Raw genomic sequence first — 63,582 nt, 5'->3', positions numbered from 1 at the left:
GCGCCCCCAGTCCGCACAGTACACTTGTCACTGTAGTAAAAAATGAAATTAAATCACGGCCCCGCCGCTTTCTACACGTGTCCGCGTGGCCGCCTGGCCTGCGGCCAGGCCGCCCCGCACGTGGACGCCACTTGTCGCCGCAGCGCCCCCGTGCGCCAATGAGAACCCGTGCGGGAGCGCACGAACACACATACACAAACACACAGACAGACAGACACGGATTTTAGTATACGCGGGGATAAACATCGATACAGTGACCCCCAAAGGTGGCGACCCGAAATAGGCATAAGGGTCACTGTACCGGAGGGGGTCACTGTACTGGAGCAGGGTGCAGACGGCGCACAGACCCCACAACAAAGGGGTGAAGTCCATCTTACAGGCCTGACAACATAAATGGCGAATAAAAATGGGGCTCGCAAACATAAAATGCCACGTTAAGCTGGCGCGAAAAGAAATCATTGCAAAAATAAGTGAAAAATAAGCAAACAGGGACACAAAGCACCCTTGAAATCAACCTTCACCCCTAGCTTCAAGCCCATCCAGGAGCAAAACCGCATTCTCGGTACTGTGAAGGCCACTGACGAAACCTCTGAATCAGGGCTGACAAAAGCAGCGAGTACGATTTTTTCTCACCACGTGTAAACACACAACTCTACAGTACAAGATACACGTGCATGAACGTTACAATAGGATCATCGCAATAAAGTTAAAGCAAACCTCAGAGTCTGCAGCGAAAACACGAAGGCATCTTACGCATTCACGTTCCGAGATGTCGTCTTCGACCAAACGTTCCCAACCTACCCTTGAAACAAAGCAGCAAGTTTTGCGGCTACTTGGAGCCAAACCAGATGGATCTTTCGGCTCTTCTATCATTAATGAGTCTACAAGTTGCGCATGGACTGCAACTGCTTTGGCAAAAGAGTATCGCGTCTCGAAAGCTGCAATATTTAGCTGGAAAAAGCAATCGGCAAAGATAATGGGACAGGAGCTGCATACTCGTAAGTCCCGTAAGCTTTCGAGGATGAGAGAGGGGACATTTCCGGTTGTGGAAGCAGCTGTTTCAACCTATATGCGACAAAGAATGGTATACATGAAGGGAGAGTCTCTCTTTCGCGCCGATTTTGTAGCTAGAACGGCGAGAGACATTGCACAAAAACTGCTTGAACGCCACGAACTAGTATTGGAAGGCGAGCAGTTACCGGATGAAGAAATTGCTGTTTTAAAGGAGAAGGTTTCGGCTTTAAAAGGTTTTAAAGCAAGCTCAATGTGGGTTGCTAACTTTATGCGACGTAACAACATGCATAGTTGCAAAGGTACTGGACAAGCTGGACACTTTGACTCACAGACTGTTTACATGGCTCGTCGTGCAATCCAAAAATCTGTGTGCACAATACCCATTGGTTGCATTTCAAACACGGACGAAGTTGCTGTGCTGTACCGGTCGTTTCCAAGCCGTGCCATTCGAAACGTGGATGAACCAGCGACGTACACACGCATCAAAGATCGCCTCACAGCTGTGGTGACTGTTTTCGCGGATGGTCGGAAGGCGCCGCTAACAATTATTGGGAAGTCTAAAAGGCCTAAAAGCTTTCCGCGCCACTTCGATGCAGCTAAAGACTTAGGCGTATTCTACAAGTCACAAGGAATGCTTGGAATACTCAACCGCTTTGGACTTCTATTGTTGCAGGATTGAACAAGGCTACGCGTATCCAAAGCAGAAATGTTGTCAGTATTGTGGATAATTGCTCGGCACATGCTATTGACTACAGTCCGTATGAAAACTGGTCAACTGTTTTTCTTCCTCCTAACATGACCTCCGTTTTGCAGCCTGTTGATGCTGCAATTGGTCGATCGTTTAAGTGCGCTTTTAGACGTTTGCTTGTTGATCACATACTTACGTATGTGGACAAACAAATGGCTTTACCAGAAGGAGAGCGCTCAACGTTTAAACTGACACAAGCAGTTACAACGTATGATGCTTTGGTTATGATGAAGAAGGCATGAGATATGGTCCCTATCAGTGTTATTCTAAATGGGTGGTTGGTGACCGGTATTATCGCACTGTACCAACGCGAAGAGATGTTGCAGAGAAGGGCGGATGCTGGAAATCGCGCTGAGCCCGCAATGAAAGCGATTTGCTCTTCTGCTACATCCACAGAGTCTGCGATAAATGCGTCGGATGCCCTGCACGCAAGATTGAAAGGAGAGGAGTGGCTTAAAGATGAAGGTATCAATACAGAAAATGATACATCTATATTGGATGAGTCTATTCAAGATTGCGATTGGACAAGAAGCAACATAGATTTATTTACAAACGACTGGGAAGCACTGGCGCGGTTAAACGTGGTGGACAACTTCAGTGACGGGGACTTGCAGGAGTTTTCTACGATGGAAGAAGGCCTGGATACTTGCCTACAAGTTTCAGGTGGCAATGCCATTGAGGCAGCTGTTTCAACTGCTATTGAGGAAGTATGGGATGCTGCAACAGAGTCTGATGCAGACCCAGAGGCAGATTCGCAAAGAGAGGAAGAGGGCGTTGAGCAGCAGAAGCCCTCTATTACTCGTTTGCAGGCAGCAGCAGTGGCATTGAGGAAGGAGGCCACTCTATTTTTTCAAAGTGAGCATCCTTTGTCAAAGGACATTAGGGATGATTTGGTCGAAATTTTGGACATTGAGATAGAGAATATTGCCGGCTACCGCAAGCGCTCTGGTCGTCAGTCAACCCTAGATTCATTTTTTCAGAGTTCCTCTTGAGTGACCCGTTAAAATTTTAATAAAAATATACCTTTTTTTCAGTGACCCTCTAAATTTTCGGGTCACTGTACAGGTAAGGTCACTATAGTGAGGGGGTCACTGTAAAAAGCAAAAGTGGGCCTTACGGCCACTCAGCGCAATGGTGGCAAGAAATTTTTTTCTAACGGTCACTATACCGAGGGGGGTCACTGTGACAAGGGGTCACTCTATCGATGTTTATCTCTGTATACGCGGGGAAGTCGTTCTCGAACTCATGCGTTCATGGCGTTCAGATCCCATCCACCTCCCCCCCAATGTTTTATTCAGCACCCCCAACCTTTAGCCTCAAGGCGCAATGGGTCATTCCAATCCTAATGACACAACCCCAGCCCAATCCGCGCGCCCTAAGCAAAAGCGACCACGTCTATCCCTTTAACAGAAGTCGAAATTGCGAATCTCACACGTACCGGTATCTATTCTACAGAAGCTACCAATTCATGTTGCACTGAATGATCCGTTGGCGACTCATTGTGAAGAAAAAGTGCGAACTGTAGACATCTCAAGGTGAGTGGAGGTGGAGAAGAAGTCGGATGTAATTGTAGGAATACTCAACGACGTGATGGATGGTCTGCAAAATCTGTCTTTGCCCGGTCGGGCTTAGAAAACAATGATTGCAATAGTAGTGGTTCTGACACGCGACCATGCCGCCCGATACCAACTGCTGCTAGGCTCACGGAATGGTTTTGGGGCCTTCAGAAATTGGCGTATGAGTGCAATTTATTGGAAGCAAGTTCTATGTTACGACGCGTGAGGAAAGCGTTTCTCAATGCACAGGCTCAAGGAAGCAGATCACGAGAGAGGCAAGCAGTGCAGGGCGATTATCTATGCCTAAAGCGTATCTAGGAAAGCGTTAGAGGGGCGCATATTTCCTCCGTTTTACTCTCCGCTAGTAGTGCCACTACTGAATAGTGCCACCTTCTGGCATGTGGCAAGGGGTGGCACTATTGCGTGTATCCCACTGTATTGATCTAACCAGAGACAGTAGTACCGAGAGAAGAGCACTTGTTCATGCAACTGCAGAAGATGAACGCTGCTGATACGATTGCTTGTGCAGAGCCCCGTGAACAAGGGCAGGTGATTCAAATCGGTGGAGAACTCGCCGACATCCTTTTACCTGCATCTACTCAAGAGTCTCGCAGATATGTTTTCTGGGTGAACCGCATGCACGTCATGCTGTAGGGCCTGAAAATCTGACGTGTTCATCAACGCTGTACCGTACCTGAATGTTCTACGACAGCGCTTCACTGTGCTCCACACGTGTACAGTAAATGCCACACGTGTAAACTGTAAGGCCGTGTCCACTGTTGTCCGGGATCAATCAAGATGTGAAGAGATGAGCCAATTGCGACCGATGAAATCCTTACAACCAACCACGTTTCTAAGCCATATCCGCAGCCGTGCAGCATCCTCTCCAATTTGCGCTTGATCCTTGTTGAGCGATGCCGAGTTATGGGCATCAATGAGAACTGCTATCCTCTCCTCCTCCTGTCACTGGAAACCTAACGTCGCTGATTCCTTATGGTCGCGTAAATCCCTTCCTCTTGACTCTATAGCCCCGCAAAGCCCCCTAATTAGTGAACCCCATTGCGCTGAGAATTAATCTCTCCTGTTATTACCACCTCATCAATTTTGTCCGCGTTTCGATCTAACATCTATCTCCAACATGTGCAACAGCACTACTTGCTACCATGCCCTCCCCATGCTTCGCGGGCTGAGCGGCCGCCGCAGTCGCGCACGAGCTTCAAGGGAATCCCGCAATCGTTCCAATAACACCCTCTTGTACTTCATTCTCGCCGTCATCGTCTTCGAAGAAGTGACCCAAGTGGTCGCAGGTCGCGATTACTACGACATTCTTGGCGTATCCCGCGACGCCGATTCTTCCACTATCAAACGCGCATTCCGCAAGCTCGCTGTCAAGTACCATCCAGACAAAAACCCCGGTGACAAAACGGCAGAGAAGATGTACGTTGAGCTCAACAATGCTTATGAAGTCCTTGGCGACAACTCAAAACGACAACGCTATGACATGTACGGCGAAGACGGCCTAAAGGGTGGGGAGCAGGATGGCGACGCCGACGATTTCTTCTTTAACCCGTTCGGACGTCGAAACCGTCAGAGGGAAAGACGCGTTCCAGACGTCTCTGTTCCGCTCAGCGTTAGTCTTGAAATGCTGTATAATGGCGGCGTTATGGAAGTCTCTCATAAGAAGCGAGTAATTTGCTCCAGGTGGTCAGACTGCGAGAGCAAATGCACCAAGTGTGGGGGTAGCGGTATGATCATAACAACGAGACGGTTAGGACCGGGCTTCGTACAACAGATGCAGCAGACCTGTCCAACGTGTGGAGGAACGGGCAAGATCGGAAAACCGAACTGCAAGTCTTGTCCGAAGGGACAATTCGAGCAAGTCGAAAAAATGCTTCTCATTGATATAGAAAAAGGTATGAGAAATGGACAAACTATCACCTTTGATGGTCAGACCGATGAGAAGCCGGATCATTATCCAGGTAATCTTCATTTTGAAATCGACACCAAAGAACATGACCGGTTTCAGCGCGATGGAAATGATCTTCACTATTATCTGGATATCAACTTGTCTGAGGCACTTGTCGGGGTCGATCGCATTGTCCGGCAGCTGGATGGGAGAGAGGTGAGCATCCAAACTCGCGGAGTGATCAGCCCCAAAGAGAGAGTCGTCATTGAGGGAGAGGGTATGCCTGCGTTTGACGGTGTAGGGAGAGGCAACTTGGTTGTCGAGTTTTGGGTCCAGTTTCCGGAGACTCTGACAGACGAGCAGAGGAAGGGTGTCATCGAAATACTAGGAAAGCCGCCTACAAAAGATGAAACAGGGGACGGAACTAGCAGTGCTAGCGAATCCGCAGACACCGAAAAAACAGAGTTGTAGTTGACGCGTGACACAGCCATCAAAACGTCATGGCAGACGCAACGGCACATGGGCAACAGACCTGTGGCATTGGAGATTTGATGCCGTCGACACTGGCAAATACGAGCGTTATACGTTTCTCGTTTGCGTTGATTGTCGTACTTCTTGTGCATCAGAAGATGCGAATGGTTCGTGCTCGGGGGTCTGAGTGTAAATATTCGTAATAATGGCGTTGGTACGCTCTGTTTTTTTTGGAGTATACTATCCGACGTACAGAAGCACCATGGGTTACATCCCCATGTTTTCGTCATGCTACATCGACCCTAACCATTGTTAGATGCTAGTCGCCCGGGTTGGGGATCGCAGGGAATCGAAACACCTTACGCTGATTAAGCGGCTGCAGCGGCCTCACATTGGAACCATTTTGAGCAGCCAGCAAATCCTGTAAATCTTGCTTCGCGACTTTTGTTCGTTCCCCCATTACTAGCCAACGAATCCCCTCGGTACCGGGGGGCCTTGTAAACGAACCATCGTAGGAGAAAAAGCTGGTGTGTTCGAGGTCTGGAAGAATATCTCTAAAATCAAAGTCCATGGCGATGCCAGCTGGGCGAGACTCAATCTCAGACTTACTGAGAGGAAAGTTTTCGAATAGCTCTTGCAACCAGAGATCAGAGTTCTCTGCTTGATCGCATATAATAGCTACAACTAGCGCCTGAGGAGCTGGGAAACCGTCTGCTCTAGTCGGTGTAACTATGGTTTCCAATGGGGGAGGAACGGTTTCGGTGGAGGTTTGCTCAACCGCGGCAAGTGGTTTCTCCCTGGCCCATTGCCCCGAAATCTTTTCAAAGGCGAAGTGGATTTCCATATCCCCTCGCTTGCCCTCTACAACATGCTCAGAACCCCCTACGTGGAAGTGACAGCTCCGAAACGCGTATGTGCCAGCATCCGGAATTGTGACGATTGCTAAAGGCTCAGGCGGCCTATACACATCAACGGGTGGCGCATCACCCACAAGAGGCGGAGGTGGTGGGATGTATGGCTCAATTAGAAGCGATCTGTTCACCGCCGACGGATTGACTTCTCGCATGCGGACGGTGACTTTGCCCGGACTAGTTTTGAGCGTTGGTCGGGAGGCACTTTGCGAGGTTGCTTCGCGATAAGACAGTGCGACTGGCGACTGCTCTTTCCCTGTGTCGCAAATGGCCCATTCCTCCTGCATAGAACCCCATGAAGCAGGGCCATTGTCCTCATCATAACCCCAAGCGGCTTTTCGCGGTTTGCTGCGTGGTTTCGTCTGGCCCGTGGGTGTCGACACTTCCGGCTCGGTTTGTGTCTGTGCAATAGCTTGGGTAGTCGACAGTATAACTGCAGTCGTTGCACCCGCTATCTGTCGCAGGAAATGACGGCGCGATGGCTGCGGCGCGGACGAGCAGCGGGGAAGTAAGATTTGCTCAGCGTAGACTTGTTTGCGAACGACCCGCAGCGGGACATTGGAGAGGAACGCAAGGGTTCCCTCCATAGTAGATAGCAAGCCGGGGCGAGGCTTCGATGACTTGAATCGCCCGACTTGTCGTGTACCCAATTGTCCGAATGCAAGATTTGTTCAGGCTTGTCGAGGGAGGTGGAGATGGAGATGAAGATTGCTCCTGATCGAACAAATCCAAACCCTTGGTCCAAGCATACACACGTGTAGACCACGTGTATTGGAGCACAGTTCACTGCAACCCAAAAGCAGCATACTGTACCCTTCCCCGAGGGGGCAATTTGGTAATTATTTTGACGGAGCCTAACAAGTGTTTAATGGCACTATCCTGGGTCCAAACGTGCCCGCAAACCTGCTCAAAGGAAAACGCAAGACCTGGAGTGCGCATTGATCCACCACTGCGTCTGGTCCGATAACCCTCCTCCTCGTTCATGAAAAAAACTACAGTTGCTTATAATACTGTACTGCGTTGACCGCTTCCCGCCTCCCGGACTTCCATCCTTTCTCGGGTAGGATAGAGGCGCCGCGAGGCGGTTCTCAACCTCAGCGAATTGTTCTTACCACCAAAATGTCCTCCCCCATCCCGACCAATCCTGTCAAGAATGTAATGGTCATTTCTCCGTTCATCATTCAGAGGACGTTGCTGCCTTTCTATTTCAAATGAATACATTGCGCTTAAAAGTATGCACGCCCCATACGCCATTGTCATGAAGCTCGCAAAGAGGAAATACTCTGAGGCCTGTTCATGCCTTGAGGAAGCAGATGAAGGAGACAGATTCCCTAGCATTGGATCGAAAAGTTTCGCTTCCGCATTTCTGAAAGTGTTGTCTCCCCGCTGTGGCGGCGTTCACACTCTTTAAGGCTGCCACGACTGATACGAGGCTGTGATTCTTGAAAAACGTCGTTCTGCCAGCTTTACTATCTGGCCCTCTGCAATCTACAGTAGAATATACATTATTTGATAAAAGCGGGTTCGTCCTGTCAAACACTTGTGACATGAACCAAGAGTACCAACGGCATCACCTTTCCTCGAAACCGAGAGAGCTGCCATCCTGCGTTAATACTATTTGCAAAAAGCCGCGTGCCATCTTCAGAGTACCTCTCCGTCAGAACAAAATCTCTGATTATGACGACTCGCAATGCTACGTTGCCTACGATGAGCACTCTCCTGATACTACCGGCTCGCCTTGGTGCAGCTCCTTCCACTCCCATTTCCCAGACCCGTCCAGGACCACCGCTGCCTGATGAAACTCCATCACAGCCTTGCGATGCGCCACCGATAACATAGTGATTCCGGCATCCGCCATGGCATTGTACAAGACGACCTCTCCATCTGCGGACACTGCAGCTGTGCACTCGTCGAGTACTGCAAATTTCGGCCTGTGATATAAAAGCCGCGCAACAGCCAGTCGGTTTCTCTCCCCCCCACTCAATGTTTCCTCCCACGACAAGCAGCCGTCAAACCCGTGGCATCGTGCTGTCAGATGTCCAAGTTCAACCCTCTCCAGACAGCTCTGGGCGTGATCTTCGTCAAACACGATATCTTCTCCGATGACCACCCCGGGCAACTGTGGGTACATCAGCTGTTCTTGCAAAGAACCAGCATACATGTATGGCCTTTGCGACAAGTAGAAGATGTCATTACGCGCGGGCAGCGTCACAGTTCCCGCTTGAAGCGGCCAGAGACCAGCCAGCATTCGCAGAATACTACTCTTGCCGCTGCCGTTCGGACCGAGAATAATCACACTCGTTCCCTTCGGCGCCTCCATATCTAATTCGCGCACAAGCGGAGAGCCATCTGGAGACCACATACAAACATTTTCAAGCTTGATGAAGTTGCCGTTCTTTCGCTTAGGCGGAAATCGGTTTGCCAATTCTGAAATCTGCGATCGTGAAGAGATGGTCGTCGTCATCCCCGATTCCTCGTGGATATCTGACATGTGATCCTGCACCTTCCGGAAGGCTTCTAAGTGCCCTTGCGGCTTGCCGAGCTCCTTAACCTTTTCAATCAATTCGGAGACGCGCTCCGTGTGTCCCGCTAAAGTGTTGATTCGCTTGTACACGAGCACAAGCTGCCCCATTGCGGCGGATGTCTGCATCATGAGACGCATCGAGTTGATGTACTGTCCAGCAATGACATTAGTTTCTAACGCTTCCTTCTTTGACCGATAGTACAGAGGCACGGCGAATATGACGAGACCGATAATACTGGCAGTGTATTTCACGAGATAGCCGTCAATACATTGCTGAACAAATCGTTGGACAACGCTGAGGCGGGAGTGATGAATCATACGGTCAAGACGGGTGTTGAGGGACATCATCTCGGCGCGCCCGGCAGGGGGATCGTTGAAGGCGACTTCCTCGGCACTGGCAGCAATCCTGTGGTGGGCTGTGCGCAAGTCACCGCTGAGGGATGACCACTCGGCGGTCATGCGACCGAGAGGGGGGGAGATGCGCTTGAGCAAAGCACCGACAACTATGAAATAAGCGTACAGCCCAGCTTGTCCCTTGTAGCCAATGATGTGTGACAGGGATCGTGAAAAAACAATGACGTCGAGTAACGGCTTGAAAGTGTACGAGTAGAGGTCTGCGACTGTTTCGCAAAAGCGCTCGACGTCTTCAGTGATGCGCTGGTCCGGGTGACTGAGGCCACTGAAGACGCTGGCAGCATAGTAGGCGCGATTTCCGCAATAGCCCTTGTGCAAGAAACGGGTGAGCCGCTTCCGGAAGGCGAGGGAGAGCAGAATTTGCATGGACTTGAGAGCGGAGTTGACAATGGCAGCCGGGACGGCAGTGAGAGCGAACAAGCCGAGAATGCGACGGAAGCCGCGCCAGTCGAGGGCAGTGACGGTTGCAGCGCAGATTCCCTCAAGTTTTGTGATACGGTCTGTGAGAATGGTGCGGGAGAAGAGCAATACGCCCTGGATGACGACGAGGGCGGCCTCCTTTGAGAAAGGACCCGGAATGCAGACGCGAAGAATGTCTGCAAGACGGGCAGCAAAGCGGCGGTCAACTGCAGTGACGGGAGTGCGAGCGGAACGGCGCTTTGTCTTGGAGAGGGCTGCGTCGCCCAGTGCAGCAGAGACGAGGGCGCGTTGATCCTTGCGGCAGTGGTTGAGAAGAGATTGGACACGAGCGACAGTGAGGGTGGTGCCACTGCCCCCGACAAGCAGGGCGAGGGCGATGCGCGTGCGAGGCCCGAGGCCGGTGGTGAGAAGGGCGCTCATTTCGAGGGATGCGGTGAGAGGGTTAGCGTAGGCGACACGAGGGAGGAGGAAGGCAGGAAAGCCGGGAGGGACGGTCCTTTTGTAGTGAGAAAAGCAGCGGGGAGTGGGGAGGAAGGAAAACAAGGAAATGAGGATGGAGGAGGCAGCAGAGTTAGATTGTTGTGATGGTAGAGAGAGAGAGGGGTTAGCGCTGTTGTCGGCGGAGGGAAGAGTAGATTGCGCGCGGCTGAGGAGAACGTGCGGTGAGGGGGAAGAAGGCAGAGGAAGCAAGGTTGTTTGGATCACGGAGTCTTGGGGTATGGGATGGGATTGAATCAATCGCAGTGTGGGCGCAGAGGCAGCCGAGGCAGCCAAGGTGCGCGCAGTGTGGCACCCGTGCTCCTGCATTGGCACCAATGCGCGCTGCCTTCATGGCCCGTATGCTCAGCTCCCTTTACAGTACATTTGGAACTGACCTCTTTCGTCTGTAAGGACAATACCTCCTGCTCTTCCTTAGGTAGGCAGGAGCAGCCACACGAATGCATCAACACGACATCCACGTGTAAATCTTCACACACGTCCCAACCCTCTCCCCACGCATCCTTCTCTCAAGAACAGTAAATTGCCAATAATTCGTCTCACGAACCAGACCACAGTTTTGTACCCTTGCTGTTGTACACGTTCCAAAGGCATGGCGCACACAGACAGCACCTCGACCGTAGCCCAGTGCCAAAAACAGAAATGTTATAGAACAGCAACCTCAATCGTTCTCTCACTTCAATCCTCATTCCCATTCATCTCCACACAACATGGTAACATTGGCTGACAATACCTCTCTAATAAAAAAGCACTCGCTCCTTACCATCGCATTACCAACTTCCATGCCTCTTCACCAAGTCTGCCACGCTATGCCCATCCAAAACCTCCTTTTCTTCCATGACGGCTCATTGTATGCTCTGTTTCATATCCTTCCTTCTCTGTTTTCTCTTCCCTCATTCATTAGCCCGACAACAACCTGCTCTGCAATTTCCTAATCTCAACTTCGACTTGCCAGGAACCCTCCTGGACACAGTTTGTGACTCGACAGGCAATCTATATGCCCTCGGCCAAGACTCATTAGCAACCTTTCTCGTGAAACTTTCCCCATCTCTCGACCTCAGATGGCGTATCAACATTCCCTCCAGTCCTGAGATCGTTCCTGCTTTAGCTTTCGATCACGCCGCGGGCTTGTTTGCTGCTGCTGCCGTTGCCCATACAGAATCCGTACAAACATCGGAATCTTTTATACCTGCAGATATCGTCCTCTACCAGATTAATACGTCCAATGGAAGTCTTATTGCTTCGGTTTTGGTGAAATCAGCTCAAATTCTCTCTGGTGCCCACATCCAGTGCATATCCGGAACAACTTCGGTCATTTTCTCTTTTATATACGTCGCATTTATCTCCCTGGGAACTTCTGGCTCAGAAGATGCTAGTACCAGGGTCGTACAGCTGCAAAAATCTAGTTCTGGGTCATTGACGTCAATCTGGGGTCAAAATCTTTATACTGCAGACTACAGTGCGACTTCTTTTGGTATTGCCGACACCTTACAAGGTGAGCAAATAATAGTTGTCGCTCTTAGCAGGAGCAGACTCGCTGGGGTCCCTCATAAACTCTCCGCATTTATCTTGGACAGCGAAGGAACCATTTCTCAAAAAGGGAGCACGGCCGCCTCGTCTGCGCAATCGAAAATATCCAACCTCGCAGTTGATGAAAGAGGTGTATTATATGTCGGTGAAAGCCCGCGCTGGTTGCATCGGCTTGCGCTTCGCTCATTGAACGGTGCCGGATTTCTTGTGTCTCTGTGGAACGTTTCTGAGATAAATGTGGTGGATATGGCCGTGTTAAACAATGGGTCGGCTATTTACGTCTTATCAAAAAGAGAGAGTTTTCGAAATGATGGTGCCATCGTTGTGCGGACAAAAAAGGCGGTTCTTTCGGTGTTCAACGAATCTGGCAGCTTGCAATCTCAATATGAGCATAAAGACATAATTCCGGATTCTAGCCGAGAACTGTCTTCACTAAAGCTTACTGATCCGGAGAACAGCAGCTCTGCAGTCTTGGGAGGTTCTTTTCAGATGCCAGAACGAGAACGATGGATATCCATTGGCTTGTTCACGTTTCCTAAACTAGTTGAGAGTAACCACAACGACAAAGAGTCGCTGGCTCCTCCCGCACCAGACTCGAGTCTCCCGGAAACCTCCGTTTCGAAGGGAAATTCAACCTTGGTCGTTGTCGGGGTCAGTACTGGAATGGCTGCTTTTTTTGTGGCAGTGGGAGTCGCCCTCCTCGTTCTTTACAGAAGAGGTTTGGGTATTAAGGAGGACGAAGACGTGTCTGCAGGAGGCGGTGCTACCAATACTCAGGACGAAACCATTACACAGAGGCCTTCCGGAAAGGAGTACTTGCAGCACAACAACATCTTAGTTTGAAACTCTGGAGTCCATTTTCTGTTTCTCCATGTCATGAACAATTACAACCTGTAGTTGAACTTGTAGAGTTATGTTTGACAGTATCCTCGTGCCGCATTGTCCATTAGATTCTTCGCGTATCTTTTTCCCAGCCAGAAATATTTTATGAGGTTCGTGGTCTATTATATTTTTGCGGACTATTGGAGGTTGAGCTGAGGAAGGTACAGCGCAGTGCATGACGTAAGCCAACCTGACGGTCTCCGTCAGCGTTCACGCCTCTTTCCCACCATGAATCAAGTGTGTTGATCCTAAAACTTCTTCCCGAAATATACAAATGGCTGAGATGGAAGTGTCTTATTGTTTGCAAAAAGCACAAAGTTGAAGAGAGGGATACATTTGAGGCAATTTTCCTCGCCACCAAGAGTGTTGACATACATTATGGTGAGTGCGACATGCCCATACACCGAGGAAAAATCTTGTGGTTGAGAGCGGCGTTCCCGGCGTTCCCCAAATTGTCAAGCCGAGTGGAAGCGCGAGTTGCTCGAAACTGATAGAAAACGATAGACCGTTTAACACAAGACGACAGGTGTTTTAAATTGCTCTACAGGACAGGGCTTCGGTAAAGAACAAACCACCACATGGCCCTCAAAAAAGACCGGAGGCCCGAGAGAATTCATTGCTTTGTTTCTCTCCCCCGTCTGAGTAATTTGCTATAGGGACACTGGTGAGTATCTAGTCAAAAGCACGAGCCCTCGTGCTGATCCTTGTCACATGGCTTGTTTTGAAGTTCAGGGACTTTCGAAAAGAGATATGTGGCTTCCAAATAATAAGATCAAGGTTCAATGGCATGTCGGATTAACATTACCAATGAATCGGAAACTGAAAATTCGTGTCCAGGCGGCAAGCACACAAGCAAACCCCCCCTTCCAACTCATTTCTTCGTACTCGTGCTTCTGAGTAAAACTGCCGGAAACTCACTCTTTGTCCGCTTCTATTTGATGAAGGGTGTCAACGAGTTCTGTGGGATCTGGTTGGTATCTGTCCGATTGTCGAAGAAGACCAGAAGCTGCTTTGTTGAAGCAATTCAAATACACTCGCAACTTGGCAAGCTGCACATCACCGCTGCAGATGCCAAGGCCCCTAATTATAACACGCTCTTCGTCCACTTTATGCTCACAGCGATCTCTTGATTGCTTATCAGGCAAAAAAGCTACCAAGCAGTTGAACGCGGGTTCGTCAATTGGCCATTCCAGAATAACATGTTGTCTCTCAGCAAAAATCCTAGTTATTCCCAGAGGCTTTCCACTCAACTTTAATTCCATGACGCTCACATGACGCCTGGTTGAGGTCGGCAGAGGTCCGTACCGACTCTCAAGGCCCTTGACAACGCTATTGACAGCCTTCATTGACAGGGCCCGGGACAACTGCCCATACGCAGTCATCTTTTGATCAAAATCAGTTATATAATCTGCGGGAATGAGCGATGCAATTGGAAGATACACTTCTGTTGATGTCACAGGATTTGGCATTGCTACTGGAATTGGCTTTCCGGTTCGAGCGTGCTCAAGTTCTTCAGACAGCATCATCGCGTACTCCTCCCCTTCAATGGAATTGTTCCCGTGTTGCTCAACTCCTAAAATGGTACCTACGCCCCGCATCTCCATGTCCCTCTGTGCAATTGCAAACCCTGCTCCTAAATCGCTGTATCTTTCCAGAGCACGCAATCGATCAAGCGTGTGAACAGCCTGGCACGCCCCCGATGAAGCATACAGCAGAAAGGCATAAGCTTGAACATCAGAGCGTCCAACGCGACCGCGCAGTTGATGAAGCTGAGCCAGTCCGAACTTGCCCGCGTCCTGTACAATAATGGTGTTGACATCTGGCATATTGATACCATTCTCAATAATTGTTGTGCATACGAGTACATCGTATTCCTTCTGTGCAAAGGCCCATATCCGATGTTCCAAATCATTGATAGAACCATGCGCAACTAGTACCTTAAGTCCAGGAAACAAGTCCCGGACCCAGTCAGCCAAAGCTTCAATGCCTTCAATCCTTGGTACCACAAAGAACACTTGACCACCCCTCTCAACCTCCCGGGTGATAGCTGCCCTTACTATTCCTGCACCAGATGGAGATACTTTGGTGATAACCGGTTTTCTGCCAGGTGGGGGTGTCCTTAGGACAGAAGCGTCGCGAAGACCGCTCAAGGTAAGGTGCAATGTGCGTGGAATTGGCGTAGCTGACATAAAGAGCGCATCAATACCGCGGTATCGAGCTCGAATCTTCTCCTTTTGATTAACTCCAAATCTATGTTCCTCGTCAACGATCAGCAAGCCCAGGTCTGGAAAAATACATTTGTCGTTGAGCAACATGTGAGTGCCTATGGCGACGCGAACCTCTCCAGAGCATACTCTATCTCTGTTCTCAATGTTTATCTTCCGTGAAGTAAATCTGGTCATGCAGGCCATTGCGATTTTGACGGAGGCCCCTTCAAATCTGCTTCGAAAAGTATCGTAGTGTTGCTGCGCCAAAATTGTAGTGGGGGCAAGGATGGCGACTTGCTTCCCAGCTGCCAAGACCCGGAACGCCGCTCGAACTGCAACTTCGGTTTTTCCAAACCCCACATCACCGCAAAGCAATCGGTCCATGGGGCGCCGATTCTTGCTCATGTCTCTCATGATCTGTTTTGTTGCGGCCTCCTGGTCCTCGGTGAGGACAAACCCGCACTCCAAATTAAACCTTTGTTCTGCCTCTTCATCAACAGGAAATGGGGGTCGTTCGATTGTTGTTCTCTCCGCATACAGGCCATGGAGATTAATAAGTTGCTTCCTTATCTTGGCGCGTGTCCGTTCTCTAGCCACGTGTTTTGAGCGTTTGCTACGTGAAGCTTTAGAAGAATTGTAATACGTTGCCGAACCGGAAATCGTATCAAGTCGATCGAAGGTTTGCATTTCGAGATCAGATAGGCGTCGAATAACCTCGAAATGTGAGAATGGAACATAGACGTCGCCATCGCGATATTCAATAACAGCATATTCCTGAAGAGGACGAGGCGCACCAGGCGTTGTCGGGGCTGTGGTGCTAACAGTCCGCTCGACACCTCGAAAACGACCAATGCCATGGCGGGAATGCGAAACTAAATCACCTGGACGAACGGTAGCATCATCACTTGGCAACGGGGAGGGAGTCTTCCTCTTTGGCTGCCTTGTCGCAGAAATATCAATGACCCCGGATGCATTCCTTCTCGCCGGATATAGCGTAGTTTGTGGTTCGGTTCGCTTTTGAGGCTTCCGAGTTGTAGTCTTTGCCCGGACGCCTGAAGACGACACACGGGCATTTTGCGATGGGGACTGCGGAATGAGTAGGGATTCGTTTGTTTTCTGCTGCTGCGGTTTAAAGCGGCCTAAGTGTGGCGGTGAAGTAGGTGCAGCCGGGGATGTGGCGGCGTCAACAGTTCCAAAGAGATCGGCGGCGGAGAGTTTTTCATCGACAATCTGGGAACGAAGGGTTTCGTCTTCATCGTCACGGTCTTTCGAGGTATTCCGAGAGATTTGAAGACGCTTGGCGTTTACTCTTTTGGTCGCGAGGGACGTTTGGTTGGCAGAGGAGGACGTCGTGCCGTGAATCGTGCTGTTCTTCAGCAAATTGAGGTCATCCAATGGCAGAAAGAAGTCGTCATCGGGAATGGAGGCTTCTGTGCAGAAGACGACCGGACAGCTAGTTGGACGGGGCCGACGCGTGGTGGTGCGATTGGAGAGCGAGGATGTGCGCGAGTGGGTGCGGAAACGAGGAATAAATGCAGTGGAGGGGACAAATGCGACATGAACGGGACAGGGAACTGAAGGCGTTTCAGATTGTGAGGACATCTTTTGTCTCTGTACCCGCATAGGAGGACGGATGTCGGTGAGAAGGAAGGATGAGAAAAGAAGACGGAACCGAACTGTTGTTCGAACTGTTGTTCGGTGGGATTCGCTTCAAACTTTATGTGATGTTGCGTCGGGAGAGCATCGCACGCAGATACCCGCCGACGTCCACAAAAACATGGCCCTGAATCGGTCAGACGTTAAAATAATAATAAAATAGGGACGGACGATTGCATGGAGGCGTTTCAGCGAGATGGGGGTGGCCTCAGGCTGCAAGAAACACATTCGGGGCACACCAATAAGGCAAAATTTGCAATTTAAGGCTTGATCAGGGAGATCTCTACAGCGCCCAAGGGTAGCGCATGTGTTCTGCGCGGAGCACAAGTGGCACCGGTAGACAGATTTCAGCTACAGCAAGCTGCGCACGTGTACACAGACTCGTCAGATGTCTTGTACTCGCACAACACATTTAACACGCAATTGGGGAGAAAAGGGGCACAAAATATGACTGATTTTGGTCCATCCGTCACTATCATAAAATTGCGGAAATATGATACCCCTGCATGTCTCATACGTATGCAAAGCTCTGGGCACGCTGAATGAGAATATGTACAAGTGGGCTCCGTGACGCGCGTTGGGCGCCGCAAGTGGGGAGGAATGCGAAAGAGTTTGAATGTACCTTCCCCATCGGTACAATTTGGGCATGTTTGGGAACCTCCCAAAATCTTTAATTTCATTATCAAAAACGGATCTTTTTTTGACGAAATTTTTTTTCTTGACGCCTCGAAGCTCGTCCGGCTCAATTTGGGCACCCCTTTCTTGTCCAACTCAACGAAGTTGCAACAAACCGAGCAGACTTTTCGCCGCTGAGTGCGCGCTCCTCGCAGGGCAACTCGGTGGAGAACCTATACGCGTCTTCGAGCCATGTTCTCGCCACCTTCCAATGGGAATATCGTCCAACGAATGAGGAAAGTCACTTTCAAAATTTCGCGCTACAATGACCTCTCTGGTGTCGGATTCGTTCTCTTTGTCCCCACTCTGGTTCGCCCTGCTCCTGATGTCCGCCCTCACTTCCCCTTCGTGCGCAGGCCAAATTGAAGAGCACAGTACGGTTGTTTCTGGCATGGGAATGACTGAGGATGTTCTCGACCTGAGACTTCGACAGTCCTGTGCAACCAGCCAACTCCTCTAAACCCAACCCATCTAAAATTTCTTTGGAAAGGGATTACATGGCTTGTTTCTCAGCGTGAAAACCCCGGATATGGAACAAGCCACTCGTGAAGAGGGAGTGCTTCGTTCTTATCACACTCAGCATATGTAGTCGTCATCCTGTCCCGGTCCTTCTTCGATTTCCTCCAAAACTCCAACCAAAGCTCGCTAAATATCTTATAGGACGGTTGATCACCAGAGCGACATAGCGAGGGCGTCCAGGCATTCCAGGCTTCAGTTGTTCAACAATAAGATTGAGAAATCTCCGCACCGATAATATGTCCCCAGCGGAGTCTCTGCCAATCTCTACACAAATCACATGCTGATCAAACGTGGGTTCAGCAGCCCCTCCATGTGGTTTGAAGCACGACAATAGCAGAGTCCTGAAGTTGATAGGTGGACTGCTGCATTTATGTCCAAACTGTTCTCTGGTACTTGTGTTGTACTCGGAATTTTTCTGTTCTTGTCCGCCCACAAGGGCTTTTCTATAGAGGGCAGTAATTCCAAATAAAACATCGTTGAACCGGTCTAGAATTATTTGTGTTTCGGGCGTGGAGAAAGAATCCCCAAAAGCCTCCCTGTCACCCAACAACAATTGTGGTCGCCAAGAGGTTTGTCCCTCTGTTTTGCGCCTTTTCGCATCTGGAAGAAAGAGTTCCTCATCTTCCGTCTTCCGCTTTTGTGTTACTGCTCGCAGTAAGGAACCATTAACTTTAGGCATAGCCTTTTGGTCTGCCTTTACGGCATGGAGAGGTTCTATATCCCAATTGTCAAACTGCAGCGTTGGAAGGGCATAAGGGTCCAATCTGCTATATTCCCAAGGACCTTTTCTCTCCCTGTCTGCTATGAGTTTCTGTCGGTATCCCTTGGTGACATTATATGATAGGACATCCCCATGGCATTCAGAACACTGAGGTTAGAAGGACTGACCTCACATATCCCTGAAATTGACGTACTGACCGTCAACGGCCCAGAAACGGTATTCGTTCTGGACAGTACCATTTGTTCTATTACTTTCAGCACCCTAACACATAAATCTAGGTCATATCTTGAGTATTCAGAGTTCTCATTTAAAGCCTCCTCAATAGAAGGATGCGTCAGTGCTTCCAAGTCATTAGACACAGGGAATGTATCGACCAAACGACCCCCGGTAGTGTTCGCCAAAATTTTCCATGAGTTTATTTTCTTCTGCGATGACATCATTAGCACAGTGTCAGTCCATAGAGCTCTGGGGATTGAGGCCACCTCTGTAATTAATGACCATTTACCATTCCAATATATTTCTTTGCACTTTCGAAAACGTTTGGATACAAATTCCAAACAAGCTCTTGTCTCAGTATATAGCTGGGGCGTATCCAATCTGCAGACGTAGTCCCCCTTTCTCGCTGAAATCATACCGGCAAGAAGCCTCTGAACTTCATCAGCACGAACGTATACCCGGAAGCGTGCACTGAGCTTTGTGGTATAACTACCTTCGTCCCGACCACTCGGAACGAGGGGGGTTAGAGGTGAGGGAGCGCGCGACGCTGGGTTACCCACGCGCGGATAGAAACCGTACGGATGGACTCGAAAAGAGGGAAGGCTCACGTGGCCGGTGACGCGCAGCCGGTCGGTGGTGTTATACCCGGACGGCCGGTCACGGGTTAGAAGCCCGAGCTAAAGGAAAACCGGAACGGTGTTAGCACTTAGCCGTAAAGGGAAGGGAGGCGAGTCTGCCTCCTCTTTACTGGGACGGGGCAGGTGCCCCCGGTCTTAACCCCTAAGTGGGACGCCAGGACACCTGTCCCGCTACAGTAGCTGTTACTTACTGTATACCAGCTACTGTACACAATTAATAAATTCGTGCCATTAACTACTAATTACTACTTATAACCGTACGGATTACACACGTGTGCCCGTGGCCACGCCAGCGGTTGTAGCACGTGTGACCCGCGGGGTACTACTGTACTCCGCAACGGGCGGGTGCAAGCCCGGTCGCTACAGTAGCACCCGCTCTTCCGTCCGGTTCACATCTCCCCGGGGTGGTCGTGGTACGCAATTGTACTACAAGCTTCTTCAAAATTATTCCTTCGGCAGCGAGTGCTGTTTCTATAATTTTGGCGACAGTACGACGGTCCAATGATGAAAGAGGACGGGCCCATTTGGAACCATGAATATTTGACAAGCGTGCTCTAGCCCTTATAACGTCTGCAAATGGAAGCAGGCGTACATTCTCCGCTGATTCTACTTGGATAGATTTGCAGCTCACGCGAAGCCGTATGGCCACAGCAGAAAGCTCTTCAGAGCAGGACGGTTTAGTTAACGGCGACTTCGTCGCTTCTGCGCTTGATGACACACTGAATTTTATAAACGGAACGAGCCAGCGATCAATCGGTGAAGACAGTTCGGGTACTGAGACGTTTGGAAGCTTACCAAAGCTTCCTTCCGTGATAATGTAGAGACAGCTACGACAGCTGTACTGTCCTCTCACATCTGAAGCAGATAAATAGCCATTGGAGTCACTCCGGATATTATCGTCAAACTGTGACAGTTCTTCCATATCCTCTAAACTATTCCCCTTGATCGAATTGATTCTCCATAGACGAGATGTTTCACGATAATCATTGTCAAAAACACACCCGCAATTCTTGAAAACACATCCCTCAGAGTTGTTGGTTCTTTGTAGTCTCATTGCTCTTTCTTGCGAGATTCTGCTGTGGTTTAAATGTACATAGCAGAGATGATGCACGGAAGGGTCCCTCAAGAGCTCCTGAGCAGTTATGTTGTCACATTCAGAAAGTCGAATTAGCTCATCTGTAAATGCCGGACGAACAGCTTCGCCGTCAGAAGTGACATTGAACAGCGTCCAATCCCGCGTGGGGTTTCTTCTCCTATTTTCCCTACTACCCACCTCTGAACGCTTCCACTGTACGCCCTAGATATTTCTAGAACAAATGAAACAGCTGACGGTAGAATTTCTGAGAGCATCGGGAAAACATCTTCTCTTCCAGAGCCGCAGGGCCTTTGACGCTGATTTGGCACCATACCTCCCCGGATTACACAATACCTGCCATCCAGCTTTATTGTCCCGGCAAGCAGTGCAGAGGTACACAGCCGATTTCTCCGCTACATGAAGGGTAGCAAAAGGGTTCAGGGACGTCCCTGTGTCAGCTGTAGCCCTAGCTCTTACCTGGTGTTCATCAAGAAGTATTAGCAGGCTTGGTTTTCGTCTGTCTTGTGTTTGGCAGGCAAGGGGGACATTGCAACCCGTCATGCGCCCCTCCAGATGGCAACGGATCGGACGAAACGGGCTCCGCATGTACCATACTTGGCCGTTTTGCGCATTAACCAGCAGAAACCGGAAGAGATCTCAACTGAGCAGCGCTTGAGATATGTGGAGAGAGTGTCGCTTCTCGGGAAGAGATGGAAAATGCGAGCCAAAAGTCAAGGGTTGGTAGTACATCCGAAACTGTGGTCTTATGACCTCGCGGAGGTCCAATTCTAACATTGCTAGTGTCAGCTCGGCATGGCCCAAATTTTATCATAACAGCCAAAATGTCAGATAAACCCGGGTGGTCACTGACTGAGATCTCTGGTTTGAAACGTAGACGTCCTGCAAGGGCATTTTCCGCTCTGTACAGTTGTAGAAATATGATTGGACATTTCTGTGTAAACTGCGTGTTGGTGGGTGGCTCCCTTCGTGCTACTCTAAGTGGATCGCGTGTGAAGTCGTTGCAAGTTATTCAGCACTAGGCTGGCCTGTTTCGGTCTGCTCCTCCACTGCCCGGACATTCTTTTTCAGCTATCCTACTCTATGCCTGCCTTAAGTACTTGTCGGCCTCGACGTCCTCAGTGCCTATGCTCATCCCCCTCCGTCTCTCCGTTCGATATCGTCCGTAATGCAGCGTCCTTAATGCAGTCCTCCTTGTGCATTCGTCTGCGCAGCTCGGCGGCTATTCGATTCTCATGCTCGACCACAGCGGGTGCGCATTCTCACATGTATACAACTTGTGCGTCCTTTCGCCGTCCGCTCGAACGGTTGTGATGGGATGCGATGCTATTATCTGTTTGCTTACAGATAATATCAATTTCATATGTGTACGTGTGCACGTGTGCCATCTGTACTCAATACTCCTAAACATGTGCTCTGATTTACAACAGTACTACCATTTACAGCCCTTTTCTTGAAAAATTCAATTTAAAGGCCTGGGAGATACGCACTGCTGGAAGTCAACAGAAGAAAAATTTGTGATGGACTGCGAGTTAGGAACGGCCCTCAGGGCCGAATCAGCCGCCATTCAGTTAATGCGCTTGTCCAACCTTTGATGAAAGTGATGAAGTCCTTTTCAGAATTGACTCCATTTTGAGATTTCGGTCTCTTGTGGAGGTCGGGAATGACAAAAAATGTTGTTCTGATTGGTAAAATCATTGATTTTCACAATACCCACATTTCGACCAAAGTTTCGCATGAAATTGATTGCGCACAACGGCGCGCAATTGCGGCCTGGATCAGGACCTCGGTGAGACACAACGGTGCGGCAAACACACACAAGCGCCCCGATCCACGTCATTGGTACGGTAATTCCGCCGGCGGTGATCGGGGTGATCGTCGCACTGCTTTTCCAATAGATATAATGCCGCTAGTCATTTTTGTCGAAATGGAGAATGCATCGAATAGCCCAAAATGTCGAGACGTGAGTACGTGTGCAGTGTGGATATGTAAATGAGAGACAGGTCATCTGTTGGAGGGTGCAGGGCGTGGGAAGGTGCGAGGCGTGGGAGGTTGCAAGGCGTGGGATTGCGAGGCCTAGGATTGCAAGGCGTGGGAGAGTGCAAGGCGTGGGGCTGCAGGGCGTGGGGTTGCAGGGCGTGGAGTTGCAGAGCGTGGGGTTGCAGGGCGAGGGATTGCAAGGCGAGGGAGAGTGCAGGGCGTGGGATTGCAAGGCGTGGGGTTGCAGGGCGTGGGAGAATGAAGGAGGTGGGAGGGTGCAGGGCGTGGAAACTTTCAAGGTGGGAGGGTGCAGGGCGTGGAAACTTGCAGGACGTGGGAGGGTGCAAGAGGGATTCTTGGGCCACACTGGCACCTCTGCTGCTTTCTTCATTCCACCTCGCAACATCTTGCTGTTCGGGTAGCTGTTCCGGCACGAGTGCAAATGACTTGGCAGAACAAACTTCGGACAGCTCTGCCTCTGTTACTCCGTTACGCAGTCTGTGCTGAAGTAACGCTGCAATGCCAAATGTACATCAATCTACTTTATACATACGCCGCCCCACTCCTCCCACTTCTTCCACCACTCCTCCCCATACCCCTCCTTTACTTGCTACTTCTCCTCACATTGTTACCCTATCATACCTCTTTCCTCCCCCTCAATTGATACTCTGTAACTTTCCTAGTTTTTTACGGATTGTGCATAGTGTTTGCGTTTGACCAAGTGCGGGGTTGCCTGCGCATGCTTTTGTCATGTTCAATATCTCTTTTGTACTTCTTTAAATTCCTCAGCACAGTGCCGTTGATATACATGATTTGCTTACTGCCCGTTGTAGTTTCAGACAGACTTGAGATATGTTCTGTCATCCACACACAGACCTCTTTTGCCTCGCGTGCTGTAGCATAAACACCCCCAACGGAGAGGGGTGTATGCACAGCTCGACGTAGACCCCGTCCGAACGGGAAGACGGGGGTGAAGCCGGACACCAGCCAACGGCACCGGGCAGCGGGCCCGGGTAGCGTGGTAGAGCGGGAACGGGGAGGACGTCGGTACGCGCGAGCGGTTCGACGCCTCGACGCCCCGGCGCGGTACTGGGTGACGATCCAGTACCGACGGGCGGAGGCGGAGCCGGCTCGTGGGCGTACCGCGCGCGTCCTCAACTCGCGCTCGGTGCCGCTCTAAGGTAGTTAGCGAGCGCTACCTTAGAATAAGCGGGAAGTCGGACCTTGACGGTCGGTGGGTGACAAGTCCCTGCTTGTCCTCCTCCACCGCCGCCGGTCCGCTCCATATTTAATGTACATAATAACCTATCATAATAGTACAGTACCGATGTACTGTAGCGGTCGGTCGACACTGTAATACTGTCAGCCATCGGGGCTGACAGTACACGTGTGTGCGCGTTTTGCGGTCCCGCGCGTACACGTGTACACGTGCGCCCCCCTGTACTCGGGGGTACACGTGGTGGTACTGTAGAGCATCGAGCTCTACAGTAACCGATCCGATTCTGAGTTGATCTAATCTAAGATAAAGCCCCAGGGGGGGGTTATACTACACGGCCCCCCCCCTTAAGCGGGGACGTCCGCGTCCACGGGTGCTTGTAGAGCGTGAGCCATGTCTAACCGCGTACTCGATACGGCCCCTTTCGCTCCTTCTCACGGCTCCGCTCTCTGGTCGGTATCCCCGGGGTCCTGTCTCGTGCTCCTCTGCGCGCGTGCTGACCTCTCGACCCCCTTCCTGTCAACCGGGGACCTCGCCTCCCCCTCTTCGGCATCGGCTCCTTGCCGCCGTGCGGTTGTGCGCGTGCCTTTGGGGCTCGCCGTCGGCATTACCACGCTACTCCCTCCGGGGGAGTCCGTTCTTCTCCCTCCTACCCGGCAGGCGGCGTTCTTTCTCCTTCTCCACGGGCCCCCCTACTCTCTCGTCTGCCTAATCGGCTCGCGCCCTTTCATCCTCACTATGTCGCCCCGGGCTACCCCTCGGGATAGCCCCTCGCTTCCGCGGTCGTTGTCTGGCAGTGGATCGGACGCACCGGTCGTCTGCGCCCCGACCCTTGATGACCCCGCCTCCGTCGAGGCGGCGGGGGCATCACGACTCCCTCCTACCGTCGTCAACGGTGCCGCTCCGACGCCGTGGTGGCCTCCCCGTCCGTCCCGGATGGCCCGAGGGCCCCGGGTCCCTACAGTGCCCGAAGAGCCAAGTCTTCCGTCGCTCGCCGCCTTGCCGCCCACCGCGCCATCGTCCTTGGTGGCAGGGGGTCCGATGCCCTCTCGGCCTGCGCGTGTCGGTGTCGGCCGTGGTTCCCCCGGCGGGGAGCTCGTGGCATGGTCGTGCGAGGGCACGTATCAGCCCGCAGAGGGCTCATATGGAGCTTCCGGTAGTTGCCGGCGCCCTGGTGCTCCGACGACAGCGTCCCGGCTTGGCAGGGCCACGGAGGAAGAGGTGGCCGACACCTCGACGCAGTGGCTGGGGGTGCCCCTGGAGCGGTCGGTTCCGTTACCGCTCAGCCGCCTAAACTACGCGTGGCGCCGTCACGCTCGGTCGGGCGTGACCGTCGGCGAACTTCTGGCGAGGGCTTACCTGCGCCCCGACCTGCTCCGGATTCGCACCATTTACGAAGGTGGCCTGGCAGCGGAGGCGTCCCTTGCCTTGGGTCGTCTGTTGTCCGAGGGGGACGGTGCTCCCTACCAAATTCCGGACGAGATACCCAGTGATAGGACGTTTGCCTATAGTGTGGAAGAGGTCGAATACGTCGATCGAATGTCGACGTACCTCTTCCACCGGGACCCCCGAGCTCCCCGTCGTTTTATCCTTTCAGAGGTAGCGGGGCTGTACGTCAGCCCCCGTCCTCGTGCCTACTCAAGGGTTCGTGCGGCTCTGCAGAAGTCCGCTTGCGCTCTGATGCGCATCCACCATATCGCCCTGGCTCCTAATGATTGGTCATCGTACCGCCACGCCGATGAGGACGACGGTCGTGTCTTCCCATCCGCTGCCTTCTCTCCGGGCCTATCGCGAAGCGATTTTCCGGAGCTCCCGCCGGGCGTAGGGGAGGCACTCCCTTCGTTGGGAGTGCATCCGTTACTCCCCTACGCATTGAAGCATTTCGGCTTCGCGTGTGCTGACTCGAGGCACCCGGCGTATGAGGAACTTGTCTACAATTACGAGTGCGAATGGGCGTGGTCCACCTGCAACGCTTTCATGAGCGAGGTCTCGGTACATGGACGCGCCTTCGTACAGCCCGTCGGTGTGCTGTCCTTCCTGGGTCGGGTCGCGCCGCCTCTGCCCGACGTGACCCTGCACCCCTTGGAGCGCGGTTCCCCGAATGTCCCATGGTCCTACACCTCGGTCCTCGACTTGATGCACCGCGCCGTCACGGTGCCTGAACGTATCAGGCGACCGTGGACCGACTACACGACAGGGACCCGGAGTTCCTTCCTGGCTTATGATTGTCAAGGAGATGCCTTCGTGGCACGTCCGAATCCCCTCCTGGCGGTCCCCTCTCGGAGCAAAGGGGGTGTCGGTTCTACTGCGCGAGAGGCACGACGGAAGAGGTATCGCGACCTCGACGGGGAGTCCCCAGCCGTCGCGTCGGCTGGGACAAACGTGGTACGGGGCCTTCCCGATATCGGTCCCCGCACGGTGGCGGAGTCTACGTAACCTCCGCTCCCCTCCCTTGGTTCCGTGGGGTACCCTGGTGCCCCGCGGGTCCAAGCGCTCCGTCTCGATTTAACTCGCCGAGAGATCACCGCAATCCCCAGGTTGTCCCGCGCTCTGGGGAACCTAATTGATCGGACTTGGAGCACAGAGGGCCTACTGCGGACCCTGACGAACTGGTATCTTGAGCGTAGCAGCGAGGCGCGTCGCCTCGGGGCGGAGCGCCAATCCTTCGCTGCGGAGCGCGACTCCCTCGCGGCCCAGCTCCGCGGCGCTCAGGGCGAACTTGAGGCTTTACGTAGGGCCTCCTCTCGTCGCGCGAGCGATCTCCAGCGCGCCGTTGCCGACTGCGATCGATATCGCGGGGAGCGTGACGCTCTCAGAGCCGCTCTTGTCGGGCCCCTGGGGCACGCTACGTTCGCGCCGCAGCAGGGTCTCCGAGGTCCTTATGAGGATCGCGGGTACGGCCTCTCGACGACCGACGGACCCGCGATCTCTACTGATCCGCCCCGGGGTTGGGATCCCGTCGGGGAGGCCACGCTTCCTCCACTTCATGAAACGGAGGCCGAATTGCCGTGTCATCCAAGCTATTGCCCTCCGAGGGCGCGTGCTACAGGGTCGTCGGAACCTTCCAACGATCCGAATCGTTGAGCTCTCGGGTACACCGACGATCCCTCGGTACGCCTCCGTTAATCCGCCTCTCGTTAGTCCCCTAAGCGTCCGTTTGCTTCCTCCCCGCGAGTCGCCAGCGATCGCGACAGTAGTCACGACCCCCGTAAATAATTCCGAGTCTTTCCTTAACGTTTCGAAGTCTCCTCGTGATAACCCTCAAACACGTCGGTAGTCTCACTCCCCGCTCACAGACAGGCCCTCGTCGAGTTGGGACTTATCCCCGTCCTGTCCTTGTCCGTCAATGTGCGGTTTGTATTGCCCTTCAGCCTCCGGCGACACGTTTCGTGCGCCCCCAACAATCCTCTGCTTCTTCTATAGCTCCGCCCTCGCCCCAGTGATACGCGCAAGCTCTCTGTACGTCGCACCTTCTTCATGTAACGTCCCTCCGACTGACGTACCAAAAGAGACTGCGTCGGAACCACACACCGAAGTGTACAACAAAAGTCCTCGAAATGTCTTTCCGCTGAAGCGCCGTGACATAGCTCTCCATCTTCAGGTCACGGCCGTGACGTTCCCTCTGGAGTGGATGCAGCGTCCGATGCTGTAAGGGCTTCACCACTCGCAATTACTTTCACGAGCAAGCTCGTCCATCTCTCTGGAACAGCTCCGTCGTCCGAGCTCATGGTATCCGCGATCTCCGCACACTTTCGCGATCCGTTCCTTGTCAATCTCTCCCCTTGAGCCCCATTCGAGCCGCGCTCTTGACGACAAGATTCTTGGGGGAGTATGGAGGGCGACCTCCCCATCACATGCCCTTGTTCCACGCAGTGTCTTATGTTGACGTCAGGCCTCCTCTTCCCTCGCGTCCTTCTCAAAACGCGTATTCGCCCGAGCATTCTTCCTCACGACCACGTACCCTCAGAGGGTGTATGGTGCAAAGTCACCGTAGCTGGCGAACTCGGCGAACCCTTCATAGACCATCCCATCGGGTCGAAACATGGGCACATACTTTTCGAACAACGGTCTGTTGTCCCGAATTTCTGTCCTTCCTCGAGGTCGGCTCTCATCGTGTCCCCCTCAGGGAGGTCGTTCGTCGGTTTCTAGCCCTGAACTGTCGCTTGCGTTAACGTGTACGGACCCCGGGGGTCCTTGACAGTAGGCGTTCGGTGGTCATTTCGTTCTGCAAAGGTCAAAACTTTCGCGGAGGAGATTGGGGCTGGACCTACGGAGGTCCGTCTCTCTCTTTTTTTTCTGATTCCTCGGCTACGAAGCACTTGTGGGGTCGCGTGTTTGCCCCTTCTTCCCCTGCCGAATTGCCTTGCCCCGGTCTGCGCCACCCCCTCTATTAACCGGAGAAGGGGTGGTTATCGTTATGCGGACGCACTCACGGCCGCTCGTCGCGGCATCCGTGGCGGGTGCCGCCTCTCATAGCGTATCAGACTTGTCGCTCCTCGTCGTCGACGGCGGGACGCAACAGAGCTGCGTGCTTTCTTAATTGGCGCGCCTCGGTATGCTCGAAGCGGCATGGTTGCGCTTCCGCGATACGGGCGACAGTGTTCTGGCGGACGGCGCTGGAACGATTTCGGGTTCCAATTCACTTGCGTAGACGGAGCCATATTCCCTTTCCTGTCTTCGTCCGCTACCCCTCGTGAGGCGTCTCAATCTTTCTCTGAGGCCGTCTCTCTCTCGGTACACTATCTCGGGGAGGCCCTATCCCACTCTCTTATTTCGACAGTCACTCACTCCAGTGCGGGGTACGCCCTCGCGACGGTTGGGGGCCTTTCCGCAAGAGGCGTAGGTGACGGGATCCTCTTGCCAGTCGTGCCGCGAGGGGACGTCGTGTGCCCTTTCAGCAAGGCCCCCGTCGGGGCCTCTGGTAGCGATGCCACGTCCGTCGAGTACGTGATCTCCGCGGTCTTCGAGGTACCGACACCCCCTTGACGCGGGTACTGTGCTCGACGTGGTCGACCACGGAGGCGGACCTATCCGTTGTCGCACCCCTGCGCCGCGAGTACGACGCGTCATGCGGAGTGTGGTCGGTGGCGTGGTCCTGCAAGTCAGGGGGACAGTCGCTTCGGTGGGGCAAGCTTGGTCGTCTTCGGGTCTCCGTTCTCGGCTCCTTATGCCGACCTCGGTATGCTTCCTGTATTCGGTGTAAATCGAGGGGGGGATCCGTACGGCGCAGTGGAGATGTCAGCGATGTAGGTGGGAGCGTCTTCTCGCCCCTCCCGCGCCCCTCGGTTCCGGTAACGAGGGCTCGAAAGCGCGGGGGCGGCTGCGTTCTTCCCCTCCTCAGCTGTGGCCAACCCGCGCGTCGTCGCTTGCTGGAGGGCGGCTCGGGCCACGCGCACCACCGGTGCGCCGCGGTCCGCGTGAGGAGGGGCCTAGGAGGGAAAGCCAATCGGGCGGCTTGGGGGTGCCGGGGCCGGGATTGCGAAGCGTCCGTTGTCGACTTCGCGCCTTCCTCCCCTTCGGTGTGGGGGTGGACGTGTGTACTTTCTGCCCGGTACCGTTGTACCCTAGCTCAGCGCCGTCGGCCTTCTCCTTGCTTTTCGTATGGGGTACAGTACCCCCGTGCGCCATGCACGTGTTGGTGTAATTGCCACCGTTGATTTTCCGTTATTTTCGGGGGATCGTGGCGGGGTGATTTGGTGATGACGCAAGCGGTGTTGGCGCATGGCGCGCACCTCCGGCGCCGCTCACGTGTAACTTTTTCGTCCCCCGTAATTTTCCTTATTACGGGGCATGTCTCGGCGGCGGTTTTGAAGTGTCTGGCGTCCGTGCGCATATATTGGTGCCCCTCCGACTGAGTTGCTCTCGCTTCCCCGCTCTTATTGAACGGCCCTAGCGCGCGTTCTCCTGACGCCGCTCCCCTCGCCTGCGCGTCTGCCTGCGCGTTTCGCGCGTCTTCTCGCACCCAACCCAAACCGAAAGGACCATGATCCGGTCTTCTGCCGGGCTGTCTAACCCGGATGCTGATTGATGGCTCGCCGTGAGCCTCCACCTTCTCGGATATTCCGAGACACAAGCGACGGGCATTCTTGTCGTTAGCTCCGCCCACCGAGGGCTCTCGTGATCCCACCGCTGATCGTCTCGTTCGTCGGGCGCCCCTCCTCGCCGTGGTTGCTGGACTTAACGGATCGTCCGGCAATCCTGTTCGGGGGGGGGGTCGTCCGATTTTTCCGATCCGAACGGGGTTTTGCGGTCCTCGTAATGTCGGTCATTACGAGGGCTCAACATTTTTTTTCAGGCAGTTCGTACTGTTCTGTTCTTCTGTCTCGCGTCCTTGACGTCCGATAAGTCAAGACGACTTGACTTGAACGCGTCGCAGGCTGTGACCCTCCGATAGGGTCCGCCGACCTCCTTCGCTCCCCCTTTTAGTCTATTCGTGCAGGCTGGGGTTAATCCGCGAAGGAGCGGTTGAGGGCCCCCCCCTTAAGCGTGAACGTCCGCGTTCACGGTTTGGGTGAGGTCTCTGCCGGTACGTCCCCGGAGGCGTTGGGCGTAACGAGACACCAACTCCTCCGGAACGTGAGTCCGCGCAGTCCAAGTGGGCGCGTCGTAATCCGCCCACTTGATGAGGAACTCCGTAGTTCCGTCTTCCATGACTCGATGTCTCAGTAGCCGTTCGACGGCATACTGCGTTCCCGCGGTGACCTTATCGGCGAGGTCCCGCGGGGTCGTCGTACTTGCTCGTGGCGCGTCTATCGGAGACGGCGCGTACACGCAGCGGTCGGCGGAGACTCGCTCGGTGACCCCATCACGATCGATCGTGATGGTTCGGCGGTCATTGGCAAGCACGCGGTAGGGTCCGACAGCGGGCGAGGCGAGCTTGTTCGATGTCTTAGCCCCATCGGTGGGGTTGAGATATACGTATTCTCCGGGACGGAGCCGGGAATTAATACGTCGTATGCGCTTATCGAAGTCGCGCTTGTAGCGAGCCTGCGTGCGACGCAGGCTCCCGTAGGCCTTCTGGATAGTCGAATCCAAGGTCTTGAGGAATTCGGCACGTTGGTTCCCCCTATCGGAAGGGGGCTCGTCGCCGTCCGCCCGTCGGAGAGAGAACTCCGGCGGTGGCCTGCTGAGCACGAGCTCAAACGGCGTGGTGCGCGTGGTGCGATGTACGTGGGAGTTGTACGCATACGTAAGCGGCCCCACGTACACATCCCAGTCGTCCTGGTGTTCACCCACGTAGTTCTGCAGCATCGAGGCGATTGTTCGGTTATATCGCTCGACTTGCCCGTTCGTCTGGGGATGGTACGCCGAAGTGTACAAATTCGCTATCCCCAGAACGCGGCACGTGCTGTGGAAGAACTTGGCATTAAACTGAGGGCCGTTGTCCGAAAGCAACGTGCGAGGGACGCCATACTTGAACACCCACGAGTCGCAGAACGCAACTGCGACCGTGTGCGCTGTTATCGTGCGGAGCGCAACGACTTGCGTTAGCTTACTGAAGCGGTCCGTAATCACGAGCAGGAACCGTTTTCCTGTCTTCGTCTTGGGGAGCGGCCCCAAGATGTCGATCGCGAGGCTCTCGAGGGGCCTCGTAGCTGGAAACAATCTCAATCGGTTGAGATGTTTTCTCAGCTTCACCCGGTTCATCGCGCAGGTTCGACACCCTGGCACCGTGGCTGCTACGTCTGCAGCCAGGTGGGGCCAGTAGTACTCGCGTCGAAGTGCGTAGTACATACGGTTCTGGCCCGGGTGCCCCGCAATGGCCGGGTTGTGGCACAGGCGAAGGAGCCTGGCGCGGAGCGTCCGAGGTACCACCACCTGTACGATATCAGGGTCGAAGGGGTGTCTCCGCTTGAGCACCCCTTGGTGGTCCTCGAAGAACGCGGAGTCCCGGGACTCTGACTGTCGTGCCAAAACGGTTTGGCAGAAGTCATCCACGCGTTGCTCCTCGGCTATCTCCTCTATCGTAAGAGGGGCCGGAAGGTCGTCCTGCGGTGGGGCGACCGGGGAGTCGAGCGCGCCAGCCTCGGGGTCTTCGGCGCGCTGGATGTCGGCGGCGTCGAACTCGTCGTTCTCCTCCCAAAACGAATTGGGTCCTTGGAGAGCGGGGGCTTCGTCGTCACCTCGCGGTTCGTCGCGCGTCCGTGCGCGCGACCTTGTTCGGGCTTCGGCTTGATTCCGTGTTGTTACGAAGACATGGACGGCCTGATGATCACAGCTCGCGGTACAAGCGTGGTCCGCGAGCTCGTTCGATACGTCTCGAACTGTCGTGCCCCCGTCGAAAGTGGGGATGTCGTCATCCACCTCCACGGTGGAGCGAAGGTCATCGGCGACCTTCGGCGACACGAGTCGTGACAGGGCATCGGGCACCTGATGCACGCGTCCGGGGCGGTACTGAATGGTGAAATCGTATTCAGCCAGACGTAGCCGCCACCGGGTGAGTCTTCCGGAACTCTCGGTGAGGGACATGAGCCATCGGAGGGCGTCATGGTCCGTCCGTACGGTGAACTTCGTGCCTTCTACGTACGGCCGTAGTGTGCGGACGGCCCACACTACGGCGAAGCACTCGCGTTCGGTAGCGCTGTAGTTGCGCTCACTATCGGACAGTGAGTACGACCAATACCCCACGGGCGCCAGTCGTTCGGCTCTTCGTGCTCCTGAAGTAAGGTGCAGCCGAGTTGGTAGGCACTCGCGTCGGTGTCTATCATGTACGGACGACCGTGCCGGGGCAACGCGAGGATCGGTGGAGCGATCATGCAGTTCTTAAGGTTCTCGAACGCCTGAAGTTGCAGCTCCGTGGGGTTATAGAAATCGGGATCCGAATCCTTGCGCGTCATGTCGGTCAGAGGACGCGCAATCTTAGCGAACCCCTTAACGAATCGGCGGTAGACGTTACACGCCCCGAGGAACGAGCGCACTTGCGTCAACGTCCTCGGGAACGTGAACGTCTTGAAAGCGTCGGCCGCCGTATCGGCCACGCTCAACTTGCCTGGGGGGATGACGTGCCCCAGGTAGTGCACCTTCGGTCGGAAGAAGCTGCACTTCTTGAGCTTAAGGGAGATACCGGAACTCCGCAGTAAGCTCAAGACGGTATCGAGATGCCTCGCGTGTTCTCCGTGCGTACGGGAGAACACGATTACGTCGTCGAGATAGACGAGGCACATTTGCCAGCGGACTCCGGAGAGTATTATGTCGAGCGCACGTTGGAAGGTGGCCGGTGCCCCTTTGAGTCCAAACGGCATGCGCAAGTGGCGAAACGTGCCCATGTGCGTCGTAAACGTGGTCTTATCCCGGTCTTCCGGAGCGACCGGGATCTGCCAATAACCGGAATTGCAGTCCAACGTGGTGAAGACGGCTGCATCTCTTAACGAGTCGATGCAGTCGTCCATTCGTGGCAGCGGATACGAATCCGCTGCGGTCTTCGCGTTGAGACGCCGGTAGTCTACGCAGAACCGAAGAGAGCCGTCTTTCTTCGGTACGAGCACCACGGGGGACGCCCACTCGGTGCTTGCGGGTTCGATAACCCCTGCGTTCAACATCTTGTTGACCTCCTTCGCGACCATTTCGCGCATGGCCGGGCCCTTCCGATAGGGCATAGAACGAATCGGTTTCATTCCCGGTTCGAGGGGGATGCGGTGCTCCGTGGCTTGGATCGTTCCAAGCGCACCGCTCCACAAACTCGAGTGCTTACGGAGCATCTCGAGCACGTGGCCACGGAGCTTGTCATCATCGATGTATGACAGGTCGATCTCTTTTTCCCAATCCATCGGTGGATTTTCGGGATCCTTTTGCTGGGGGAGTACAGTACCCCTCGCCGTCGGTTGGCCTAAAGGTGACCGTTCGACCGGGTCGACCCCCTGCCCCCGGCGGTGGTCTTATCGTCGGAGTTGGATCGGCCAACTCCTACCCCACCGACTTGATCGGTCAAGTCGGTCAGGTGTAGCGCGTGCGCGATCCCCTCGGCGACCTTACGTTCGGGAGTGAGGATCGCGAGGGGGTTGCGCTTCGCGTATCCCACGACGGTGTGCTTCGGAAGCCTCCTTTCTCGTCGTGAGAAATTCGCGACGATGACATCGAAGGTCTGATTCGGTAGGACCTCCGCGACGCCATTCGTCAGCCTCACTCCATGTCGGTGTTGGAGTGAGGGCTTGGGTTCCAGGAACACGAGGCCCCTCCCCGCGGTTGTCACACGCACGCGGGCTTGTGACATCGCGGGGATGGTAACCCAGCGGGCGATTCGGATCGCTTGCGGGGCCTCCTCGCGTACGTCTGGCCGACCCGTGTGTCGCCCGTGTCGCCTGGTAGGGGGAGTCGACTCCCCCTTTCCGTCAACGATGGCGACGGAACCGCCTTGGCGTAGCTCCATTCGTTGAGCTTCGATGTCGATACACCGCACGTGCGTATCGATGAAGGCCGTGCCGAGAAGGACCGGCACGGCGAGCTGGTCCGCGACTACGAACGGAATTCGGAACACCGTGTTCCTCAACCGCACCGCCAGGCGGACGACGGCCGAAAGCTTGAGGGGGTTGCTATTCGCGCCTGCCAATCGTGGCAGAGGTGCGTCGTGCACGACGTAACGCGTCCAATCGGGGGGAAGGTCGGCCTTCCTCACCAGATTATACCCCGAGCACGTATCAACAGCGATCGTGCGGGGTTTGAATGCATTTCCCTCTGTGGCTATCGAGCCGAGGACGTTGTAGATCTTCGACGTCATAAGGCAAATGACGCCGTCGACAACCTTCGGGGCGACCTTATCGGTGAGGTCGTTCCGTCGGGGCCTTCGGTTTCGGTGCTGGCCCCGCTTGCGTTTCCTTCTCCCCCTTCCTTGGGGCGTCCGCGGATCAGTGACGCCCCTCGGATTACTCGAGTCCGTACGACACGGACCTCTCTCCGGCGACCTTGTGCTCGCGGGAGTCAGGGGGTCGACCAAATCTTTTCGGTCGTCGTTGCCCCCGTCGCCATCGTTACGCCTCACCGGGACGTCGGCTGTCCCCGTGTCTTGTGCTCCTAACGTCGGGCCTTCGGAGGCCTCGACGTGCGCTCCCTCCTGTATCGGCATTACAGGAGCTCCCGTGCCCGCCTCCGGAAGCGAGGGATGTATTATCGGACAATACCCCCCGTGTCCTTGGCGAGCACGCGGGGTCGGGTCTAGTTCGTTGGGAAAAGACGGCTCACGCGACCGCGTGTACGTAACCGTCTTTACCCTTTTTTCGAACTACCCGTGCTATCGGAGCTAACCTCCTGGCTATCGACGGCCAGGTCCTCTTCCGGTAGCCGGTCGCGTGGGTCGGGACGATTCCCCCACTGCGGCTCGGCGGCCTTGGCGAAGTACTCCGGTACTTCCGGGCCTTGACCTGCGGCGTCCGGTCGTCGCAGGATATGGGGGACGAAGCGAGTCGGCTGTCCTTCGTGACCCTCCGTGGGTAGAGGGTACGGATCCTCTACCCAGTCTTGCAGGTACATTATCGCATTCTGTACCTGTTGGGGTAACCGAGAACGGTCTCGGTCCCCTCTTTCTCCTTGTCGGGGGTACCTTGTGTCCGCCTGGCGATAGGCGGGTCGATCCCGACGATCGACTTCGTGACGACGGTACCCGCCTCCACGGGGGGCGAAGCGTGCGCCCCCACCCGTTCGGTTCGGGAAACCTTGACGCGGAGGACGGCCCTCGCCCACCGCTTGCCGGAGGAGATTGCGCGCACCGGGGCGCGTCTCCATCTGGTAGCGGTAGGTCCTGTATGCCGTGAACATTCGTTGTTCCGGTGACAGGAACGGGCACGCGTACATGGCATGCCCGTACGTACGGCATAGCCAGCACACGTACGCGCTGCCGTCCGTTGAGGCGAAGGTCGCCGCGTGCCGCACCTCCTCATCGGTGAGGAGGGGCACGCGAGGCGCTTCGCCTCCTGCATCTCGGCTCGATATGTCGAGCTCTGCGACCCGGGGGTCCGTACCCCTTGCCACTCTTGGAGTGGCTGCGAAGGCGGTCGCGTAACTAGATGTCGTTCCGGTCGACATCGGTGAGGCGGTTCGTGCCCCCACGGGCCCTGCTCCTTGCGTAATGAGGACAGGGTCGGCCTGCCACTCATCCTCCCCGATATGGAGGGTCGAGGCGGGCGAACTTGTCGCGGCGGACTTCGTAGTCCTGCCAGCCTTCCCTGCCGGTTTCGAATCCGGCAGAGGTAAACCGCGCCGAGCGCGGTACGTTGTACCTTCCGCCGTGGCGATACGGCGGATGGTCGGAAGATCGGTCTTCTGACTGCCTGGCAGCCTTTGCACAGTTTCGGATACTGCGGCACGGGTTGCCGGTGCAAGTCCCCGCACGAAGTAGTGCGCGAGGGACTGTTCGGAGAAGACTGCCGTGCATCGGAACGCGGCAGTCTCGAGTCGGTCAGCAAACGTGCTTTCCGTCTCATGCGATTGCTGTCGCGCCGTAGCGACAGCGTCGTACGCTTCACCTAACACGTCGTCCGTGAGGTAGCGTTTTAAGAATTGATTCACGAGCCCCGGCCAGCTCACGTCGTCGTGGAGCTGGCCCGCGCGGAGGCCACGCATCGTATAACTCGTATACAGGCGCTCCGCGTCGTGCTCGAGGAAGTGCGCGAGGACTCGTACCGCAACACCTTCGGTCAGGTGTTGCGAGTTGAAGGTGATTCGGATATCCTTCAAGAACGGCAGCAGCTGGATCGGGTCGGTACCGTCGAAGCTGCGCATCGTGGGACGGATCCCACGACAGCGTTGGACGTACTTCGCAATCCGTCCCGCGTCACCCGAGGTAACGAGCCTCGAGGTGTTATCCAAGCGGTACATACGATAGTCAGCAACGGCGCTGAACTCTTGGATCATCGTATGTACCGGCTCGAGCCCGGGTTCAGCGGGACCCAGCGTGCCGAAGGAGGTAACCGGTAGCGTACGGACGTCTACCGGACCTGGATGCTCGGCGTAACTCGCCGGCGGGTAGCCGCCCCAGCGGGGATCGACGGAGAACATCGGTTCTCCGGATCCGCAGGCGGCTCCTCCACGGTCCTTTTCGTCCGCGTACGATACGCGGTCCACTTGCCGCCTACTTCCGGCGATAGGCGGCAAGGCTTGGGTCTCAGACCCGAAGTTGGCGTCTATCGGAGGACGGCTTCCTTCTGCAGTCCGACTGGTAGCGGCACCAGTCGGACGCCAACCCTCGGGGGCGGCGGCGCTCGGAGGTACGGTACCACCGGGCCCTCTCGGGGGGGCACCGGGTAGCCTTTCGGCCATGGTACGTTCCATGTCACGAGCACGCCGACGAGTGGCGTCGAGCTCAGCGGAGAGGTGCGCGAACGCACCCAATTGCTCTGCGGACGGAGAGGTTCGGTCCTCGGGTCGTCTCACCGAGGTCGGCCTCTCAGGGCGACCTTGCCCGGACGGTCCGGGCGAGGCGAAACGGGAGTCTTCGACGAGCACGATCCGCGAATGTAACTCGTCGATCAGTGCTCGGATATTCTCTAAGGACTGCGTCACTCTATCGAACCTCCCTTCACGCAGGGAGCGGAGTTCGGCCATACATCGAGTGTATACATGGTCCGATACATCGATCCGAAGGGAAGTACGGACTTCCTCGATGTATTCGGCTATGCGTTCGAACATCGCCGCCGCTCTTTCCTCGGAGGATCCGAGCGACGGTTCGCGGTCACGAGGACCTGCGTCGCCGTCGCCCGACGGGGCGGATGGGGACTGCACAGCGGCCGGACTCAGATCGGCTGCTTCGGAGCGGATCGAGGGCTCAAACTCTTGGCTCATCTCGACGCGATCGGTTCGCGGAGGGAAGCGGAAGTCTTCTCGGAGATCGGACTCCAGGGTCTTCTAGGTCGGGAGACCACTGTAGCATAAACACCCCCAACGGAGAGGGGTGTATGCACAGCTCGACGCAGACCCCGTCCGAACGGGAAGACGGGGGTGAAGCCGGACACCAGCCAACGGCACCGGGCAGCGGGCCCGGGTAGCGTGGTAGAGCGGGAACGGGGAGGACGTCGGTACGCGCGAGCGGTTCGACGCCTCGACGCCCCGGCGCGGTACTGGGTGACGATCCAGTACCGACGGGCGGAGGCGGAGCCGGCTCGTGGGCGTACCGCGCGCGTCCTCAACTCGCGCTCGGTGCCGCTCTAAGGTAGTTAGCGAGCGCTACCTTAGAATAAGCGGGAAGTCGGACCTTGACGGTCGGTGGGTGACAAGTCCCTGCTTGTCCTCCTCCACCGCCGCCGGTCCGCTCCATATTTAATGTACATAATAACCTATCATAATAGTACAGTACCGATGTACTGTAGCGGTCGGTCGACACTGTAATACGGTCAGCCATCGGGGCTGACAGTACACGTGTGCGCGCGTTCTGCGGTCCCGCGCGTACACGTGTACACGTGCGCCCCCCTGTACTCGGGGGTACACGTGGTGGTACTGTAGAGCATCGAGCTCTACAGTATCCGATCCGATTCTGAGTTGATCTAATCTAAGATAAAGCCCCAGGGGGGGGGTTATACTACACGTGCGGCTTCAGCAGTGTTCTTCGTCAAACTTTCTCTCGAGTCTGCAAAGAATTCATTGCTGAGAATGTTCGCTATGCTATTGTCGTTTATGCACAGCTGGGGAGGAGCTGCATGATTCTGATGACGTTGCAGCGCCCCCTCAAGCTTTGGAATGAACCTGTTTGGCTCTCTTTGTATCTCCAGGAAAGGAGGGTGCCGCCTTCGGATTATGTCACGATAAACAGGCACATCTGCCCCAGCAACTAAATGCTTGCACAGTAGAAAGGGGCTTCGAAGATAAGCCGGGCATGAGCATGTCCACGTGTCCTTGTCCACAATATAAATCCCTCGAATTTTCGTTGTGGCACATCTCTTCCATTCCTCGACAAATTCTCGCCACCAACTGGGCTTCTTCCTTCCATTCATCAGAAGATGGTAGTCCGATGTATACTTGCTCAATAGCTTACTGTCAAGAACATAAAGCAAAAGATCTACTCTGGGGCGGTTGTATGGCAATAAATAAAGGCGCTTCAGAAGTGACCAGTGCGACTCGCACATCATAGTTGTCTTCGAAAGGGGTATCAGGGAAGCATTTCTACGACCCCAACAAAAGAATATGTTATCATCATACCAATTCTGTAGCAGATAATCCTTGAGGGTGCTTTCTGTTCCAGACGAGAAGAAGGTGTGGAGCTCATCTTTGGCTTTCTCTTTTGCAAAAAGCATGGAGAAGTGCTTGTCAAAAAAGGATGCCGATTAAAGTGCAGGGTAATCAGGTCCATCAGCGCTTGCTCCTTTTCCTTCGAAAGGACGCTTTTCTTTTCTTTTCTCAGTCCCGATATCTTCTGCTTAATTGCCCTTTTCAAATGCCAAGGGCACAGAGACGGATTAATACCATACACACGCTTGATAGCGTCAAGCTGCCCGGAATCTTTGTGCGAAAAAAAGAACAGAGGACGGAAAGAGTTCAAGGTTCTATGCATAGCCTTGAAGACACCCAAAATTGTGTCTTTTCGTCTTACATTTTGTCCATGTTTGCCCCCTCCTTCGACGAAAAAGTAAATTAACGGAAACCCAGTACCAAGCACAGTACCTAACACGACAAAAAATTCCAGACCTGACCCGTTTGTTTTGTACGTCGAGTCAATGAACCCCTCTACAATCTGGTGCTGCCTGCATGAGGAAGCTCCTATACTGGTCGACAGTGCCACCGCAAAAGGAGACGATTGATGAAAAATGACATCGAAGTTTTTGCTTTCATTGGCAAAAATAAGTAGAGATTGCTTGGGATCCACTGACCTGCAAAAGTTTGAAGTGACCGTGTCTAACCAAGTCTGATACACCTGCGCGTACTGTATAAACAAATGGCCAGATGCGCGAAGATTCGCACAAATCATAAATGGTGAGCTCCTTTCCGTCGCTCGCTGCTGAACGATTGACTTGCACTCCTGCGTCAGACAGAATTTTCTCTGTGCCACTTCGTGGAATGAGTTGTGCCTAACTGCTGTTCTAGAAACAGCTCCACGTGAAAAAGAAAAAAGAGATGCCACCGCAGCAATTATACATTTGTGCAGTCAATTTTCTCCTCTTGGCATCGGCGTTGTGTCTTCTTTGACTGCAAATTAGTTGCACGGAGTTCAAGCCACGCATGTGCGTGTTATAACTGAACTTCTCTACTTTTCAACGACAGCTTTAACCTGTGTTTGAAATTCAAGAAGCGCAGCCTGATCCATGTTGCGATCTGTCGCGTACCAACATTCTACAGGAACTTTTAGATGCACAGCTGTATGAAAATGTTTACAGTGCTCCTCTTCGATAAATTCTGCTTCATGGGTAGCAACAAAGGGAAGCCAGGCACTGAAATAGACCTTGTTTGGGATACTAGTGGCGGGTTCTTGCTGGCGACAATGTGAGCAGTTTGTGCTCAGCTTTCCTCCCTTGCCCAAAAACCTGGCCATTTCCTTGTATCTTTTGCAGCGGTTGCACTTTGTCAAGCACAGAGCTCGTAAGTTGCTCAAACATGATTGGGTCTCTGTCCCCCATACCGTATTGTCCAGCGCAGAGAATACATTCTCATCAATGATGACAGAACTAGTGTCACTAGTATCTGACACGACTTTCACAATGGATTCTAGATCGGCGTAGGTCACCGTAGTTACTTCAGAAAGCGTTGAGACCACTTCTTCGAGTTTAGGGAACAAACCGTGAAAGCACTCGTGAAACATGAGTTTTGCAGGTGCAAAGTTCACTGTCCGTACCTCTCCTTTCCCAGATGACATCCCAAATGTACACAAAATGCCCGAGCCGCACTGCATATACTGGACAAGCGGTGTAAATTGGCGACAGGGGCAAGGAACAATTGCATAGAGCAATTAGAAGTACACTGGAGGCAGGCTGACTGACGATTGCGGGCGGCCGCGGGTGAGGATGAATCTGTGCCCACGCTGCGGACCGTCGCTTGTGGAGGAGCAGAAGCAAGATACAGACTCGCCTGAGGGGGGAACGGCGTCGTAATTGGGGCAGTGAGATATGATCGTAGCAAGAGTACGAGTAGAAGCGGAGACTTGCAGACACCGGTGGGGGAGCGCAAGCAGAATTGGGGCGAAGTACGGTAGTCTTTGAAGCGGAGCGGCAGGATACAGTTGTAGGACGGAGCGGGGCTCGTAACTTGAAGACGCAGATGCGTCTAGGTGGAGAGCGCGATTAGGATTTGGGCGAGGTACAGGTGGCTGTGAAGCGGAGCGGCAGGATCCAGGTGCAGGAAAGAGCCGAGCTGAGAACAGACAGGAATTCAGGAGCGCGAACGGTGCGAAGCCGAGGCGAAGGGTACGGTCGAAGGTGGAGGTGTGCGACGATCACCCCGATCACCGCCGGCGGAATTACCGTACCAATGACGTGGATCGGGGCGCTTGTGTGTGTTTGCCGGACCGTTGTGTCTCACCGAGGGCCTGATCCAGGCCGCAATTGCGCGCCGTTGTGCGCAATCAATTTCATGCGAAACTTTGGGCGAAATGTGGGTATTATTTTTCACCTCTGAAGATTATGCATAATTGAACCAGCCAGAAGGGTACAGAGATAAACATCGATAGAGTGACCCCTTGTCACAGTGACCCCCCTCGGTATAGTGACCGTTAGAAAAAAATTTCTTGCCACCATTGCGCTGAGTGGCCGTAAGGCCCACTTTTGCTTTTTACAGTGACCCCCTCACTATAGTGACCTTACCTGTACAGTGACCCGAAAATTTAGAGGGTCACTGAAAAAAAGGTATATTTTTATTAAAATTTTAACGGGTCACTCAAGAGGAACTCTGAAAAAATGAATCTAGGGTTGACAGAATGCGGTTTTGCTCCTGGATGGGCTTGAAGCTAGGGGTGAAGGTTGATTTCAAGGGTGCTTTGTGTCCCTGTTTGCTTATTTTTCACTTATTTTTGCAATGATTTCTTTTCGCGCCAGCTTAACGTGGCATTTTATGTTTGCGAGCCCCATTTTTATTCGCCATTTATGTTGTCAGGCCTGTAAGATGGACTTCACCCCTTTGTTTTGGGGTCTGTGCGCCGTCTGCACCCTGCTCCACTACAGTGACCCGCTCCGGTACAGTGACCCTTATGCCTATTTCGGGTCGCCACCTTTGGGGGTCAGGGCGTGTCTTAACAGGCTGGTTTTTGCTTTGCCTTGCCCGGTTTTGCCAGGAATACTTTTAAATTCTTAACAAATACCGTATGCTTCTTAAGCCGTTGCTTTTCTTAAACACATAAATTAAAACGTAGGAGCCACTCATAGCGCGCCAAGTCACTTCTTTGGGCAAGGCAAAGCAAACCGCAGCAAAACGGGGCATGTTAAGACACACCCTCACTGTATCGATGTTTATCTCTGTACTGTACCCAGGGTATTGTAGGCATCGAACCGGTACACACCAGTGATGGCCTGCAAAGCCAAATTTACAGTACGGCAACAGTTCAGTTTCTACTGCGCCAAGTGTGGTGCAACTGCAACCAATCAAACCCTTTGAAGTGCTTCCCGTCCTCAGGTACTGAAGGGCCCCCTTCGTACATCACGGTGCACTGGGCCCTTTGACACAGTCGCCCTTTCTGTGTCCGGGTACGCTCTGGCCAACCTCGCAACGGCGTTGCTTCACCAAAGCTTCATTCCTTGCATTCTGGTCCTCATATCTGTACGTCGCCGACCCAACGGCCAGGACGTTGAGGTTAGTCCTGCTCTATCATGCCCTCCGATGTCGATATTCAAGAGGTCAACTGGGATCGTCTAGTATGGACTACGGACCAGGGATCTGTGTTGGGTCAAGGTTCTTTCGGAGTTGTCTACCTTGGTGCACTCGATGGCTCACCGGTTGCTATCAAGGTTGTCAAGCCCTCAGTGCGCACCGGAAGTCTCAGTGACGAAACGAATGCAGAGGCTGAGGCATCGGCTATGAAGCAGCACCGACGTGAGATTCACAGACTCGCCGCAATGCGCAACCCTTACGTAATTCAGTATCTTGGCGTCTTCCGCAATCCGCAATCGCGCGCCCTCTATATTGTCACGGAGTATCTGGAGGGTCGCTCTCTTCACGAATCCATGTGTCGTATGCGTGCCCGTAATGCTGTTCTAGACGAGCGTTCTTTCCTGGCAATTGCTGGCCAGATGGTTTATGGACTCAATCATGTTCACATGCAACTGTACACGCACGGTGACATTAAGCCTCAGAATATTCTGCTTTCAGCACCACTTACAATGACGAAAGACAAGAGCGGTGCATTCACTGCATCATTCCCGCAGTCGGCAAAAGTTAAAATTGCTGATTTCGGCTTATCAAAGCGCCTAAAGGGTGCAAAGAATGTTTTTCTCAATGACATGACAGTTGCCACTAGTGAGTTTGGAGAGGGGCCGTGTGGCACATACCTTTACATGGCTCCAGAGGTGTTTGGAGGTGTTGCTCAGTTATCAGATGCTGATGCGAAGGCTGCTGATATCTATGCGTACGGTCTTATTTTGTTCGAGCTACTCTCTGGAGTTCAAAGTTGGAGTCTGGAGGGCGTGCGAAACATTATGCAGTTGTCTTGGTGCGTTCACGAAGGGAAAAGACCATCTTGGGGGGAGAGGCGGAGCCAAATCAACCCGAAGTACATTGATCTCGTTGAACGATGTTGGAGACACGAACCAAGCAAACGACCAAATGCAGGAGACGTTGTTGTAGAGATCAAGGCGTTGAGTAGCTCTTTTGAGGATCAATCTGTCGAAGTAGTTGCTCAGCCCACACTGACTGCGGAGGCCACTCTATCTCCTTCGCCAAATGCTACTCCCTCGTCCCCAAGAGATGAACGCGTCAACGTCAAGCCCAAAGCATCTTCTTCTCGACTGGGAAACGACAGCGGCCGAGCAACACCCTCTCTACCGCCGGAGATTCATGGCGGGGATTTCCCCAATAGGCATGGTGAGGGGGCGTTTGCGGCATCAACTGAGCTGAAAGCAGGAGACTCCCAGCCTTCACGGAGAAGACACGGAAAATGTGCTCAAGATGAGCTGCCTCAGCCAGTTTCAAGAGATCCAATAGCTGTGCAGGATAAAATTCCATCTAACCCGGTGACAATCCCCAAGATCCGAAGGCTCCATATCGTTGGGACAGAATCGCAAAAGTTGGAGGCGCCCTCGAAGCCTACAGGTTCTTGTGCTTCTTTCCATGATGACGGCGTCCGCGGAGAGCCCTCTGAACCCACAAACGATACGTACGCTTCCACGGGCGTCCATGTGCCTCCAAAGAATAATTCTGCAACTTCCGCAGCCCCTCTACAAATAGGGGCAAGTGACAATCTATGTCCTGCGAGACTCGATACGCTCAATGACGTTAGGATGCCACAAAAAGAAAATAGACATCCTAGTAACGCAGTGGAGAACCTCCGAAACGACCAAGCTCAACCCATCGACGTTTTGGAAGCTGGGCATGACTCACATGGAATTGATGACAGCTTTCTTGGTGGCGTACAGGTCATGCGTGTTCAGACTTTCTGTCTCCCAACCCCATCCCCACTACAGGTCCCCCAAGATCCTGAAGGGCGAGCTACCATGGGGACTGGTTCCATTGAACCTAATGCTAGACCACCCTCTTCTCAAGAGAGAAGATCCGGCGACGATATACTGAATTCATTTATTCAGTGTGGAAATAGCGAGGTGCATGTGGACGAAGACAATGAGATGCCCAAATGCGATGTCTCCGATATCGGAGGTGACTACTCTTTGAATGAAGAATCGAAGAAACGCACACTGCCTAAAGTGCAAGGCTCATCCACAGTTGAAAGGAATTCAGCGAAGGACTATAGGAATAGCAGCATAGGACCAATTGCTAGTGACGGTGGCGCTGTACGTGGCCTTCCTGTTGTGGCAGAACTGCCTTTACCGCTGCTGCAGCTCGAAATTAAGGAGCAGTCGCAGTGGCCGATGGAACGGATACAGTTGAAACCAAAGTCAAGGGAAACGCCATCGTCTGAAACTCACAATGTTCGAGTGGATGAAGAGCGGCGGTTCTCGTCAAATGTTGCTAGACCGCAGCACCAAGTCGTTCAGTCGCATCTACCGAGGTCGCCGAGTGAGGGGTTCTCAATATCTCCCACTGGAATGGGAAACGTGGTTCTATCACCACCACCTGATCCCAATTTAAACACCCATGTGGAAAGTATTAGATTCGAAGATGCCACCATTCGTGCGCAGAAAGAACGGCCTTTGACTACCCTCACCTCGTACCAACCATATGGAACCATGACAGGTCAAGGGGCGACAGCACCACTACTTTCTGAAACTGGGTACGGGGCTACTGGATCAACTATGTTGCAAACTCCGACGATGTCGAAGATTCCTACAAGGCTGCCTGGAAGACCTGAGCATAGTACCCCAGGCTGCCACAATTTTGAAAACCTAATGACGAAGCAATGTCGTTTATTAGTACCTCACAGCGATATGGAAGAAGTTTGTCACGCCCTGCGGACCCCAGATGCCGTCAAGCAGTTGGGCGTATTATGGAATCAAGGATGTACACAAGCAGTGGCTGGGGCTCTTGCGCAAGCTCACGATTTGAAAGGAGGCGATTTTCTATCACTGACATGTGATTTCCTTGGGCCGCACTCATCGGGCAAGCACGATCCGTTTGTGGACATGGGACTGTGCACTGCAATTGGAAACATCTCTCGAAATGCCTCTGACAGTATTAAACCACAGTTGGTGCTGCAGGCTCTTCGAGTGACAGTCTCAACAATGTTCGCATATCGGACAACCTTCGCGAAGAATGAGCTTGCCAGTGTTGAATTGTACACGTCATGCAATTTTGCGCTATGCAATTTGCTGAAGGTCAATAATAGCATTGAGGATGTGAAGCTAAGGTCGGATTTGGCCAAGTGGATCTTGTACGTTATATCATGGAAGATATCCGACAATGGTTCGGCAAGGGGAGCGCAGGCAGATACACTATGTTATGAGGCGACTTGCGCTGCACGAAACTTTATGTGGAGGAATGAAGCCAACGCACAGGCGTTTACAGAGGAGACAGGAGTCAGGGATGCCCAGCTGATTGAGAGTTTAATCGCCTCAATGAAGCAGTTTGATTGGAAGGGCAACGGACCATTGTCAGAAGCTTGTTTATCAGCTGTTGCAGTGGCAATAACAATACCGCAACATCGAAAAGAATTTATGAATCTTCAAGGTATAGCTCTGGTTTTGGGGGCGCTACATGGACGTTTAGATGAGGTGAAGAAAGCCAAGGTAGGATTATCAATGATAACCGCCCTGATTGTTTGGTCGGGGAATCGCATGGAAGAACGAGACATTTTAGAGGATGTGTGCGTGAAGGACCAGGTGTGCGTTCGACTGCTCAAGTTGTTGGAAGTGATGCAAAACCCTTGGAGACCAAACCAGACAAAGCTTGAAGCTCTAAGCATTGGTTATGGTACATTATTGCGGTGCATGGAATTGGGTGAACAACTCCATGAAAAGAATTTGTACGAAACGGCAGTGCAAATGACTTCTCTGACTGTTAAGAAGCTGTGCACGTCTAGTGAAAATGGCAGTGGAGTGTTGAGGGCCCGGAATGATCTGTGTGTGCAGGTTTGTGACGTTCTTCAACTGCTGGCAAGAGAGCCTAGGGCGCGGCTGTTGTTGCAGCAAGAAACAAGTGTATATCTCAAACAGCTGATGGGAGACAGGGGGCACGACGAAGCGGTGATAGGTTGCATGCGGACAACGCTGAATATATTGGAGAAGTCGCAGTAACTTCGATTTGTGCAAGTACGAGACCGTCAAGGACGATCTGATGTCATTCTAGTGTATAAAGATGTATGTATGTAGTGCCATGATATGCACTGTAGAAGACACCTTATACTTTACCGTACTGCACTGAAGCATATGCTACAGTGCACACACAACTGTACGGTCTTCACCCGCGAGTGCCTTGTTTATCATCGCCATCTTAGATGGTGTTGAGAGAGTTTGTAGAATGGGAGCCGAGGGTGAAGAGGGTGCGAATGTACAGTACTGTACACTGTAGCTCTTCGTTGTCCCAGGCAACTTCAGAAATATCATTTTACACGTGGACACATGTATAATGGGTGGCATGAGGCAATTGGACAGTTGGTGCAGGGCCACGTCATTGGGTCCTTGCTGTGGGGGGGGCACACAGCTTCTTCATGCCTCTTCAGGCATCACGCTGCGTTTGCGCGCAGCAACGCGAGTGGCCGCGGCGCCCACCGGCCTGCGAGTACATGGCTGGCGTATCTGCTTCGCAACCCCTGTGGCCCGTGGGGAGGTGCTTGCTCTCACTCGGAAGTTGACAAGTTTACACTGGCCTGTCACAGTCACTGACCCCTCCCACGCTCCTCCACAATTTTTTCCTCCACCACCTCTTCATTCTCCCGTTCTCGGCCCTCAACTTCGCCACCCCCCCCCCTGGCCACAACCCACAACTCAAACCGACTGCAGAATTCCCCTCCCCCTCACACAACGAGAAGGCACACGCTCCTTCACCTAACGTCATACCGACTCCGCTGAAACCTGGGCAAGCACGCAAGGCTTCCCGATCCACAACGGCAAAGCATATTGCAGTAGGCTATCATGACTTCTGGTCCCACCCAAGAAGAAGATGACGAAGATTCCATTTACTCGAGCGAATCTATCCAAAGCCCCCATCCCGTCCATCCGCCGGAAACCATGCTAGACCCAAGTCTACCCCAAACAATACTCCTCGACAAAAGCCTGGACGAAGACGACATGCACTATTTCCGCGAAAACATACAGGATTCAGAGGAAGGTTCTAAATTTGGTTCCGTCACCGTACTGTCCTCAGACGAAGAAAGTGGGCCGCACACGAACCACGTGCAAAGAAACACAGGCCCAGGCATACCTTCCCCTCCCCGATATCCCTCCGCTTCAGACTTCGTCGATGATGAAGGGATAGATCTAGGGGGGCTCAATGGCGAAGATTCCCTTGCACACCATTTGGAAAACCGACTTGACATTGAATCCGGATCACAAGAACCCCAACCTCCATCTAAAACCATGAGCCTCCAACAAATTGATGAGCAGGATGATATGTTTGATTCCGACGAGGAAAGAATTGATGTCGAGTCACTAGAGTCTTCTAGTGAGTCAAGTCGATCTGCTGATGGTCAAGTAGACTTGCGGCACAGGGAATCGCGGTTGCCCGCATGCAAAATGGACGGAGCGTTGCCGGAAAATGTCAATGTGAAGACTACCACTTTACCCACGTCGCGTAGTGAAAAGCAATCGGTAATTAATGGCGGTGGTGGTGCCTACTCTTTACTAACGCGTGCCAGTCAGACATTCTACCGAGCTTTCAAAAAGTCGTCCAAGAAGACAGCTCCTGTCGCCGTACTGAATGGCTCGTCAGGACATAGTGGTTCGAAAGAGGCAATGGAAGAGTGCTTACAAGTGAATGATGATGAGAGCCTGCGGCATGAGCGAATCATACAGTTACTGGAAGCCCAAATCGCGACCTTGAACGGGGCTCGAACTGGATTTGTCGATCTGCGGCTGTTGAAGCCGATGACAGAGAAGACGATAGAAGCAATCGAGAGAGATGGAAAGCTTCTCTTAGAGGATTACGGTGACATGGAAAAGCGATGCCGTAAATTGAAACAGAAGCGAGTTGAAGCGGAGGAAGAAGGAGAAGCTGAGCTGAAGGTGAAGGAGAAAATGTTAATTAACGCAAAAATGCGCCTTGCAGAAGCGCACGCCGAAGTTGACGGTTTGCGACATGAGCTGCGAATTGCGCAGCGCTCCCTGGAGACTCCGGAACGCCAAAAGGCGTGGAAGAGAGAGGAAAGAAATAATAGAAGAGAAGTAGCTGATGAAGACGTAGTTGCCATGAGAAAACAGCGCAAGGCTGCTGAAGCACAAGCAGATGAACAAAAGTTGCTGTTGCAAGCCGAGACGACCGAGTTAGAGCGATTAGAGAAGCGTTATCGGGATTTTGAGGGAGATTGGGCCTGACCATGCGACCTGATTGTTAAGGAGCCCGGCTCGCTCATCAAATGGCGATATCAGCAAAAACAGAGCGCCAGCACTCGGCTGCAATAAGAGTCCATAACACCATTGGATCAATGGCAGTGCATTGTCAACGAGCCACAACCCAAGCTATTTCAAAGTCGGACTTGACTTTGTTGACCTCTTATTTCTCAAATGCAGTTTACGGTCGGCCGCAGTCCGTGCCTGCGCATGTCACCGACGGCATTTTGGCGCATTCAATTGTTCTATTCTGCGTGTACAGGAGGGAATCATCCGCAACTCGGACTCATATGAATATGCGCTTTTCTCGCCAAGGAAAGAGGTTTCGTGCAGAAATGATCGAGGTATCCATTGCCTAGACGAGGGCCAAGGATCCGACGCTCATTGTATTCAGGTACGATGCTCATCCAATGCCAAGCGAAAAGAGACCATTCCATTGAAAGTCACTGATGTTGAGGACGCGAGAGTGTGAATGTGTAAGGAGGTAAGGACGTTAGCGTCTTCTTCTGCTGATTTCTATCGAGGTCCACACCGGGACAGAGTGCCACTTCATGGTTTGTCCTGATCTCTAAAGCGTGTACTCGAATGGAAGGAGTACACTTTCAGTTCTTAACCGTGTCGAGGCAAGGACTCCTCGCGGACGTTACAGAAGTCATCATCGCAAAGGACATATCTGTTCAAATTTGGGGGGTTTCGCCTCATCTCGAGTCCAGGAGCCTTCAATAAGATGCCTGTTACTCTGTGCGTCAACAACAACGAAAACTTTCTACCTGACGTTTTTGCTTTTGAAACGTTTTAAGGCAACAAAAGCTGCCATTTGAATGGTTCTCACGGATCCATGAATGCGTCTTCGGAAAAATGCACTCGGACGGGTGGACATAGTTGCTCATGCATCAGAAGCAGAAGTAAGGAATTCTCGCCGGCATTCAGACGGACCATCTGCCGTCACAAGTTCCACCTTTTACGAGCTGTGTCAGTTGAACGTCCGAGGATCGGCCGGGTCGCGGCCAACGACAAGTTGCAAGCGTAACCATGTCAACAGCAAGGCGTTGATGCAGTTCTTATGGGGTAAATGTCACCTCAGCTGCATGTCACCCTAAGCTTGAGAGCCTCAGAGTGTTCGTTTAGTGCGAAAGAACAACCGTATTGACTAGGAATACAACGAAGGCCTACCAATATTTACATATTGCGTTTATTGCTATGCAAGTATGGTTTTGAGTTTGATTTGAAGGAAAGGCCGATGTTGTTTGCCATTTTTATCTGGCTCGCTTAGACAATCATGGGCCCGACTGTGGCAGTCCATCATGAACGAGGTGTCAGTGAGGTGTCAGTAAGATAATGTGTTCTGAGAATATACACACTGCACCTTTCAGTAGCTCGCTTTCATGATGCACTGCGTGACTCATGCACCTGCAGAGCTTCTCAGAGATTCTGAACTTTTCGCAGCCTCATCTTGAATATTATCCAAGCGTGGTTTCCGTCGTTTATCACTTTGAGAATTGTACCCTGCCTTGTTCCATTTTGGGTAGAAATGTTGGATGGAAAGTAGCTGTTGTCCATTACTGAGAGGTGACGAAGCTTTACTAAATCTGAATACGGTAATACGCAAGTCGTTGAGATTGAAATTGCTGATATCAATGACACATGAAGCAGTGATGCAATCAGTGAATTCACAGAAAGAGCATTAGATAGGCTTCGTGGGCTCGAATATATACATATATACTGGCGAAGTACTATTTTGTGCTGCACTAAAGTTTTGTGATTTCCAGAGCTGTCCGTTCTGAGGGGAAATCAATTCGGCGTACAGTTTCCACCCCTGTAACGTATTTAGGATGCCGCCACCAACCAATAATGCCATGAATCTTTTGAAATTCGAACCACACATTGGGAGTACATTAGCAGGGCTCTGCTTTGCTCGCACGGCTGTGTCTTTGACGTAACTTGGTTCTGCACCGACAAGTCTCTGTTGGTTTCGACGAGAAGCACGCAAATGTTCAGCGAACAATCTATCGTGTTTTGAACATCATTTTGGAGTCCAACGCGGCGCTCCTTCCCAACAGTCTCAGGAAAGTACGAGCAGAATTCACCAAGCAGTCCGGCCATCACAACAAAACCCTGCACGGACTCACCTACACCAAAAATCCCTCGAACAGAAGAAACGATGGATCGCACGTTTGAATGACAGGAGTCCTCATAGATGAAGTACGGAAAGTCCCACTCGCCACCCTCAGCATGCTTCAAGAAGCGTTGTTTGTCCGGTTGGTACATCAAACCCTTGCAAGAGATTCCGGACCTGCCATGTGGTTGGGAATGGATGTCAAAATCCTCGGAGCGCATGACAGCTCCTTTTCTCCCGACAAGGACTCGAGTGTGGATAACTTCGGTCCGGAAATTGGAAAGAGAGTCATAAATTTTCTCGAGAAAGATCTCACAAGCATGACAACTTTGTGGCAGCCGCGGTTTCGGTATGGCTGGCATGAAAGGCTTTAACGTGGATGAAAGTTGTCATCACATCGGATTGAGGCGTAGCAAGCGGTAAAATAGGACAATACCGATTTGACGGCGCCTGCACTATTTTTGAAAGTCGAAACAAACATTGGTAAGTATTCCTTAAAGGTACGGATTCGGGATCCGGAGAGGTGGATATGACAGCATGTGTTAGCAAAGTGATTCTGGATCGAACTTCAGACGTGGTTTCCGAATCGTATGAACTACAAAGCGTGATTTCGAGCGAGTTGAATGTTTTGAAAGATTGCGATCAGAGCATCACCAAGGAGGAATGCCTGGGATTTTTTGGAAGACTTCAGTTGGACTCCTTGCATCATTTAGAGAAGCTCGGAGCCGAGGGATTCCAGGTTCTTGGCCCGCGAGAACTGTGCAATGCAGTGAATTCTTGGATTAAAGACGAAGATCTAATTGAATGTCAAGCATACCTCACGGGCGATTATGCTGAATTGGCACCGAAACTGAAAGCAGAGATGGAACAATTGCAGGAATACATATCATACCGCTTACGCTCACGCATGAAGATTTTGACAACCGGAACCTAGGTATGAAGAAAGGACGAGACGGTTCGCAACAGCTTTTTGTATTTGATTGGCAATTCGCTGCAATATCGCACCTATTCTTCGACTTGCGAGAAATACACGAGGAGCAAAAATCTCGAAAGCGGAGAGGCGGTGCTATCTAGAGGTGTGGAGGGAATACGAGCCACTGGAGCGATGTGAGGAACTGTACGAGATCGCGTCCCGACTGGGATGGCTCCTGAAGCTTCACGGAATCGTACGAGATAACACAAAGCGACCAGAATTACGGTCTGAATTGTCTTCTGCGTTCAGTCAGGCTGTTCTGAGAATGCATTCGCATCTACTACAGAACGTCTTGTTCAAATGATTAATCCACACATTTTGCACAAGGTTTGGTGTCGTGCGGCTTTGGGGGTAGGGAGTACCACTCCAGAAAAGTATTATTTGGTAAAAAAGGCTAATTTGGTGATTCAGTTCTCGTTGCTTCCACTGTACGAAAGCATGCCGCTGAGGTAAACTCAGTGCGGACAACGGGTACAGTCATTCATCCCTGGACTCCAGGGAAGCGCTCCGGGAAGTGGAGCGTTCATCACGTCTACAGTTCCCCGCAATGTTGCCTCTTCGTCTTCGAAAAGTCCGCTTCACTTGCAATAAAAGGGGCAGAGATGCTCCTATCATGATAGCGTTAACAAGATTGTTATGAATGCAAGTGCTCCCAGACCACAAGGACCAATAGAAAAGAGTCACACGGGCAGAAAGAAAATATTCAGCTGGGGACGCCGGCAATTTATCGGACATTTGGCGATTTTATTGCGCGCAGGAAACAGAAAAAATTTGAAGAGGATCGGCTACAGCGACAAAAGGCGGAGGAGAAGGCTGCCCGGCAAAAACAAAGAGAACCGCAGAAAGAACAGAAAGCAGAAGCGAAAAAGCTGAGGGAACAAAAAAGTCTGGAACGCATGAAAAGTGGTAAGGCCTCAAAGCCTGTCAACTCAACCAAGAAGCGGGCACGATCAACTCCGGTCCCAAAGGCGCACGAAGGCCCCTCCCCAACGTGCGTCAACTCCTCACCATTCCCCATCGACGTTGTCCCGTCCGCGTTACTTGGTCTCTCTGGTGCCAGAGTCGCATTCAGGAGAATACATCCCAATAATGGCCCTGGGTACCAGAGCCTGTGACCCAGAGCCATACAACTTTGGTCCCAACTACCAGGGCTCATGGCTCCGTAAAATCCTGGTTGACAATTGATTTTTCTGATATTCGCCTCAAACGGCACTCCCATTGGTCCCGGTGGTGGACCTTGTTGGATCCTGCAAGCAAGGCCTCAATGAAGGAATATTTCCATCCACCCTCGATCGGAGCTGTAATGCGATCCGGCATCTTTGAAAAGGTTGATGAATGTTTCTGAAGTTTCAAAGGTTCCCAAAGTGCTGCCGAAAGTTTGAGCAACTTTTTCTGCGAAACTCAGAAACATTCTGGAGACGTGCACCCTCGCATTAAAACGTTTGCGGAAATTTTAGGCGAAACTATAAACGTCCGTGCAAGTTTTGGAAAGACGTGGTCACAAGCATAACTGGACTTACAGTGACAGGTATTTCCCGTAGCGATTCCATCATGCTTCGTCCACTGTTGGCAGTGGCGCACCAATGATATTTAAACGATTAAAAATGCGCTACAACACGGCATACCAGGCGAGCTGAGTCATGGACCCAACACCAGGGGCAAAAATGAGACGGGGCCAGGGCCAGACGTCTCGGAGCGGATGACCGCGCAGGACCTATTCTCCTGATCGCGACTCTGCCAGTTGTCAATTGTAAAGGCACACTCGCGGTGTGCAGCATTCATATGTTGCATTACAGAAGCCTTACACGTGTATGACTGGTGTCTTCTGTACACTTACCTTCGTAGTTTACAGTGCTGCCGACTGTTGGCCTCGATTAATTCCGTCGGTCACATGAGTGCAACCGTATCAAAGGTCGCGACCGGTTCGTTGACCGTTAGTGAAACATTATCAGCAAGGTTCACGGCTATGTTTCGGTGTATAGATATTGAGTCCTCTACCTCCTAGACGGATTGAGTAAAGAACGAATCAGTAAACAAGTGCATTTTATTGCTAACCTTGGCGGAGCTCTCCTGTGCGAGCGTCCGGGCTTTTCGTTCTCACCGACTCGCGTTTCTATTCAAGGAACGGCGTAGGCTCCCGAGCGCCTACTGTCAGAGTCAGCATCACAAGGAAGCTCAGAGGAGTTTTCCGACATTCCGGAATTAAAGAGAACTTCATCATTAAGAGCCGAAGAAGTCAAGAAAACGCCAAACCGAGCTACATAGTACATATAGAATATGCCACCCAAGCAGAGATTGACGGCGCAGGCACGAGAAGGCGCACGATCGATGGCTTCTGCAGAAGGGGTTCCAACCCCCAGCTCGCGAGCGCCGAATCAAACTCCATTTGGAGATATTTTGTTGAGCAATGCGCAACAAGAAGGTCTGTACAACCTCTTCGTAGGGTATTCTACCCAAACGCCTGTTCCACAAGGCCACAACTTACTCAAATTAGGGAAGACATGGAACCAAGAGAACTTGTTCGTCCGAATATTGCAGTTAATTACGAAATCTATAAAAAGATTCGTACTTTCCTTAATGTGAATGGAGTGGAGACCCCTGAGACGAGTGAGTCTGGAAGGCTCATTGTCAGTCGCCTCATTTGCAGTATTTGGCATATGTCTGAATATGAAGAGGAGAGAAATGCCTCGATTGCACAATTTAAGGCGATTAAGCGTGAAGAATTTCTGCATTCCCACTCTGCTGTTGTTGATCCAAATGTAGTGACTTATCAACCAGCAATTCCTTCCCAGATTCAAGACTCGAATACTGTAGTGGAAGGTGGGAGAACACGCTTTCAGAATGTCACCTCACATTCCAACGCAGGCAGTACTGCAAAGGGCATGAGTACAGCATATTCGAATGAGAGACAGCGTTTCCATGGAAAAGGTGATGAAGACTGGCTTACGAAGCTAAGTCGATATCAGTTTATATGTGAGCAGAACAGTGTCACGGGCCAGGAAAAGGTTAAGTACCTTCACTACTTCCTCGATGGGGCCGCCTTACAATTCTTTATTAACGAGATTGAAGGTAAGGTGCAAAACTATGGAGAGGTGATCAGATATTTTCACGATCGATATGCTTCAGCAGCGAAACAGAACTACATTTCCAATCGTCTCAGTGAAGTACACAGCTCCCAGTTCGAAAACGAGGAGGAATCTTCTGAGGGCAAGGCATTCAGGAGAACTGTAGACGAAATTGACAGGCTGACGCCAATTTCCCACCCCGAGGACAAGACAGATCGCGCCAAGTTGCTTCATTTACAAGCCGCGGTTGTCGGCAGAGATTGGGCCAAGACTGTTTTATCAAATGTGTCCGCTAGTGATTTGAAATACCACAACTTGATAGAACGCCTTGAATATGCCCTACAACAGGCCAACCGTCACGATGAAGCGTCAAAAATATTGTCCACAGGGGGAAGCAACCGCTTGCGCACAAGTCGCTGGAAAAACGTCAACTTCGCAGGGCAAGGACGATACGGAAATGAACCACTGAGCAGAGCGTCTATCATTCCCCGCCACGGCGCTGGGCGAAGCAGCGTAAGAAGCCCCCAGAACCGACACAATTGGAGAGGCACTAGCACTTCAGACTCCCCACACCGTTCCGCGATGACGTGTCACAATTGCGGGCAAGCGGGGTGTCGATGGTACAAGTGTAAACATCCACTCTATATGGATCGTGTAGTTCGCAATCGCCTGAAGAACGTTCACCGATCTCCAGTGAATGTTCATATCAACGAGGTTGTGGATGACCTGGCCCAGGAAATGAGGGAGTGTGTACTGAATACAAACTACTCGCAGGATGAAACCTGCGATATGGACCAACAGACGGGCGCGTTGATGACAGAACTCGAAGAAAACGCAGCAGAAGAGTTCAAGGTCAACCAAAACACTACAGAAGTAGCAGAGAGCCTAGAGCAAGACTTTGGGAAATGTCCTGATCAGGAAAGGCAGATTGATGACCAGGGTTTTTGAGTCGGGGCTTGAATTGCCGGCTCGTCCCGCTCATTAGGCACGAGAAACCACCTGACCAAATCCTTTCCTCCTTGAAGCCGAGATATACTAAACGTCATTTGCAGAAATGCCGATTTGTCGGTGGAACGCGAATACCACCGCAGAACTCAAGCCCTTTCTTCTCCGCTCGCATATTCAAAAATGTTCTTAAGGTCAACAGCTCGAATTCAAATCTGCAATACAATGCACACACATTCGTGGGTGCATGTGTGGACACGGGTGCACAGAAGTCAGTCTGTGGCCTTTCTCAGGCAAAGGCGTACTGTCGAGAAAAACGTATTCCGTTCCGTTTACAAACCTCACCGTTCTCTTACAAGTTCGGAGATGGTGTCAAAACAAGTTTGGGAAGACTCAACGTAAGAATTCCTATTTCAGAAAGTTGTTTTATTCCATGTTCAATCGACGTGGTTGACGCAGATGTCCCTCTTCTGTTGGGCTTAGACTTTCTCGATCGGCACGGCTTGATAGCAGATAATGTAGAAAATGTGCTCATTAGCAAAGACGGAGGATGGAAGCTCCCCATAACCAGAACGCATGGACATCTTTTCGTTCGATGGGATACTAAGAAAATTTTGTACAGTCGTATGGAACTAGAACGACTTCATCTCCATTTCTTTCATCCTTCTGCGCAAAAGCTACTTTCTCTATTGAAGCGTGGGACACCAGATAGGATACAGCCAGACACATCTCGTCTAATTCAAGAAATAGTTGACAAGTGTCAAAGATGCAAGCGATTCGGCACGAGGCCGTACAAATTTCGAGTTAGTCTTCCAAACGACGAGGTAATTTTTAACCATGAAGTTTCTATAGACTTGTTCTGGCTTTCCGGCAACCCTGTGCTCCATATTGTGGACACTCATACCGGATATCAGAATATTGGCTTGCCCAAGTCGTTGTCTGTGCAACACGTTTGGGACGCATTCTTAGAAGCATGGGTTACTGTCTACGTTGGCTATCCAATTCGCATTAGAGCAGACCAGGGATCCGTTTTCACGTCCAAGCTTTGGGGAGACGTCACTGCGCTTCACGGTATAAATCTACAGCTGTCTGGAGTGGAGAGTCATAACTCCATTGGGATCGGGGAGAGGTATCACGCCCCTATCAGAAGAATATTTCGAATTATTCGTTCACAATATCCCCGCTTAGATCCTGAAATATCGTTACGCTTGGCGGTCAAAGCAGCTAACGACACGTTAGGACCGAATGGGCAGGTGCCCTCGAAGCTGGTTTATGGAGTCGATCCGGCCTTTCCGGTGGTAAACGCCAGTTTACCTCAACAGAGAGAACGAATGGCCGCACTTGAAACTGCTAGGCGCGAGATGGCAACAATAAGTGCCGAACGACGAATTAGAGAAGCGCTTCGCGCAAAACTTCCACCTGCTACGCGGTATGATATCAAACCAGGAGACGATGTGTTAGTGTTTCGAGAAAAACCAGGTGAATGGCTGGGACCATACCGCGTTTCGAAGATATTTGAGAAGGAAGTATACCTGCACTATGAAGGGAATGAGAAACATTTCCATCTTTCACAAATAATTCCGATGCCACAGGTGCAAGGGGATAGAGAAATCAAGCGGCTTGTAGAGGGAATGGGCCAATTCCGCCCGAGTTGCGTTCCTGGCATCCTCGTCACTGAGGTTCTTCATCCATCTGACAAGAGGGCGACATCTGGAATGTTCGATGTGGCCAAAGCGAAGGAACTCGCAGGCCTTGCAGAAAGAGGAGTATACAGAGTTGTCTTCAAAGAAGATGTACCATTTGGAGCAAATATACTTGGGGGACGTTTCGTACTAGCAATCAAGAATGTCGAAACAAACGACGAGTCTTACAAGGCACGTTTTGTTGTACAGGGCCATAGAGACACCGAAAAGAATATTTTAGTCCACAACAGCACTAATGTTCGCCAAAGTTCTATACGGCTACTCGTGGCTTTGGCAGCAATTTTTGGTTTCAACATTTGGTCGCAGGATGTGTCCCAGGCGTATCTGCAGAGCGCGGATAGACTCATGCGGGACGTATATGTCAAACCAACGAAAGAGTTCAATTTGTCCTCTGGTCAACTGCTGCAACTTTTAAAACCGTTGTACGGTCTTTCTGATTCAGGGGACTACTGGCATCATACCTTCTCAAATCATCTCAAGAACGACCTCCACATGTCGTCCACTACTGGAGATCTTTCCTTGTTCTTCAAAGTCATACACGGGAAATTACATGGTATGACAGGGTCATATGTGGACGACACTGTAGGGGCCGGAGACGCCACGTTCGAGGATGATTCGAAGTTAACGTCGCAGAAATTTCAGTCAAAGAAAAGAGAGACAGGCAATATTCGCTTTGCTGGGATCCAAATTGACACTGCCCCAAATGGATACCTCATGCATCAAGAAAACTTCGCCAGGAAGATGGCATCTTTGTCGAAGGACAGTACGTTTTCGGGATTTAGATCTAAACATCACGAACTGGCTTGGATTACACACACAAGGCCTGATGTGGCCGCAGCAGTAAATCTCATGGCACAAGTAAGCGAGAAAGATTTCAACCCGTCACACGTAAAGGCAATCAACTGTATTATCGATCGCATTCGTGCGAAACCCAAGAGGGGCATACTTCAACAACGGCTTGATAAAGACAGTATCTCAGTCCGCGTCTTCACAGATTCTTCCTTCGCCAACACACCTTCGCTCCGGTCTCAACTCGGCTTCATAGTCTTCCTATGCGACAAGTTTGGACGTTGCAATATTTTGCACTTCTCTTCGTATAAAAGCAAGCGTGTTACGAGATCTGTGATGGGGGCTGAAACGTTGGCGTTCGCGGATGGCTTCGACTTTGCGTACTTAATCAGACATGACTTGGAAAAAATGTTTGGAAAGAAACTCCCACTATCAATGTTCACTGATAGCGACAGTTTATTTAAAACAATCGTCAAGTCCACAACGACTACCGAAAAACGCCTTATGATTGACATCCAATCCGCGCGGGAATCTTATGCTTCCCAAGAAATAAGCGATGTTGGATGGATCAGATCTGAGGACAACCCCGCCGATGCACTCACCAAGCCAGCTCCTTGTAGCGCCTTAGAACAAATCATGGAAACCGGAAGACTTGACGTGCCTGTGCAACAATGGATTGTGCGGACGCCAGTATCGAAGGATGTTCGCGCCTGATGGGCACAACTTCCATCTCAAGAAACCCCCCGAGTGTTAATTGTAAAGGCACACTCGCGGTGTGCAGCATTCATATGTTGCATTACAGAAGCCTTACACGTGTATGACTGGTGTCTTCTGTACACTTACCTTCGTAGTTTACAGTGCTGCCGACTGTTGGCCTCGATTAATTCCGTCGGTCACATGAGTGCAACCGTATCAAAGGTCGCGACCGGTTCGTTGACCGTTAGTGAAACATTATCAGCAAGGTTCACGGCTATGTTTCGGTGTATAGATATTGAGTCCTCTACCTCCTAGACGGATTGAGTAAAGAACGAATCAGTAAACAAGTGCATTTTATTGCTAACCTTGGCGGAGCTCTCCTGTGCGAGCGTCCGCGCTTTTCGTTCTCACCGACTCGCGTTTCTATTCAAGGAACGGCGTAGGCTCCCGAGCGCCTGCTGTCAGAGTCAGCATCACAAGGAAGCTCAGAGGAGTTTTCCGACACCAGTGAAATTACCAAATAGACCATTTTCCAAAACTTTGTGTATTGCCGCACCAATAAAAGAAAATTCGGGGTTTCTCTGATCCAGTATGGCTAGAGATTCTGTATCTCCTCCCGGTTGGATAGCAAACGCAGAGCATCCACCACCACCAGTCTGACCTCATTTGGGCAAGGGGAAGTAGTTTTTAAGTTAATTTAAAAAAGATGTTACCAAATTATACTTTCCTGGAGTGGTACAACGGTTGAGAGATCCGTGCACGCATCTGGCACTGGCATCTGCCACAGGTTAAAACTTACGGATTGTTGCAATTTCTACATCAACGTGGCGATGCAGTCTATCTACCGATTTCTATTGCAATGTTGAGCGGCTCAACAGCTGACTCAGGGTCTCCTTTAAGACAGCATGGACAGGCATGTTTGGATGTATATGTTCGCGATTTTCAAAATATTACAAGTCCAATAATTTAATGTATTGTGTCAGCGCGCCGTGATCCGTAAATTGGCTCAAGGGGTGCATCATACCGAGCTATCGATAGGGAAGAGGGTAGAAAGGATGTGTTTTTGGGTCTTGGTTTGGTTCTGTTGGGAGACGAATTGCATCTCCTTCGCTTGCCAGCCTCCCGCCTTTTTTCAAGTGTACAGGGGGGTCGCGATAGAGTGCCATCTTTGTTAGTGCCAGCTCCGATATAGTGATACCCTTTTGCGGGTGGCAAGAATTTTGAGCCAAAAACTAAGGGTCTCCAGAGAGGCAGTTGGACGTTTTGCCCGAGAGCCGCTGCCGCCGCGGAAAGATATTATGCAGTTGCTTACTAGAATAGAGACTATGGCGGAAAAAGGCAAGGTCGATGATGCAATTGGACATCTGCAAAAGTGTAGGCTGGCATTTATTGCTGCAAAAATGGAGGAAGTCAATGCGACGGCTCGGAAGCTACTAATGACATAAATGCTTGAATAGACTTGAGTCTGTAGTGAAGATGCAAAGTATGAGTGATGGCGTCTTGCGAACGGTCTTTCTGAGCAGAGATGCAAGGAAGTGGCTGCAAAAAAGCCGCAAATCTCATTATCTTACAGTGCCTGGTTCCATATAGTGCCGTTTTCGGCCCACTGACACAGGGAGGCACTATATCGCGACCCCCGTGTACTGATATTCGGGGACATCAATAAAAATGATTAAATTGAATTTTAATATATGCTAAATTGGATCTAGATTGAATTCAATCGCAGTTAAGCGGTAGGCGACAGCCAATGGTGTGCTCTCGTATGGCACGTTGGTAGTGACAGAGGCCATTATTTTAACTTTGTGTGCGCCATCATACTGTTGAGAAAAGTATTAAATGGACCAATCAGGCGCACGCTGACGTCCATACATGTCCAAACATGCCTGTACATGCTGTCTTTGTGGTTCCATACAGAGACAAGTAAGTCACCCACCTACGATAAGACGTAGCCAATAGGGCACAACTCACTTGCACAATAAAGTCACCGCCGGCCGCCCGACCCCCAGGGGATCGGGGGTATCGGTGTTCCTGGAATCACAGGTTATGGGCCACACGCAACCACTGAACACGATCCGTCAACCACCATCCCCCATCCACGGCAGACGTTAACAGCCAATCACCAAGTGCAAACAGACGAGCCGGACTGCAATACCCTCCGACCCGATCACCCCAACAGCAAAAACGAAACCCCAACATGAGTAACAGCACGCACACATCGGGCAACCTGCCCCAACTAACCTCCATCAATTTTTCCTATTGGTACGACGCGCTAGAAATACACGCACGAACAATAGACGCACACCCACAACTCACCAACACAATCCCATCAACAACAGACCCAACAATCCAAACAACGCAACAAAAGAAAGAAGACCAAATCAGAAAGGCGATCATGCAAAGCCTCAGCCCAGAAGTAGTCAAACTCCTACCACCTCACGTACTACGATACAACCCGCATACCATATGCACGATCATCAAATAAACGGTCGACACGTGCTCAATCGAAAACAATGAGCTGCTGGACGCCGAAGCCAGAAACCTCAAGTACACAACGGGACAAGAGATCGCAGACTATGTCACGAAACATCGTGAAATACGACACAGAATGCAAGTGTCCGGCTACCCCAACATCGAGGCAGAACGAACAACTGTCAGATACATGGTACAAGGGCTCGCGCACCACCCCGAAATGCCCGCATTAGCAATATTGATGGCATGCAACCCACCCACCACAATCAGGGAATTTACCAACCACCTCCAACAGGTCCAGCTGATCCAAGATCAAGCTCTTAAAATGCAGCACCCATCCATGGAACGCCCAACTGCCACACGCGACAAACCCACGCAGAGCAACAGAACCCCACGCACCACCAAACCGAGAGCCAAACCACGCACTACGAAAAACCGAAAGGACACACCGGAGTATGGTGTCACCAGCACGGTAGTATCACGCACAGCACCGAAAACTGCTTTGCGCGAAGAAATCAGAACATACAGCGAACCGCACGAGCGAACCAAGCGACAGCGAGTACTGACAACGACCCCAACGAAAGCGAAGAAGACGAGCTGCGAGAACGTCTCCACTTCCTGGAAAGCGTGATCGAAGAATAACAAAAGTCACACGACGACGACGGTAAGACCACATTCATATTAGACTCCGGAGCTCAGCCCACGCATACCGCCACACCCCACGCGAACATGCACCTGAGCACGGAAACACTAACCCAAACCGCAAACGGACAACGGGAAAAAATCACGCACACCGGCACAATCAACATACAGACGAAGAATAACAACCTACGACTACCCGCCGTACACACGCCAAAAATCAAAGAAAACCTCCTGTCAGTACATGACCTCACCGCACATGGGGACGTCACATTCACGCGAACGCATGCGCACCTCCACCACCGCACACAACTACCGCCCAGGCTGCTCACGGCAACGTACAAGCAAGGCCAATACCGGAAACAAACCACCACCAAGCCAACGGCAAAAGGAGCACGTATTTACACACACGCAAAAACCTCGATAAACAAACCGACATCACACACCAAACCCACCACTGTCCCAAGCCAACAGCAACGCACGAAAACGACCAGAAACGACAACCCTTTCTCAGCAAAAGCCAAACGAACCCCCAACCTCCGAACGACCATCGGGCCCAAACAAACAAAGGCGAAACAGAGCGAGACACAAAAACGCCTCCACGAATGGCACCTCAAGCTCGGACACGCCCACCCCAAAACACTGGCAATCATGTCCAAAAACGGACTACTCCCCGCCCTCCCACGCGGGATCACGGACACCAGTGCCCAAATCACCTGCAGCGGGTGCATACACGGGAAGACGACAACCAGACCACACCGCCGCACAACCCACACGGCAGGAAAAGGGTAAAGCCTGTCATCAGACGTATGCGGACCAATAAAACCAACGTCCACACACAACGCCAACTACTTCCCCACCCTGATCGATACAACCACCCGATATATATGGGTATACTGCCTGAACAATCGTGCGCAAGTGCCAAACACAATAATCAATGCGATAGAACACACCGCAGCACAAAACGACCAGTACCCACGTCTGCTGGTCACAGACAACGCGAAAGAATATCTCGCAAAAGCAGTACAGGGCCAACTGCAGATGAGGGGCATAAAATTCAGACCAACAACACCCTACACACCGCAGGAGAACGCGCTGGCGGAACGAATTAACCGTACACTTATGGAGAAAGTACGAGCCACACTCTCACACAGCAAACTGCCACACGCGCACTGGCAAGATGCCCTACAAGACGCCGTCTTCAAGTACAATCTTACCTACCACCACGGGTTGAAAGGAATACCCCACACCGCATGGCACGACACCCCACCGCAAATCCAAAAAAATCTTCACCTTCGGACAAGTCGGATACACTCCGATCCTGAAACCTAACGCACCCAAACTGCAGAACAAAGCAACGCCAGTACGCTACATGTTCCGAATCGACGACACGCACATGT

General features: G+C 52.2%; 11 protein-coding genes; 5 read left to right on the top strand and 6 right to left on the bottom strand.

Annotated features, from left to right (window-relative positions):
• The first annotated feature begins 4,252 nt into the window (after nucleotides 1-4,252).
• On the top strand, nucleotides 4,253-4,393 carry CHC_T00002088001 (hypothetical protein). Its single transcript, XM_005712937.1, has one exon. The coding sequence runs from the start codon at nucleotides 4,253-4,255 to the stop codon at nucleotides 4,391-4,393; it is 141 nt and encodes a 46-aa protein (XP_005712994.1).
• Nucleotides 4,394-4,456: 63 nt separating this feature from the next.
• Nucleotides 4,457-5,695, top strand: CHC_T00010211001 (Heat Shock Protein 40, HSP40). Its single transcript, XM_005712936.1, has one exon. It carries the CDS (start codon nucleotides 4,457-4,459, stop codon nucleotides 5,693-5,695), a length of 1,239 nt encoding a protein of 412 aa, XP_005712993.1.
• Nucleotides 5,696-6,014: 319 nt separating this feature from the next.
• Nucleotides 6,015-6,893, bottom strand: CHC_T00002086001 (hypothetical protein). The gene has a single exon (XM_005712935.1). The coding sequence runs from the start codon at nucleotides 6,891-6,893 to the stop codon at nucleotides 6,015-6,017; it is 879 nt and encodes a 292-aa protein (XP_005712992.1).
• A 1,415-nt stretch (nucleotides 6,894-8,308) lies between these two features.
• On the bottom strand, nucleotides 8,309-10,384 carry CHC_T00002085001 (hypothetical protein). The gene has a single exon (XM_005712934.1). The coding sequence runs from the start codon at nucleotides 10,382-10,384 to the stop codon at nucleotides 8,309-8,311; it is 2,076 nt and encodes a 691-aa protein (XP_005712991.1).
• A 930-nt stretch (nucleotides 10,385-11,314) lies between these two features.
• Nucleotides 11,315-12,835, top strand: CHC_T00002084001 (hypothetical protein). The gene has a single exon (XM_005712933.1). The coding sequence runs from the start codon at nucleotides 11,315-11,317 to the stop codon at nucleotides 12,833-12,835; it is 1,521 nt and encodes a 506-aa protein (XP_005712990.1).
• Nucleotides 12,836-13,377: 542 nt separating this feature from the next.
• Nucleotides 13,378-16,683, bottom strand: CHC_T00002083001 (hypothetical protein). XM_005712932.1 is given in 2 exon segments: nucleotides 13,378-13,788; nucleotides 13,789-16,683. 1 exon segment carries the CDS (start codon nucleotides 16,681-16,683, stop codon nucleotides 13,789-13,791), a length of 2,895 nt encoding a protein of 964 aa, XP_005712989.1. The 3' UTR covers nucleotides 13,378-13,788.
• Nucleotides 16,684-42,505: 25,822 nt separating this feature from the next.
• Nucleotides 42,506-46,643, top strand: CHC_T00009245001 (Serine/threonine protein kinase). XM_005712931.1 is given in 2 exon segments: nucleotides 42,506-46,537; nucleotides 46,538-46,643. The coding sequence occupies 1 exon segment, from the start codon at nucleotides 42,506-42,508 to the stop codon at nucleotides 46,535-46,537; it is 4,032 nt and encodes a 1,343-aa protein (XP_005712988.1). The 3' UTR covers nucleotides 46,538-46,643.
• Nucleotides 46,644-47,374: 731 nt separating this feature from the next.
• Nucleotides 47,375-50,588, top strand: CHC_T00002082001 (hypothetical protein). XM_005712930.1 is given in 2 exon segments: nucleotides 47,375-48,772; nucleotides 48,773-50,588. The coding sequence occupies 1 exon segment, from the start codon at nucleotides 47,375-47,377 to the stop codon at nucleotides 48,770-48,772; it is 1,398 nt and encodes a 465-aa protein (XP_005712987.1). The 3' UTR covers nucleotides 48,773-50,588.
• Nucleotides 50,589-50,614: 26 nt separating this feature from the next.
• CHC_T00002081001 (hypothetical protein) lies at nucleotides 50,615-51,265 on the bottom strand. Its single transcript, XM_005712929.1, has one exon. The coding sequence runs from the start codon at nucleotides 51,263-51,265 to the stop codon at nucleotides 50,615-50,617; it is 651 nt and encodes a 216-aa protein (XP_005712986.1).
• Nucleotides 51,266-52,353: 1,088 nt separating this feature from the next.
• On the bottom strand, nucleotides 52,354-52,611 carry CHC_T00002080001 (hypothetical protein). Its single transcript, XM_005712928.1, has one exon. It carries the CDS (start codon nucleotides 52,609-52,611, stop codon nucleotides 52,354-52,356), a length of 258 nt encoding a protein of 85 aa, XP_005712985.1.
• Nucleotides 52,612-53,425: 814 nt separating this feature from the next.
• CHC_T00002079001 (hypothetical protein) lies at nucleotides 53,426-53,654 on the bottom strand. XM_005712927.1 is given in 2 exon segments: nucleotides 53,426-53,474; nucleotides 53,475-53,654. 1 exon segment carries the CDS (start codon nucleotides 53,652-53,654, stop codon nucleotides 53,475-53,477), a length of 180 nt encoding a protein of 59 aa, XP_005712984.1. The 3' UTR covers nucleotides 53,426-53,474.
• Nucleotides 53,655-63,582: the final 9,928 nt, after the last annotated feature.

Source organism: Chondrus crispus, genomic scaffold, assembly GCF_000350225.1.
Source record: "Chondrus crispus Stackhouse genomic scaffold, scaffold_124, whole genome shotgun sequence".
Taxonomy (NCBI): domain Eukaryota; phylum Rhodophyta; class Florideophyceae; order Gigartinales; family Gigartinaceae; genus Chondrus; species Chondrus crispus.
This window is presented reverse-complemented; position numbering and strand designations above follow the sequence as displayed.

Bases quoted from the DNA above. Each gene is read 5' to 3' on its own strand.
- CHC_T00002080001 (XM_005712928.1), bottom strand. From the start codon at position 52,611: ATGTCCGATAAATTGCCGGCGTCCCCAGCTGAATATTTTCTTTCTGCC.
- CHC_T00002088001 (XM_005712937.1), top strand. From the start codon at position 4,253: ATGAGAACTGCTATCCTCTCCTCCTCCTGTCACTGGAAACCTAACGTC.
- CHC_T00002083001 (XM_005712932.1), bottom strand. From the start codon at position 16,683: ATGTCCTCACAATCTGAAACGCCTTCAGTTCCCTGTCCCGTTCATGTC.
- CHC_T00002081001 (XM_005712929.1), bottom strand. From the start codon at position 51,265: ATGCCAGCCATACCGAAACCGCGGCTGCCACAAAGTTGTCATGCTTGT.
- CHC_T00002085001 (XM_005712934.1), bottom strand. From the start codon at position 10,384: ATGAGCGCCCTTCTCACCACCGGCCTCGGGCCTCGCACGCGCATCGCC.
- CHC_T00002086001 (XM_005712935.1), bottom strand. From the start codon at position 6,893: ATGCAGGAGGAATGGGCCATTTGCGACACAGGGAAAGAGCAGTCGCCA.
- CHC_T00002079001 (XM_005712927.1), bottom strand. From the start codon at position 53,654: ATGCTGCACACCGCGAGTGTGCCTTTACAATTGACAACTGGCAGAGTC.
- CHC_T00002084001 (XM_005712933.1), top strand. From the start codon at position 11,315: ATGCTCTGTTTCATATCCTTCCTTCTCTGTTTTCTCTTCCCTCATTCA.
- CHC_T00010211001 (XM_005712936.1), top strand. From the start codon at position 4,457: ATGTGCAACAGCACTACTTGCTACCATGCCCTCCCCATGCTTCGCGGG.
- CHC_T00009245001 (XM_005712931.1), top strand. From the start codon at position 42,506: ATGCCCTCCGATGTCGATATTCAAGAGGTCAACTGGGATCGTCTAGTA.
- CHC_T00002082001 (XM_005712930.1), top strand. From the start codon at position 47,375: ATGACTTCTGGTCCCACCCAAGAAGAAGATGACGAAGATTCCATTTAC.